Source organism: Euphorbia lathyris, chromosome 3, assembly GCF_963576675.1.
Source record: "Euphorbia lathyris chromosome 3, ddEupLath1.1, whole genome shotgun sequence".
In the NCBI taxonomy this organism is placed as follows: domain Eukaryota; kingdom Viridiplantae; phylum Streptophyta; class Magnoliopsida; order Malpighiales; family Euphorbiaceae; genus Euphorbia; species Euphorbia lathyris.
In genome coordinates, this window is record NC_088912.1 from 2,615,284 (window position 1) to 2,687,372 (window position 72,089).

The following is a 72,089-nucleotide window of genomic DNA, read 5'->3' on the forward strand; positions in this document are numbered from 1 at the left end:
GTGCACAATTATATATTGATACTTGATTTTTCTTGTTATACATATTATATATAAACAAACAATAAAGTGAACTTAGTAATGAACACTAAACTAAGCTAATAAAAAACAGTAAACTAATTAATCTAAAAAAAATCACTAATGTAGTTAATCTAAATCTAAAGACTAATTGGATCACCCTTAAATTAATTAAAGCCATAAACAATCTAAGCTAACAATTACATGAAATATAGAAATAAATCTTAAACTATCAACCATCAATTATAGACATTAAAGTAGGGCAAGTTACATATTAGTCATGTTTAGACTAATTATTTATAACTATCTAAAATTTGTAAAGAATTTCTAAAAATGTCAAACTACTTGAAAACTTAAAACTACTTTTAGCATCAAATTAAATCTGTAAAACTGTTCAATTTTTTTTTGTTTTTAAAAACCAAAACAATAACTGCATATTTGACAAAAGTAGAATAAAAATTCGAAAACTGATTTTAGGTGTAATTTCCTCATTAAGGTATGGATTTAGTGAGGACATCGGGCTAGGATTTGATATTAGGCCCAAAAATATCAATTAAATCGTGAAGAGCCCAAAGTAAGAAAAAGAAAAAAAAAACAAAATTCTATTTAACTCTAATATAAAACATATTATACCTAAAACCAAAATTAGATCCCTTACCTTTACCTTGAGGTAGCAACCACGCCCCTCACTTCATCTTCTTCCTCTTATTCTTGCTTTCTCTCAAATTCCAGATTCTACCACTTTCCTCCGTAGCTGTCGCCTTGCTCTGTCGGCCTCCTCTTTCTCGTTTTCTTTTCTTCCTCTTTTCTGGTTGAGCTCAAACCCGCGACGGCTCGAATCTTTGGTGGTAGGTATTCTCTTTTTCGTTTCTTAGTTTCCTTTTCATTTTCATTTTCATTTTTTGGTTCGGCTCCTCCTCATCTTATCTCTTTGTTTGGTGTTCTGCTTAGATCCGGTGGTATGGACAAACCTGATGAAGGAATCGGTCAATTAGCCAAACTGGATCAGCAGCATCTTTTGATTTGGATTCTTTCAACCGAATCAGCCATATCTATTCTCAACTGGTCTAATTTATTTGAATTCATAAAAGCTTTATTCTCTCCTACAATCAAGGGATTAGATTAGATTATATTTACTTTGAATTTATCTTGTTGTAAATACAATCTCTGTAACCTATTTATACTTTACTTAATGAAGCATTAATTTCAGTTGAGATCATCAATTGTTTCATGGTATCAGAGCCTTTTTGAGGTTTAACAACCCTGAATATCAAATTTCCCCTAATTTGTTCTTCAATTTTTTTTTCACGACCCTTCCATGGCTGCCAATGGGACCAATACAGTCTCAGAAGTTTCTCCTCAAACCAATCTCTCATCTCATGTTTCACAAAAATTAACATCTACCAATTATCTGATATGGAAAACTCAGATAATGCCCATTATCAAAGGTCAAGGGTTGGCACATCATCTTGATGCAACCGAAATTCCTCCTTCAAAACAGTTGCCTACCGGAGCTGTCAATCCGGCATTTAAGGTCTGGGAACAAAAGGATCAACAGGTCCTTAGCTGGATCATCAATTCTCTGTCTGTAGGTGTCTTACCTCAAGTTGTTGGGGCAGATACGGCATGTGAAGCATGGAAAAAGCTTGCTAAGGCATATTCCACCGGTTCTAGGTCGCAGATACGTGACCTCAAATATCAGTTACACAATTTGAAACGGAACAATGATTCAGTCTCCTCTTATCTTTTTCATGCCAAACATATCAGTGATCAACTCACCGCTTTACAAAGTCCTATAACCGATGATGACCTTGTTGAAGCCATTCTTGATGGCCTAGGTGTTGCATATCGACCTTTTGCTCGTGCATTGGAGGCCCGTTTAGAACCAGTAACATATGATGATCTCACCGGATTACTATTGAGTGAAGAACGTCAGCTTGCAAGAGAAGCTCCTGTTGCATCCTTCACACCTTCGGTGCACTTTGCTGGCCGAACCAACAACAACCGTGGTCGGAATTCCCAGTATCGGGGTCGAGGTGGTAATTTTCCTAATCAATACTCAAACAGAAACAATTACTCCACTAATGCCCCTCTTGATGTTAGCACACTCACTTGTCACAATTGCAAAGGATCTGGACAAAAATTATCGATTTAACACCAAACCTGCCTCAAACATGGCTGCCACTTCCCAAACCAGTTCGACTGATTGGCTTATGGACTCTGGTGCGACACACCATCTAACTGCTGACCTTGAAAACTTGAATGTTCATTCAGAATATGAAGGACCCGAAGAAGTTGTTGTAGGTAATGGCAATTCTATCCCTATATCTCATATTGGCAATTCAAAAATTCGTGTCTCCCGTTCCTCTCTTCAATTTGATGATATTTTACATGTTCCCAAAACAGTAAATAATCTTCTGTCTGTTTCTTCTTTGACTCGTACTAATCCTATTTCTATTGAATTCTTTGCTAATCACTTTATTTTGAAGGATTTGGAGACAAAGAAGGAGCTACATCGGGGAATCAATAAAAACGCCCTTTACACCATGTCAATTCCGAAAAATCTGCCTCACCAAATCCATGCGTTTAATGTTTCACTTCCTTTGTGGCATGCTAGATTAGGACATGCCAATATGCAAATTGTTAGAAAGACTCTCTGTTTGAATGCAATTTCTTTTAGTGATAATAAAAATTCTACCTTGTGTGACTCTTGCTGTGTTAGTAAATCGCACCGTCTCCCTTTCCCCAGTCTAATTTTGTTGCTTTTGGTCCTTTGGACTTAGTTTGTTCTGATGTTTGGGGCCCTGCTCCTATTGTTTCTCATAATTTCAGTAAATATTCATGGATATATTTTGTCAAGTACAAATCTGAGGTGATGAGCGTATTCATTAAATTTCGTACTCTTGTTGAGAAACATTTTCAAAGACATATCAAAACCTTTCAATCTGATTGGGGTGGTGAGTTTCAGGCATTATCTAATTATCTTTCAACACATGGAATCAATCATAGAGTCTATTGTCCACACACACCGGAACAAAATGGGTGTGCAGAACGCAAGCATAGACATGTTATTGAAACAGGTCTCTCACTATTACATCATGCTAAAATGCCCAAACTATTCTGGACCTATGCATTTGAGTGTGCAATATATGTAATTAACCGTCTACCTGTTTCTAGCATTAATTACAGTACTCCATATGAAAAATTATTTGCCTCTAAACCTGATTATTCCATGTTTCGGCCTTTTGGGTGTATGTGTTATCCTTGGCTTCGTCCATATAACTCGAACAAATTAGAACCTCGGTCTAGAAAATGTATATTTCTTGGTTACAGTAAGGTTCATAAGGGATATAAATGTTTTGATTTGCTTACAGATAAAATCTCTGTCTCACGTCATGTTGTGTTTGATGAACAGGCGTTTCCATATCAGGAGTTAGATCGTGAATCGCGCACCAAGTTCATAACTGATCAGTCCCTTTTCCCAACATCAGCAATTTTTCCCTCAGTCACTGATCCATTTACTGCCATTCCACCAATGCCACCAGTTTCAGACATAAATATGGTCATTTCACCTACTGATCCAATCGCACCTCCTATTTTGCCTGAGCCATCGCAAAATCGAGCCCTTATTCCTTATCAACCACGCAAAGAATTTCTTCGCACCATAACAGCCCCAACTCGACAATTACCAAGCACACAGCCTGCCCTACTCTGGTTATTGACCTCTCTCGTTATGCAGTACCACCTACTCTATCAAACCCACCATCAATCCCGATAGTTACAGCCCCAATACCCAATTGTGACGAAATACGCAAAATGGTTACCCGCTCTCAAACTGGTTCACTTAAACCGAAGGCTCATCAGGCAGTGGCAGAAATAGAAACACCAAGCTGTTATATTAAGGCAATGAAAAATAGTGAATGGAGAAATGCTATGGCTCTTGAATACAATGCACTGATTGCAAACGGCACTTGGGAATTAGTGCCATGTTCTCACACAACCAACACTATTGGTAGTCGTTGGGTGTTTCGGTTAAAATTAAATCCAGATGGAACAATTGATAGATACAAGGCACGGTTAGTGGCAAAAGGATACCATCAGCGCCCTGGGCTCGAGTATGAACAAACTTTCAGCCCAGTAATTAAACCAACAACCATTCGGGTAATACTGTCTTTAGCTTTATCATTTGGTTGGAACATCAAACAACTTGATGTATCGAATGCTTTTCTCCATGGCTCAATCGAAGAAGATATTTACATGGATCAACCTCCTGGCTTTATTGATCCAAATTTTCCCACACATGTGTGTAAATTGAAGAAAAGCTTATATGGGCTTAAGCAAGCACCGCGAATGTGGCATAAATGTTTGACTACTGTTCTGCTTCATCTTGGCTTTCAATGTTCTAAAGCAGACTCTTCCCTCTACTTTCTACATGTCAAAGATGTCCATCTATTTTGCTTACTTTATGTGGATGACATATTGATAACAGGCTCTGACTCTAGTGCAATTCAAAAAATCATTCTGCAGCTATAATCTAAATTTCCAATTCGTGATCTTGGGCGGCTAAATTATTTTTTGGGGCTTGAGGCTACATGGACAGCCACTACTCTACATCTTAGTCAGCACAAATATATACAGGATTTACTCACACGGGCTCAAATGACTGGAGCGAAAGGAATTTCCACTCCAATTTGTACTAGTGAAAAATTGACAGCTGATCAAGGAGACCAGTTTGATGATGCAAGTTTGTACCGCAGTATTCTTGGTAGTCTCCAATATACTACGATCACGCGTCCAGATGTCAGTTTTGCAGTTAATAAAGTAAGTCAATTTATGCATTGTCCGCTTGCGCTATCTTCATGCCACACCAAATCATGGCTTGCTTTTTCATAAGGGACAGTCCCTCACTATTACTGGTTTTACTGATGCTGATTGGGGCAGTGACCTCGATGACAGAAAATCAACTTTTGGGTTTATTGTCTATCTTGGCCCAAATGTTGTCTCGTGGCGAACCAGAAAACAACGAACTATTTCTCGCTCTTCTACTGAAGCTGAGTATCGAGCCCTTGCTTGCTTAGCCTATGAAGTATTATGGTTGAAGGACCTACTTCGTGAGATTGGCTACTCTCCACCATCTGCCCCTGTCATGTGGTGTGACAATTTAGGGGCCACTTATCTTACTGCTAATCCGATTTTTCATGATCGTAGCAAACACCTCGAAATTGATTTTCACTTTGTTCGTGATAAAGTTGCCAAACAGGAGCTCCGTGTCTCATATATTTCAACAATTGATCAGACAGCCGATATTTTCACCAAAGGCTTGGCGAAGGGTCGTTTTCTTGACATTCCTAACAAGTTAAAGGTTCATCCACCTTCAACTTGAGTGGGGATGATGAAGGAATCGGTCAATTAGCCAAACTGGATCAGCAGCATCTTTTGATTTGGATTCTGTCAACCGAATCAGCCATATCTCTTCTCAACTGGTCCAACTTATTTGAATTCATAAAAGCTTTATTCTCTCCTACAATCAAGGGATTAGATTAGATTATATTTACTTTGAATTTATCTTGTTGTAAATACAATCTCTGTAACCTATTTATACTTTACGTTAATGAAGCATTAATTTCAGTTGAGATCATCAATTGTTTCAAAACCGTGGCGGTAGTGGTTGAATCCGGCGAATAGAGTCAGTTAAGGGTAACTCCGGAGATAAATTGTATATATATATATATGTTTGGATGATTTTTGGTGAATTAACTAGAAATGGAAATGCATATTATATATATAGGAATTGGATTTGATTTGCAGGAAATAGATGGATCAAGAAATAATGGATTATAATAAGAAAATCAGGAACTCAACTATGTTGATAAAGAAGGAACTTTGTATTGAAATGCATGATAAATTACAGTTGATGTTTTGTAGTCTATGAGAATTTCTTCCTCTTACATTGTTAGGAAGATTACAGATATTTTTTTTTTCCAAAAGAGAACCCCCCTTTTACAATGATCCCCCTTCTCCATTTATAGTAAGGGTTTTCTGTGAATTATTGCTCATCATTTTTCCTATTTCCCCACTGTACCCTTGAGGATTGATTGGTCTTTTTGCTTGCCCATTTCCACTTCTCGATGTCTGTTGAATGATATCATCTCGGTTGAATTATTGATTTTTTTGGTAAAAATGTCACTTGGTCCTTGTAACTGTAATTTTTTTGCAGACTGACGGTGCTGGACTGAATTCTGATCCGAATTTGATGTGAATCCGGATTGAATTTGAACTATTTCTGACTCGAGCAGACTCCGTTGGACTTTTACGGACAAAATTCCGAGCCTTGGAACTTCTTAGGTTTGAACTGATAGTTACTCGTGCTTTGGGAATATATCGGACTTGAACTGTCAATTACCCGTGCTTTGGAATCGTACTTGAACTAACAATTACCCGTGCTTTGGATTTTGTTGGACTCGTACGGATATTTTTTGAACTTCGGATTTGTTGGGACTTGTACCAATGAGATAACTCAGTCACTTGAATAGGATTTGATTGCTTCTTGAATTGAGCGTGCATTTTGATCTTGCTTTTCGGGATATAAAAATTGTCTCCAATTTTAAAGTGAGCATTTTCGGGTATCTCAGACATTGGCGAGCGGGTCTTTGGATCCGTCAAAATTACTGTAGAAAAACAAAAATAATAAGAGAAATATTTATATTAATAATGCAATATTTATTTATTACCGAAATTTCCATTTTTAAGCGTTCAATTGTCGTTAATTTATTAACTTCTCAATTTTTGAATCCATTTGTCATAATTTGTTATTTAGAAATCAACCATATTCTAAACGTTTAATTATAATATAAATCGTAACCAAAGTCAATATTAACTTTAACTTTAGTATACAATGTTACATCATAATTCGCAATTCAGACTATAGACATTTATAAATATAGTTTATGACAAATAAATAAGCATTGAAATGTTAATTCGATTGATTGACATCTGAACTTTGATTAATAAATTATAACTCGAATTCAAGCAAATTCGATTTTATTCAAAATACGAAGAACATATCTCGAATAAAATTCATAACAGGTTAAAATTATACCTTAATTCTATTAAGTCGCATTTTGAATATAATTCGATATTTTTTACCGATTTATACCGAAATATGACAAATTAGCCTTAATAGCACAATTTTTCCAAATAAATTATTTTCGAGATAATACCATATATTCTGGATAATTCCTGAATTGTTCAAATTTTGAGTGAAATTTATTATAAACTTAAAAAAATTGGCCCGGACAAAAATGGGTATCTACAAAAGGGCCGAGTTACCAAAATTTCACAGCATTGCTATGTTGGGAAAATAGGGATGGCGGTTATTTACCAATCCATATTCGCTTGTTAGTAAATTTTTCAAAGCTAAATATTATCCAAGAGGGGATTTTATGGGGCCTAATTGGGGCATTCACCAAGTTTTATATGGGGAAGTATCTGGAGTTCTCAACTAATCATTAGAGAAAGAATCAGATGGAAAATTGGAAATTGTCAATCAATAAATGTGTGGAGTGAGAGATGGTTGCGTAATGAGGATGATGGCTATATACGAACCCCTATGGTGGAAGGGTTGGAGTATTTAAAAGTTAATGATTTGCTTATCCATAATTCCAGGGATTGGGATGAAGAGTTGTTGGAGGAAATTTTCGAGCATAGAGTTATTACAGAAATTCATAAACTGGTCATTGGTACTTTGAGTAGTGAGGATCGGTTACACACTGAAAAGTGCTTACCGATTGGCTACAACATTGGAAGCATGTGAAAGATTTCATGTTCAGGGAGCCTGGAAAAAATTATGGTATGCTGAAATTCCACAAAAGGTCCGACATTTTGGTTGGCAATTAGCACGCAATTGTCTCCCAACGCGTGTGAATCTTCAATCTCATGGGTTATAGATATGTAGTACTTGTGTGAATTGTAACGAACCTTGGGAGGATGGATGAGATCTTTTTATTGAATGTGCAGGAGCTATAAGAGTGTGGCAGAAGGCGGGACTTCTGGAACGAATTAATGCAGAGGCAGCGATAGCTGAGAACCTAACAACATGTTTCATAATATGATTAGAGCAGCATCGGAACAAATTGTAAAAACATTTTTGATGCACCTCTGGAGTTTATGGCATGCTAGAAATACCCGTCTTTGGCAGTATGAGATTCACACAACAGATCAAATAGTGGCTCAAGCTTGCATAGTGCTTAATGATTGGTCAGAAGCAAATGCCTTGAGGAATCGGACTGGTATGGGAGAACAGCGGATCGGGAATACAGTAGCATGAAATATTTCATCTGCTGGTTGCACGGCTTGGCACCCACCATCAGAAGGATTTCTCTCGTGTTGTGTTGATGTCGCATGCTTTAACGCTGATGGTCGTGCAGGAATGGGAGCAGCAGTACGAGATGCAAATGAGCAGTTTGTAATGGGGAGATGTGCAGGTTTGTTATTTGTCCGACAACACAAGAATGTGAGGCTGAAGCTCTATTACATGCTATGCAATGGCTAAAAGCTGATGGAATAAGGAATGTGATTTTCGAATCTGATGCTAAACAAGTGATTGACGCAATAAATTCTAGTTCTGTTCATGATTATGAATTTGGGGATAGAATTATTCAAATACGATCGATTCTAACATCAAATGACTCTTACTCAGTCAAATGGATACGGCGACAAGCGAATGAGATGACACATGTGTTAGCACAGTCTTCTCATTTATCCACTTGCCCTTCTTTTTTTATTTTATTACCGAGTTATGTTTTTGATTCATTGTTACAATTTTGTCATGATTTGGCTCATTAATTCATTGTTTTTTTTATTAAAAAAAACCTTTAGCAGGTAAAATTTAATTACAAAAATATCCTCCCAAATCTCATATATAAACAACATGATGCATATTGAACAAAAACCCTAGCCTCCAAATCTCATATATCTGGGGAAGCTCTTCACCAACATTTTCTTCATTTCTTAAGAAAGTCTCTTTTATTCTCTACCTCAATCTATCACACTTTCAATTGTGCTTACTGAAAAAACAAATTAACGAATGCTCTATCACACAAATCAAAACCCTAGCTTTCACTTCTAGAATAGTCGTTGCTCTGCAAGTGCTTTTGGAGGAAATCTATGTACGCTCTCTCGCATTGCTTGTATATATATATGTATATGTTCATTTGATGGGATTCAATACTGTGTCTATAAATTTCTTGCACTATCTTTTTTTTTTTTTAACATGACAGTGAAAAATCCAAATCCATCTAGAAAATACATGGTTTTAACATTGTTAATTTTATGCAGGAAAGATAGCATTCAAGAAACAAGAAGAAAATCCATATGAAGATATGAGTGCTTCACCAGATCTTTAAAAACATGAAAATATCCTAGAACTGACTGTAGAATGTGGCCGGCGAAAAAGAATCCTTGTCACAGCGAAAATGATAACAGAGTGGAAGTAAGTTGAGGTTTTAGATTACTAATTTCTTGTTTATGTTAACCTTTACCTCCTAAATTTAAATTTGCATTATTTAAAAATTTTATATTTATTTTTATTGATTTGTTCATTATGTTATTAAGTTGTATGATCAAATGCCTTTATCAAGTATGGTATTTATTTTAAAAAATTCATTTATGGTGTGGGCTGAAGCTGTGGTCATTGTTTTGTATAGATATTTATTTTACACTTGATGAAACCCATTATGTATGCTATGCTTCAGTTTGTTTTGATTACTTTAATTAGCTTTGGCCTTATCCTCTTTACTAGATTATGGTTGTTTAACTTATCATCTTTGATTGATACTACTCATTCATGCTATCTCAATTTGAGATTTATTGTATTTGGGCAAATTCCTCAAAATTTGTCAACTTGAGGGTTGAGCTATACAATTAACTAATAGTGATATTTTAATTGTATGATAAGTGAGTTTAAATTGGGTTAATCATTATTTTTTTCTGTTAGAATTCGTTCATTAGATGTGATAATGATATTTTAATTATGTGTTAAGTGGGTTGAAATTGATACCAACAAAACAATATTAAGTCGTCTTCAATTTCGTCTTCATATACCAGAATTTTTTTTATGTATGAATGGCCTTTTCCATTGATAACCCCATTAGAATAAGCAACTTAACCCATTTTTACTAGAGAGGAACAGTCGAGATAAGAATATTGAGCTAGGATGCAGCAAATGGATAGGCCATAATAACTAGTACAACTTTAAAAATGAAGGAAATAACAAGTGTATTAGTTAATGTACTAGTACAACTTTTTTGATATTCAGTGGTATGAATAAATCATGCTTAAGATTGCTGGATTTTGGTAATTGATATTTGATTGTAGACAAATGACAATAAAGTTTTAATGTTAATGTACTAGTAGAACTTTAAAAATGAAGAAATACCAAGAGGATAAACGCATTTTCATATTATTAGAATTTTTTTAAGACCCTCATTTGTCAAATATAAATATACATGTTGTTTTTGTGAGTTCATAACAGGTCAGTTCGAAATGATTTGGGGCCGTTTATATGACACTCACCGGTAGCATGGCTATACATGCTGCAACAAGTCTAGATAGTGTTTAACTTATAAGTATAATATAAAAGTATAATATAAAGTTATAGGAAATTAAGTTGATTTGTTATTAAAGGATATTCTTTCAGTATACGGCTTGTTGTCTACCGCCACACCTTACTGATACAGTATCAAATCTAGTGCCTAATGCACTAATTTTGTTTGAGGTTATCTTCTTTTATTTGGTTTCTTAAACATAGTGCCAACCCAAGTTTTCCAAATACTAGATAGGATATTTGTTGCTTTTCCTTTAGGACTGACTTGACTGCATTTGGTTTGACATCATTCATTTCTTTCCTTCTCGGGCACAGGCACAGGAAATAGCAGCAAAGTAGCTGTGAAAGTTGTGAAAGTTGTTGGACTGTGGTAAACTAATGGAATTGCTGACATACAGCAAAGTAGAAGAGGCAATCGTAAAGAGAGTGGAGGTAAAAACCTTAACTTTTGGGCAACAGATTACTGTAATTCATGACGGACATGAAGATGAACCAGCATACAAAATAGATCCAAGCTTGGTTGCCAAGCTGTATGGAGACTGGATCGTGCCATGGACCAAAGAAGTTCAAGTTGAGTACCTATTGAGAAGGTTGGATTAATCTTAACAATGGAACTTCATAATCATGTAGAGGATGTGTCGTTAAATAACTAATAGTCGATGGGTTTTTTGTGCTTGTAAATTTGAGATGACGGAGATGTAAGGTCGTTGTGTAAAGACATTACAGAGCAAGTAATCTATAAATATGGGGAATTTTCGGGTCAAAAGATCTATGACGATATCCTATTCGTGGGCCCATAACAAATTGGTATGAGAGCCTATCGTCATGGGTGATTTTGAGCAGTGGACGACAAAGCTTCCGGATATGGATTGCCGGCTAACCGAATCTGACAAAAAATTTAGTCACCAGTTGCGAGAGCTAAAAGAAGGCATGAAAGGAATCCAATGAATCAGAGACAACAGGTCATTACGATGGCCAACACCGTAATTCAAACACCATTCCAAAATATACCCGACATCAGTTTCCCTCTTACAATGGAAAGGAGGATCCTTTAGGCTGGTTGTACCGCTGTGAGCAATTTTTCAGTAATCAAAATACAGACGAAAGAGAGATGGTAGGGTTAGCTGCCTTTCACATGACACGAGAAGCACAATTATGGTACCACCGACTCGAACAAGAGGAGTCCAGACTTATGTGGGCCACCATTGAGCAGCAATCCATTGGGTGAATTAACTAACCTTCGACAAACCGGAACGGTGGAAGAGTACCAAGAACAATTTCAAACCCTTCTAGCGAGGGCTGTGTTCGTGAGGGCTGAGCAACAAATCGACTTCTTTACTACTGGGTTATCTGAAACCTTAAGGATGGATGTGGAGATGCAAAATCCTTCAAATCTGGTTACTACCATGAGTTTCGCCATAGCTTTTGAGGGAAAGTTGTTAATCAACCAAGGATTAAGCATGGGGCAGGCCAATTCTTCATTGGTAGCCCCAAAGGGGCTCAAGTCACCCTCGATTCAAACCGACATCAATGATCAAAAGACTTGTGCGAGTAACACCTTAACAACATCAAACATGAGTAACAACACTCTGCCTCCAATCAAAAGGCTGTTCCAAACTGAAATGACAGACCGTAGGGCTCGAGGGTTGTGTTTTAATTGCGATGAACTTTACTCACCAAGACATAAATGTAAGAAACTCTTCTTCCTTTTCATGGACGAATCAGAGGATGAAGGAGGATGACAAATATGAATTCCTTCCTAAATTCGAGCTTGCGGACAAGCTCTATTCGAAGAGGGAAGAAATGTTGTGATAGTTGGTTTTATGTTATATTATTTAGGGTTTTTATTACTTAAGAGTCTTTAATATTTAGGAGTTTTATTATTTTAGGAGTTCCATTTGCTGTAGGATATGTTTTTTAATGTTATTATAGTTGATGTAGGTCGTATTATTACTGGTAGTATTTTGTTAAGACTTCAAATTATTAAGTGGTAGAATCCTATTTGAGGAAAGATACCTAGTGTTGTTAGGATTCTTTCTCTCTCTTAAAATAGGGGGAATTTTATGGAATAAAGGATGGAGAATTTTAAATCAAAAACCAATACAGGGAGTTAAGCGATCTCTTACAAATCGCTACTGCGTTTTTAAAATAGGTTCTACGAAGAACATGAGCAATAAGGGAAACCGAGGGAATTTCCCGGTGAAAAGACCTGTGACGAGATCCTATGCGCGGGCCCATAACATAGGGTAACTCAGTTGCTGACTGTCTTGCATGTAAAGGGGCTAGTGATACGGGGAACAGTGGTGGGACAACTATCCACCGTTTTGTTCAGAATATATTTTGAATGATTTCAATAGAACTTCATATAGGCGATATTGTTAAGTTTGGTTTTGGACGTGTAGTCCAATTTTTCAGTTTTTCATTTTGTAATTCTTTTCATTTCATTTAATAAAATTTAGGGGTTTGGGGGCTGTGGGTAGGGGCTGGTGCCAACCTAGCTGGGATGAGTTTTGCCTCTTAACCTTGTTGCTCTCTGCCTTTACTTAAAAAAAAAAGATAGCCAATGACATCATTTATGAGCTTCGCGTGCTAGCCAAAACAAACCCGGATAACCGAAGATGAAATAATACCTTTACTAGTATGCTACCTACGCTCGGATATAGGTGTAGATATTCCGAATCTACAGGTAATGCTGTAACAAACTTTGCTTTAAAAGGCGTTATCGAGGTGTTACGTGCGAGGCAAAGGCTAAAGCAGCAGCCACCATATTCAGCTTATCTGGTGACCACTCATATCGGAAACGGCTCGGGGGGAAAATGCGTGTCATAAAGGGATTGATCGAAAGTCACTTAACATGTGTTCAAGAAAAGGAGGCTTTGATGGCGATTTTAAATTTGACAGGAGACAGAGAAACAGTGGCGAGACTAGTGGAGGGAAGAGTGGTGGAGATGTTGAATGAAGCAATGAATGTGATGCCGAAAGAGATAGTAACGATACTCGAAATGATGGTGAAGAGAGGTGGAATAATGGCGGTGTCAGCCGCTTATAATGCGATTAGAAAAATAAGCAAAATTTTAAGGGAATGATCAAATGGGGCAAGAGAGGGTGCAATTATGCAACTCTGGTTAGAATGTATAGAAAAATGAGGGTCAGGTTTGGTGGAAACAATATGGAAAATAGCAAACCTGAAAAAACGCAAAAGAAATATGAAAATTGTCATAAACACGAAAACAATAAAACACAAAAAGTGGAAAAATCCAAAAATCACAATCAGTAAAAAAATGTTAAAAACAGAAAAATGTGAAAAAAGTCGAAAAACACAAAAACGTGCAAAAATAGAAAAACACGAAAACATTAAAAACACAAAAATATGAAAAAATACGTTTATAAGATTTGTTCATATTTTCGTATTTTCCATGTTTTGTCATGTTTTCGTGTTATTCACGTTATTGTGTTTTTTTGCGTTTTGTTTTTCGGGTTTTTCCCTTCGTGTTTTGTGTTTTCTCACCTTATCATGTATTTTAGGTTGTTCGTATTTTCATGTTTATCGTGTTTTTAATATGTTTTCACGTTTTTTCACGTTTTCATGTTTTCACGTTCTCACGTTTTCGCGTTTTTTCAAGTTTTTGTATTTTTTCGTATGTTTTCGTTTTTTCATGTTTTTTGATTTTTTGCGTTATCGTGTTTTGTGCGTTTTTTTGCATTTTTTGTATTTGTTCGTGCTATTCAGGTTTTTGCGTTTTTCATATTTTTGCGTTTTTTGGGTTTTGGTGTTTTTCGCGATTGCTCACGTTTTCTTGTTATTAACGTTTTTTCACGTTTTTGTTTTTTTTTCGTTTTCTCACCTTTTCGTTTTTTAGTGTTCTTCATTTTCATGTTTATCGCGTTTTTCAAGTTTTTGTGTTGTCGTGTTTTTGTGTTTTTGCTTTTTTGTGTTTTTTTTTTGCGTTTGTTCATGTTTTTCATGTTTTTTTATGTTGTGTTTTTTATTTTTTAAGGTTTGTTTTTTTCATATTTTGTGTGTTTTCATATTTTTTGCACTTATAACATTTCTCCCATTTTTTCATATTTTTTAGGATATAAATTATGGATTTGCAAAAAGAAATTGGTTAGATGGTAATTTTGGAAATAAATAATGATATTGATTAGGAATAGTCTATTACTAGGTTAAATCAAAGAATCCATATTCCTTAATAGTTATTCCGCATATAAAAATTGAACAAAATGTTGGAATATGAATGCTTAAGGAATATCTATTCTATTCCCTCCCTATTGTATGAACCAAACGAGTCCTAAATGTTTTAGACATATGACCAAAAAACTGGTGATTTACTTTTATATAGCATATTTAGTTTTTATCATTTTAAAAAAATGTTTATAATTTGGTCAGTAATACATGAAATATTTTAGACATAATTAATATTTGGAGGGTTTGAAGTGGCAGTTAAAAATGAATCAAACCACTTTTTCTATTTTTTGATAATGTATGACTACATTTGATCGTACTTGGAAAACTTAAGGTTATGTTTGCCCCATTTAATACGTTAAAGCTAAATCTAACATTTTCTTAAATCGTAAGCACTAAATTTAGTTTTATCCATTAAGAAAATAGACTCATGCTTTTTATTAAATTATTGTTAAAACAATATTATAAAGATTTAAAAATATAATTGAAGACTTTAACTTCACTAAAAAATTTAGGGTAATTAATTTATTAGTCCCTGTATTTTGATAAAACACACTGTTTAGTCCTTGTATTTTTAAAAACACATGGTAAGGTCCCTAACTTTTTTCTCAGTGAATTGTTTAGTCCTTCCACCTGTTTGTTAGATTTTTTACCATTTATGACTTCGGAAATGACTAAATTACCCTTTACTATTTACCTTCAAACTTTAGAAGAGGAAATCCAATTTAGAAGAAGAAGCTATTTGTATGGAAAACAAGAAAAAGAACAGACTTAATGCTTACGAATTTGAACGATTAAGAAGAAAATCAAGAAGAAGAACACTCAAAGTTGATTTCAGATGTATTACAGTTTAAAGGAAAGGAAAATAAAGGAAAAGAAGAATGCAAATCCAAATTGACTAACAAAATCTTCATGAGGGTCTAACGGCAGGGACTAAACAGTTCATCGAGAAAAACGTTAGGGACTAAACAGTTCATCGAGAAAAAGGTTAGGGACTTTATCATGTGTTTTTGAAAATATAGGGACTAAACAGTGTGTTTTGTCAAAATATAGGGACTAGTAAATTAATTACCCAAAAATTTATTAATTGGAATGTTCAAGTTTATATTAGAACTCGCAGCATTTTATATAATATACTACTTTACCTTTTTTTTGAAACTCGGTGAAGAATTTAAGTAATAGTCACTCAACTACATAAATATAGCTGAATTGGTTTACCATCCTCTTGGAAATCAAGTCATTTAATCGGTAGCTTGTTTGGCCGGTAAATATATACATTGATATTAATCTGGAAATTTAGTTTTTTCTTATTAAAGTTCATGAATATCAATGTTGATTTGAAATGTCCACTGAAAAACACAAATACTAACTAATACCAATGTTATGAAATATGCACTGAATAATAATAAAATATTGACATATTTTTCATATTTTAGCAGTAATGATAAGAAGATCATATAAAATAGAATATATATAGCAGTTAAGTAACAAAAGGATTTTGTTTCTTTTCTAGTAACAGAATGATTTAGTTTCCTTTTCTAAATAACTATAGTAGTATAAAAAGAAGGTACTAGAAAAGAAATTGATATTCATATACACATTTAAGTATAATTAACAGTGAAAAATGAAGGTGTTTGGAATTTTTATTCTGATATCAATTATGATGGTTTTGAGTCCAAAGATTGTGATGGGTGAAATAGTTCCCACTTCTGTGTGCTGCAACAGCGAGGGACCAAGTTGCTCAGATCATTCGGATTGCATAACCTATTGTTCTGAATGCACAAGAGGTGGATTTTGCAAGCCTGTCCCACAGCCTTACTGTCAGTGTTATTGTTGATCAATTCAACAATCATCTATGTAATCTTGCATTACCTATGTGTTTCATCTTTTATTATTACCCTATGAAATAAAGATTCCTACTTCTTACGATTTTTTGGGGTTGTTTGTTTTCTTTCCGGGTTTTTGGCTTATTTTATCTTGTGAATTTGTTTTATTTTATTTTTTAAATAATATTAGGGTTCCAATGTTTTAAAGGTTTTTGAGCATGTTCACCTAATTGAAATATTCATAACCTTGTTTTTCTACTCCCAGCTTTCACTAAAAAATATGATATTTTTAATATATTTATGTTTGGGTTTATTAGTCCCTTTTTTTTACCTAACACACTGTTTAGTCCTCTATTTTGAAAAACAGATCCCTATTTTTTTGCCAATATTAACTCTTTGGTCATTTTGTCTATTTTTTTTAGATTTTTAACCATTATATTTGATATAAATAGACAGACTAAAAATAACAAAGCAACATGGTCATCTTGTATCTACTACGACTGCCATTAGATCTAATATATATACGGTTAAAAATCTAAAAAAAACAAGGCAGAATGACCAAATGGTTAATATTGATAAAAGATATGACCTTATATGATTTGTTTTTCAAAATATGGGACTAAACAATATGTTAGGTAAAAATACGTGGATTAATAAATTATTTACCCTTTATATTTTCATCAGATATGCTATTTCTAATTATGAATTTATTTTCATATTCTAGATAAAAAAAAACACAATCCATAATAACCCAATATATATATATTTTGGTACACTAGGTCAAATTCTATATAAGAGAGACACTTGGTCGGATTCTATATAAGAGAGAGACTGGATGTCCAAGACACATTTCTAGACAGCAGCGAGACTACTACCTTTAAACAGTGGCAACTCATTGGTGGATTAGATATAGGTGTGTTAATATTTTATTCTTTTTTAGTTTAATAACAATTTCATTCATATTCAATTAATGTCCAAATAGATTTTATCAATGTCCAAATTCAATGAACCAAATCATGTGAGGAATCCAATTCCAATCAAAAACCAATTAAGTACTTATTATATATTTTTTCAAAAATAAAAAAACTTGTTATACATTTATTCTTTTTAATAAGCAGCCAGAATGATAACATGAAATTGCAAATCAAATTTGCAAATGAGAAATCTTCTACGAAATAAAAGAAGGTTCAGTTGGCAAAAGCAAGGAAAATGCACGGCAATCATCACTACAAGAAAAAGAGGTTTTAGTGACTAAAATTTAATATAGGTATAATATCCACTCATTAAAACTATGGTTTCTTTACATTTAGTGAGTGGAAAATACACAACCCTATTGTTAGTGATTAAAACATAATTTTTTGCTCAATTTCAGCAAAACTCCGCTGATTATTTCATATACCAAAAAAACCGGTCATTGGAAAAAAAATGATCAGTTTTTGTTCTATTATCCATTCTGTTTCTTTTTGGTACTCGTATTAGTTTCTAGTTTCTTGTGCATATGCTAAAAGTTAATATTGATTATTTGTGTATTCAAAATCTAATTAGCTTAACTTTTTGGTTCAATTGATTTCATAACATTATATATGTTCAAGCCATAGGGCTTCATTTTCAATTGAATTTGGTGCGATTTAAGATATTTTAATTTATTTTAGATTTGAATATATCTAATTTAGAGCAGCTCCCTTCAATCCAAATAACTCACTATAAATATTAATAATGAGAGATTTTTAATCATTGTAAATATTTCTAATGAGTGGAATTTTTAATCATTATAAATACTTTTAGTAAGCATATTTGTAATCTTTATAAATACTTTTCATGAATGTATTTTTAATCATTATACATGGTTTTTAATAAGGGTTACTATCCACTCATTGTAAGTTAATAATAAGCGGAATTATTCCGCTCATTAATACTTTTAGTAAGAAAGTTTTCCTTAAGGGAAAAATTCCGCTCATTAAAAGCCTTTAATGAGTGGAATTAGACTTTTAATGATGGGATTTCCTATTATTAAATCTCGTTTTTCTTGTAGTGATTGATGCTTCTACTGATTCAGTAAAATGCAACCAAAGGGAAGTGGATGTCTTTAAATGTTAGAAAGTTTCATTATTTGTTCTTCATGTGTGATATTGAGGATTAGACTGTGTTTTACTTGTTTAGTACAATTGAGATGTTTCATTATTTGTTCTTCTTAAATGCTGGATTTTTTAGTCTGTGTTGCTTAGTGCTTGAAAATTCCGTTGTTTTATCAAGGATTTATGAGTCACTACAAGAAAACAGATTTTTTTTTGGGAAATGTTTCCCCACAAAAAGTCCAAATTTCGCCACTAAAGGTATTTTGTGGCGAAAAATATTTCGCCACACGATCGCCACTGTTAGACCGACGTTAAAAGTAATTTTGGTGAAAATTTCGTACATCACAATAGACACGCAATTGGGGGGAAATTTAAATTCGCCACAAAATGAATTATTTTCTGTGGCGATATTTGCAATCGCCACACTAGACCCACCTTTTATGGCGAAAATCATCCCCACTAATATATACAAATTCGTCTAATTTGTAACGGTATGAACAAAATTTGTGGGGAAGATTTCCTCACTAATCATCATATTGTTTTGTGGAGATTTGGATTTCGCCACAAATAATAATGTTTTTGTGGGGAACATTTCCCCACTAACCTTGCTATTTATCTGTGAGGAAATATAAATATCCCCACAATTCTAATTTTATATGGAAAAATAAAATCCCTAAAAAATCAAATATCCCCACTACTATTTGTATTTTTATTATTTAATTTATTTAGATATTTATTACTAAATATTATATATATTTTATATATTGAGAATGTAAATGAATTTAAATATATTGTCAAAACAAAATTAATATAAAGGAATAAAACTAATAATTATATATCATTAATAATAATATTATATTATTTACAAAAATTGAATATAACTTTACAAAATGGACAAAAAAAAATATTGTGCAATTTCAGCAAGTTAAGAACATCCTTCAGCTATAGATGGTCACGATTTCATTCTCTTGTTGTCTTCATTCGCCTGTTAAAAGTGAAAGAAAATTAATTATAATTCCATCAACGAGATATCAATATCAAATTGTAACAGAAAAATAGTTGTCATTAAACAAAAAAATTAGACACTAATATTAGCTATAACAGCAATCCAAATAGCACCAAAAAGCAGAAAAAACAATTCTAACAGCACTCCAAATAACAGACATATTAAAACAGAAACAACCATTTGATTGCATACCCTCCTAGTTTGGATCCAGTTTGGACATCTGTTAAAACAAAAATCCAAACAGGAACAAAGAGCTGACAAAAACAATTGTAACAGCAACCGAAATAGAACTACATACACAATTCAGCAAACATCTTTTCAACTTAAAAATAATTCCAATCCAAGGACAAATTCAATGGTTTTTCGAACTGTTGGACTAGACGTTTTAGAGTAAATCGGATATAATAGACTCGACCAATGAAAAAAGAAACGTATACGTAAAATGATTAATGATAGTTTTATTTTTTCTTTAAGTTTGGGCTTGAATTCACATTGATTCCAAATTTGAATAAGCTCAAATTTGGTGGTCAGAAAAAGGCCAACAAGCTTTAAAGACTTTCTATTGATGACAAAATAAAAACAATTAATGAATTTGCATACGAGTTATACATGAGCTATTCTTATTGGGTAGGCATAATAAACTTTACTTGAGTTTTTTGGGAAGAGCAATTGCAATATATGGCCTTAAATGACTATGGATGTTGATAGTTCCTTAAAATAACGAAATAATTAATTCTTTTCTGAAAGAGAAAAAAGAAAAGAAAGAATTGGCAACTATCTTTTCCCAACAAGTTTATTCAATAGTACCATGTCTCAGCCTCCTACTGTTCCAACAAGTTTAGATTTGTCTGTTATGCCTCTCAAATCTGATGGCTCTCTTTGCATTATGGAGGCTCTATCCAGATCACAGCCTAAAGGTTTGCTTCTTCCTTCGCCTTTCTCCTTTTGTTATTTCTTCTTTGTATATAAATGGTTCATTTTTTGGTGTTTGAAGGAATGGTGTCAAGTTCATCACCAAAACTGGAAGACTTTCTAGGAGGTGCAACTATGGAAAATAATCAGTATGAAAGGGGGCTCTAAGCTTAGACAGCATGTACTATAATCATAACACTGAGCCGGAAACTCAAAGGCAGCATTCTTATGACCAGCATTTTACACTTCAAATCCGTCAATACTATCAGTATGATGGAATGTATCATTCTCCTCTAGAGGAAGCAACCAAGGAGACTGAGACACAGCTAGTTGAGATTCCTCAAATGGAAGATGAAGGAATGCCATGTTTCAAACACTGAGTAAGCAGACACTATGCAACTCATAATGTACTAGAGCAGCAGATGAATAGCAACATGGTTGATGATAATGGAGACTCTGGATCTATTGGTTCAATGGGGTAGGAGATCCTATACAGTCACTTAGCCTGTCAATGAGCCCTGGCTCTCAGTCACTTAGAGTTTTCATTTTGAATGGGATTGTGAAGAGAATTGAAGGGTTGGAGAGGACAATATATTGAATGGACGGGGAAGAGAAGATGAGAAGTAGTTGAGTTAATGAATTTAGAAATTTGGTATCAACTGATAAAAGGGAGGAAAGGACATTACATGACCTTTTGCTTACATATTCATTATCACAGAACAGACAAAATCAATTAGTTAAATTTTTGGCCTGTTTCAGCTCAATATCTGAAAATTATTAACAAAAAAACCTCAATCCGAAAATAAAGAACAGACTGAATATAGCACAGCAAGGCAAGGCAATACATCTTTCTTGGATGATTGACTTAGCATCGGCAAGGCAAGGCAATTATTAGCATTATAACCCATGTTTCAGACACCCCCTACATCTTATATAGGAACATGAAAGAATTAAGCATAACAAAACTATTATTAAGCTCAAAGTTATGCCTAGCTTACAAACCGAAAGTTAATTTAGGAACACTATACAGACTAGAATAGATATGCACCCAGGACTATTATATAACAGACGTTATAAATAAGGGCAATAACAAGTCAATGAGAATTATCCACACTAGTAATATTGAAGTCTGACCACCAATATGAATTGAGGCCCTTAGTCAATGAATCACGGTGAAGAACCGGCCAAGAAAGACTAGAGATATTACCTGGAAGAGAGGCATGCACAATGGCGAAGGACTGAATTTAACAAAATAAGAATTTTGGAGGGCCTGGCCTGGAGGAAGAAAGGAATGATATTATGCCCAAATGGCCAACACGGACATAGAAGCCATACCAATAAGAAGAGAAAGGTAAGCAGAAAGCTGCAACTTGAAATTGGATTGAGTAATAGGATTCATAAAATCTGGAGCAAGAAGATCAACATAATGACAGGTTTATGTTACAAAAACATGGGTATGTTAAAAACAGTCAATTTTCTAGGTTTATCCCACAGTCAATAATATTCTAGGTTTATCCCACAGTCAATAACTTTTGAGGATGAAATTCAGAAATCAGTCTTATGATGGGGAGAATGCTAAATTATAACTTGTAGCTTGATACATCGGTGACTAACCTCTTACACTTTTCGAATGACGTCAATCGTCTCCTTGTAGCTTTAAGACAAATACATGAATATCATAATTAAGTACACAATTATAACTAAATCATATTACTAAACTTAATTCTTAATATTTCAGTATTCTTTATATATTATGATTTCACACCATAATTTAAAAATTGTAGACGCAAATTCATAAATCATAAACCCTCAAAAATATATTCTAGACTTCTAATTTATAAATTTCAATGCTTAAAATATATTAAAAAGTACTGATTTTACTAGTTTGACATAATCTATAATTATGACTTACATAGTTGTAAATAGTTTTTAAAAGATGAATTTCTGTGTAATTTTTTCCTAGATTAATTAGATAAGTAGCCCAACCAAAAAAGGGCTTCTAGATGGTTTAGTGGAGCAGTGGCTAGTGGGCTTGCTTGAATCCAGCCGCCGCACTGAATATTCTTGAGGAAATTACATCTTAAAGCAGTTTCGAAACTTTTATTATTCTTTTGTCATTATGTGTAGTTATTTTTTTTAGGGTTTGAGAAAAAAAAACCATCAATTTCAGCGTTCAAAATATACTAAAACTAGTTTTATTTTATTTTTTAAATATGTTAAAACCACTTTTAATTTGAAAGTACTTGACATTTTAAGAAATTCTTTATAAGTATGAAATAGTTGTAAATAATTGCCCAATAATGACCATTATGTAACTTACCCAATATTCTTCCCCTCTGCTTTCTAGGGTTACTTTGTTTCAAGCATATATATATATATATGTATATAAGCAAATGGATTGCGATTAGAAAGAGCCAGGCTTGAGTGAGATCTCACCGATCAAAAGCCATTTGGATTCAGAATTTCCGAACAGTAAAAAAGCAAAGAAGAGATAATGCCACAACTCTCTCTGCTTCAAATGTAAGGCTTTTGTATCTCTAGTTCCTTTTTCTTTTACTTGTTTGATTTATCTTCTTTCTCCATTTTGGTGTTCCACGATGAGTCTTCTTCCAGTTTTTACACTTGAAATGAATACATATTTTCAGTTTGTTTTCTTATTTGTTTAATTTTGATTTGCATATGTTGATTGTATGAGGAAACAGTTATTCTCATCTATTTTCTGATTGAGCAAGAATTCAGAAAAAGAATAAGAATTGAATTGATTTTCACAGTGGAAACAAACATATTGATGGTTTGCACGGATCATCATACTATATTAAGTTTTACTTTACCGAATTGTAAATGTATGTTATCTAACTGAATAATCCTTTTCATCAAATCTCAAAATAGAATTATGTAAAATTTCTTTAACAAATTATCTTTTATATTTGAGAATGCTGCAGGAAAAATAATAGTGAAGAAATAGAAGTCAATATCTTCCTAGCTAGAAAGGATATTCTAGCTGATTGCAGAATGTTGCCGGCGAAAACTTTGATAACAGATTGCAAGTAAGTTGAGGTTTAGTATTACTAATCTCTTGTCTATGTTAACCATAAAGTTTTTGTTTCCGCAAGATTTGGTTTTATTGATTTGTTTATTATTTTTTTCTTATATATATATTTTTTTCATTTTGTTTATTATTTAATATACTATCTTTAACTAAAGTGATCTTTTGGTCTCTTGAGCTTGGTTTATGTTGTCCTTATTTCAACTTGTTCAAATCTCCTCTTTCACAAGGATAATGGGATATTTTTAATATTCTCGATGTCAATCACTTTTTTCCTGCCAAGTTTAAAGGATCCATAATATATTCAACTTTGTTTTATAAATTATAAAAAGCAAAATGGCTAACAACTAATTATGAAAAAGGAGTTGAGACCAAATAAGTGATTTCTTATGGCGAGATCTTAAACTAGATGATTTAATGTTCTCAATTGATTCCTGGTTTTTTCTTGCAGCACATCCAGAGTGGCTATGGCTGGAAACATTTGACCACGTTCTCAAACTTCATCACAATTGAGGTTTTTGAAGGGATGGAAAGAATTTGCATGCGGAAACAAATTGGGGGAAGTAGATGTTTCTGTGGGATTGGGACTAAATTCAGCCGTTAAGGAGCCTTTTAAAATTTCTGAATTTCAGCACACAAACGGAATTTCAGAAGAACAGGAAATCGATCACTACAAGGAAACAGCGAGTTAGCAACCGAAATTTCGGTCGCTAATTCGGTTGCTAAACCGTTTTACCAACCGAATTTTGTCTTTTAGCGACCAAATGCCTTCGGTCGCTAACTACCCTGTTGCTAAATTTTGCAACCCCAATTCCCATCTGCGGTCGCTAATTTTTGCGACCGCTTTAGCAACCACTGTCGGTCGCTAACACTAGAATAGGGCCCACTTTCATTACATGAGTTGGACAGTTTACCGACGAATTAGAACATAATATTTATCGGTAATTTTGTTGATAATTTGTTATGACCTATTCACAGACAAGCTGAAAATGAACAATTCTGTCTGTAAACATATACAAGATAATAATTTTTTATTTTTTATTATTATAATTATAATCAAAATTATAGTACAATTTTGTAATATAAATGAAACTCCAAATATATTTATAAATAGTATTTGAAGTTACATCAAAACATATAAATCTCAAAATCCAAGTCCTAGATTAAACTTAATAAGTTAAGTCAAAATATATAAATATCATAATCTAACACATATACTATAATATAAATATCCAATACAAAAATTTATCCATCCCTATTAAGCCCTCCAGCACCCACAGCCACACTAGCCGAAGTCCTGCATAGCCAAAAGACTCCCAGAGCGCTCACAACCACACCCTTAGCAGTGAAAGTCCTGCATAACCAGAAGAGAGGTTCTGAAAAGAAAATACAAGTAGAAAACAACAAAACAAAGTGGATTTCTATACAATTAATTTAAGTTCCAATATGATTTAACTTGAAATAGTGCACTACATAAACCATATTAAATAAATACTACATTTCGAGCATAACGTAATAGAACAATGACAATCAAATAGAATAGATGATTAGATGTATCTATCTGATAGTAATTGGACATTAATTTATGATTACTGTCTCATTTGCAGAAATACATTTTATAACTGATCGCAAGAGGAGCATCAAGCAGCAACAATGACAACCACCCTAATAAGCAAGGAAACATATAATTACGGGCTTATAAAGCCACAATTGAACACAAATAATAATTATAATAATAATAATAATAACAATAATAAATCACACATAGTTGAAATTGCCAATTTTTCTAAAGCATGGACAATTTCATTATCTGATCACTGGATAAAAACAATACAAATATCATTAAGCTCTTGAATGAGCTTTTTATCATGTGAAGTTATGATTCCTAATAAATATAGATCCAATAAAATCCGATAAATAGTTAGAGTATGAGACTATGAAAACCACAAACGGTGCCCATAAAAGTGCTTCACGAAGAAACAAAGCTTCTATCATACTTGGAGTTGTACAACTAGCCAAACCCTCAAATTTATAACTAATCTGAATCCCATCATTATTAGTAAGCGCACAACCAAAAGTGGAACATGATAATGACTATGAATCTTAGTATCAACATAATAGAAAAGGCATGAAAGCTGGCCAGAATGTGTTGAAATAGAAGATTGCAAGACAAATAAATGAGTATAAAATTCATTGAAACAGAGCATGCTTAAATAGTTGTACACAAGTGGATTCTATTACAATGAATATGGGCAACTATTTGTACAATGCAACTACTTGAAACACTATATATATGCAGCAAGAAGCATAATATGAAAAACACATTTTCTCAAGAAAACCACATTTAAAAGGGCGGCCCGGTGCACTACGCGTTCCCGCTGAGCGAGGGTCCGGAGAGGGGTCCCACCACAAGGATGCACTGGGGGCAAGCCTTCCCCTTTTTTTTGGCAAGAGGCCACTCCTAACACTCAAACTCGTGACCTCTTGGTCAAGAAAACCACATGTAATTGCATATAATAATAACAACAGTAAAAAACATTAGCCCCAGGGTTAGTTCTGTCATCACATAAGAATTAGCACCAGGGTCAGGGTCATTTTCGACATCCTGATTTATCTCCTAATCAAATGAGAAATCAAGATGGATTTCATCTCTCGCTCTAGTCCTGTCACCAAGGCAATTATTCCCCTCACCACAAAGCTCAAACATATAACAAGTTGTTAGATCATGAATGATATCATGAATGAGATGTCTTGCTTCAATAATGTAATGCACGTCTTTAAACAAATTTATCCCCATCATATATATACCCATATCATCTACGGGTATACTAAATACGCTACAAATGAAGAGGCATGGCTAGAGTTTAGTTGGTATGTTTCTTGGCTTAGTCATACATGTGTCCACATGTGCGTGTGTGAAGTAGAGAGGGGAAGATAGATGATCAAGCCTATTCAAAAGATTTCAGCCATAAACATAAAATTTGAAGCATGGTGCAGCATATTGTTTGTTACCTCAATTTCCATCTTAAATGAAACTAGGCGTGCCATGGCTACAACAGCTGCTTCTTGATCAAATCCAGCTATCAATCCTACAAACAGATTGAATATCAACAAAACAATCTATCACCGTTATCAAATGAAGATTGAGAAAGATGCACATATTTTGAACAATCTATCAGTCCAAGTGAACTAGCTTATAGCAGCCCAACTCAACCTACAAATATTCTCACCTATAGTTTTTTACCTCCTTAGATAAGTATGGGAGATGAAAACATTTAGTTTACATTATGTATGAAAATTATAGATAAGGGTGTGTGTTGGAGTAAACATTAGAAAAAAAAACAGAAAGAAAGCCAGATGTATACCCTTACCCATATATATTGCTTTTCCTTTGTTTCATTGTAATTATGTGAAGTGTGGCTCATTAGATAATATTCTAATTGAAAACGAAAAGCTTGAAAGCTTCCTAAAAATTCCAAAAGGTACTGCATTAGAACTAGGGTCAGGGTCATTTTCCAAAACGTTGGCAAGAGGCCGCTAAAGACTCGAACTCGTCTTTGGTCAAGAAAAGATATCAGACCTGTCATTCCCCACATAATTAAATTTCTTAACCACAAACTTGTAGAAGTTGTCAGGTCTTTGATCCATGGAATCTACAATTAATACTTAGAAATCCAGCAGTATTTAGAAACAAAAACATTAATGAATGACAGGGTTACTAAAACAGGAGAGGAAAAGAAGTTAACAAGCTCCTTCATCAATCAATAAACTCAGCATATTTCTCAAAAAAAAAAACATCAACCAAACCCAGGATGAACATAATTCGATATCATATTAATCAAAGTGCATCCAAAATGCTAATTAATAATCATGCACAGTGATAATGAAAGAATTATAAAGACTTATTTATGAAAGAGCTCCCTGGATGTTTTTGTATGTTTATAGAAACAAAGCATTTATCCTTACTCATGAGTTTTTTAACCTCATAATCAAAATTAAGAGTATAACTAGCAAAATCGTACCTAAAATCAGCCAAATTATAGGGCGTTGGAGTATTCTTCCATCTCTTTCATGTTATCCCCAAACACTTTTCCTTGATCTCGAGATCTTGCGATAAGGATTTAAACCACGAGCAATGAGATCTAGATGTCGTCTACGGGATCTGAGAGGCCGAGTCTATCAATGTCGTCCCTCCAACAAGTGAAACATGAAATTATGGATTTGAGCTTATCTTTGAGAGTTGAAGAATAGCACTCGGTAAACACCGGCATCGCCATTTTTGTTTTTTCTTGAAATAACTGAGGCGAGGAAGAAGAAGATAGGAGAGGATTAGCTGAGGGCTTAGGTGTGAGATGATATTAGGTCGGAGCGGAAGAAAGGAGAGGGCAGCAAGATGAGTAAAAGGTCGATCTTTCAGGAGAGGAGGATTGTCGAGGTCGTAGAGGAGAAGAGAGAAGAGAGAAGAGGGGTTTTAGGGTTTTCATTGTTTTCTTTTATGTTTATATATATACTTCTTTTTTCTTTTTAATTTATTTTATATTTTCTTTTTAATTTATTTTATGTTTTCTTTTTCCATTTTATTTTGCAACAGCAACGCAGTTGCTAAATGAAAACACGGGTCACTAAATTTGGGGTCAATTTTGCTGTTGCGTTTTTGCAACAGATAAAACTATTAGCAACCGACTCGGTCGCCATTTAGCGACCGAGTTTTTTATGGTTGCTAAATTCCGTTGCTAACTTGCTCTTTTCTTGTAGTGGATTCCCAGAAACACACACAAACCAACCAACCAGAGTCTGTCTGGTGTGGTTGTGGGAATGGGAGAGCTAAGTTGTGCAAGGCATTGACATATTTTGTATGGGGAAACAAATTGGAATAAGGAGATGTTTGGGTCTTTGAGCTGGTTAATATGAATGATGTCATGAAAGTTACCATATTTCGGTTACTTGAAGAGGAGGCAGCAGCTAACACTACAAAAAAAGAGTCCTTTACCGACGGATTTTTTCTACTGTAGCGACGGTTTAAACCGTCGGTATAACTATTAGCGACGGTCTTGTAAAACGTTGGAAAAGTGTTGTGAATACCACCGTTGCTACATTTACTGACGGTTTTACGCGAGCGTCGGGGTAAGGTTTTTAATAGTGACGCTTTTCTAATGGCGGTTCAAACCGCCCCTAGAATCGATTTAAACAAAAAAAAAAAACAAAATTCACCGACAGAAAATTGGTCGGCAATTTAAAAGTTCAATGCCCAGATTAAATTATACCGATGAAATGTTTTGTCGCTAAATCCCTGTTTAGTAATTCCATATAATTGCTTTTATTTTTTGGAATGTGCCTCAAAACTGTGATAGTGAACAGCCACTAAAGTTGAACTAGCTAAATCTTTGCTATCTCGTCTTTGGGACAATGTCGTCTCATCTTCACTGCAGCTTCTAGAAAGATTATACCCCTCTTCAATCCCATTCTTCCATGTGTTTCTTTTGTTCTTGAAAGATGAATGCCCATGCTTCTCATCTTGCTAAAAAATCAACCTAAGTCTATGCTGCACATAAATGAACACGGAAACGCTACTCAAGAGAAGTATCACAAAGCATCAAGGAATGTAGAGAATGAGGCTTACATGTGAAAGTGAGCATTTTGCAAGAATTTAGAATTCCAATTCAGATTGAATTCTGCTGCTATTTCATCAAGGAGCTCAAGTTTCATCCCTTTGTAGCAGAAACTGGCACAAAACTCTCAGCGCATGTTTCATTTAACAAGCAGCTGCAAATGAAACCTGAAACTACTAATCTATATTAGACTAGAGAATCTAATCTAATCTAATCTATTGCACCTTCTTATTAGTAAACGGTTCGAGACTGTTCCCGTATTGTTCAGTGAACACTTTTTGAAGGTCTCGTGGTTCCGGATTGAAAAGCTACGCTTCATTGACTCGTTCTTCTCTTATTTAATACAGCTAATTAATCATGCAAGAAAAAAAGCAAAAAACTCAGACTTAGAAAACCAAACCTTTGTTAATATTTGATAAGCATCAAGTCACCTTGTCTTCCTTGTTTCGCCCTTTCTAATTTGTGTTGTGGCAGACGTGCACTGCATAGATACCCGTAAAAATGAGCTCTAAACTCCTAAAGATCATTAAGCTATTAATTGTATAGATGAAATTGAGAAAGATATAGTGAAATTTGCCAGTCTAGAGAATGGAACTTACCAAGCAAATAATAACTTAAAAGCATGAGGTTAAGTGGATCACCTGTGTCCATTTAAGCTGAAGATAAGTTTCCCAAGCATGAGGTCTGATTACGGACCTTGATGACAAAGAACCAAAGTATAAATGAGAGGTCGATATATATATAATAATCGATAAAGTAAAATGGAATACGTGGACATACTGCCAGTTGAACAAGACAACTTAGCTTAGACCAATTGGAATGATACCAGATCACAGAAAGATCGGTAACCAAGCAAGATTGAAAGAAATGACCAATAGTAATACATAAACCGAGGAAATGAATGAATAAATACCCTTTGTATTTACAAGAAAAGCTGTCATCCCAAATATCCTAGGAAGATCGGAACCTCCAGATTTGAAGTAGAGGTGATAGAACTCCTAGAAATATAGTGAAATTTGCGAAATGAAGTGGATAGTTACTCGAAAAATCAGTATCATAAGAGGAAGAGAAAGACGACTCACTTGCAAAATGAATGCGCAAGGGGCTCTACCTTTGGCATGATGACATTCGTCGAATATCAGAACCAATAAGTTGCAACTCCTGGCATGATGACATTCGTCAAAAAGGGATCTTTTGTTGATGTTCAGAGAACGCCAAGGTACATTTCAGCAGCTACATTTCTACCAACTCTGTTAATTAAAAAGAATACAACGAATTCTCAACCATTTCAGTATCTTGCTTCACTGCAATAAATAGGCAAAGTAAAGAGAGAGTACTCACTTTCCAAGAACCAAACACCTCAACGATATGAAGAAAACCGAGCTTAGATTAGTTCTACTTGATATGCTGTCTCGAACATTCAAACTAATCGAGCCAAGCTTCCTTACCAGAATCTCTTTCCACATTAAATTTTTCCCTTGTTGCCCTACCAAGTTATTCGGACGTTTTCGACATAAATCCGTGTGGAATTGCATTCTTGTCCGATCAAAGGAGTTTTAAAGTTGTTGATTTCAGTCTCTCCGATGGGTATCCAGAAGAATACAAGGAAGCAGAATCTGTAATCGAATGGGTGGTTGAAGAAAAGACATGCGAAAGAGCAAAGGATACAGATACATATGCTTGTGGGAATAATACATGTGCAAACCTTTCAAAAGAATGAAATAAGAAAAGGTAATAAGGAAGCAGCAGACCATAAACCCAAGTAGGAAAAGGTTCAAATGAGATAGAAGGAACTCACCAGTAACGTTGAGACAAGTGATATCATAATCTGTTAGAATAGTTCAACCTTTAAGCCAAGTCGGACAAGTTCATATGCTTCCGATTTACGGTCCACGATGAAAAGAAAGGTAGAATACCAAATAAAAGTTCATTCCACCACTGTCTCGCTGAATTCTGTTATCCACAACACTCTGAATGCACATACTGAGAACACATAATGGGATAACTAACACTATCAGTCATGCAGTCAGAAAAAGGATATTTGTAGCAGTAAATGCAAAAAGATTTCAACTCTGACCTTACACCTCCAGAACCATCAAACAACCATAAAACAATTACTGAGCATATTTTATCTGGTTCATCCTGCAACAAATGATAATAATACATTATAAAATCTAACAAGCTGAAGCAATAAAAGAAAATAATAATTTCTTCATGCTATCCAGTTTGACATGGCAATCATAAACACCATTAATTTTTGTAAATACCTTTTCTAGAAGCATTTCGATTATGACATCTCGGCTACTGAGAAACAACAGCTTTGCAGTCTTAACTAACGATTCCAGTAGCACCAATGGCATGATTTACTTCAGCAATAATAGTCTGCATACAAATTACAAAATGCAACGTACGATGTGAGCTATGTGCTGGAGGATTTGCTTAGATATATAAAAAAAAAATAACCCTCTAAATAATTATACTAGCTCACAAAAAGCATGTTGCAACCAACATTTTTAAGCTAAATAAAGGCAAGCCATAAATAGAGTCAATAATATGATCCTTATCCTAACCCATAATACCCTTTCGGTGTCTTTAGTTTCTATCTACTAATGCTAACAATTATATAACATTTGATTCTATTTTAACTTTTTCATCAGCCAATCAAAATAAGCCTAGTGTTGTGCAGCTTGAATTCATACCTTTGCCAAACACATGATTTTAAAATATTGAAATATTGAAATCAAAATAAGCCTAATGCTCAGATATATTCAACTATTAAAAAAGTAGTGAACACGCTATAGTTTTCCACATGTAGTTCACCTAATCTAATTCCAAATCCAAACAGATAGGTAGCTATCTCATTCTTATTCTCATGTCAATTTTAACAAACCTTTGAGTTCATCACTTCAGAGCATCACACCTGTGCCTAATCAAATGCTTGGAACAACCAATTTCCCAACAATACAACTCAGTATCACGGTACTGATAAAACATGTTGACCTTTTCACATTTCCCTTCCAAAGTAGGACAGACTTATCTAAAAAAAATAAACAACTAAGGCCAATTTTCAAACCAGAGCTTAGTTTTGCTCATCATCTCATAATTATAAGTTCAACAATCCCAAATGCAGAAAAACAAAAACCCTAAGATAGAAACTACAAGATAAAAAACAATAAGATTATGAAATCTCTAGAAGCATATAAACAAAGAGAAAACCGAACAAACACAGAAAAAACACAGTAAACATCTCAAACCCAAACAATGGATCAGAAATAGCCAGAAAAACCAAAGAAGCGGAGGTCGAGAAGAGAGAGAAAGAGAATGGACACAAACCTGTGGATTCCGATCGAATTGCTACTCTGTGCAAAATACGCTTGTCAATGCAATTCAGGGAAAAAACGTCTAGGTTACAGAATTCATTGTAACAGTGGTAGATCAAAGAATAACAATAGCGTTAAGGGAGATTTCAACTATGAAATTGATTACCTCGAGTCTCAACAGCCATGAATTTGAGAAGAAAATGGCTGATCTCTGCCCCTCTGATGGGATGCTCGAGGTTCGCCACCAATGAAGATTACTTCGCGTATCTCACGATTTCTAAAATGAACAAGAGGTGTGTGTTAAGTTTGCCCTAGGTTTACAAAAGTTTGGGCTAAATATTTAGGATTTCAACCTATGGCAGATAATTTAGTTGGCACTTTAGGCTTTTTTTTAAGCGATGGGCTTTTTTAAGTTCAGTCCATTTAGGCGGTTTGTAAAAGTGTAGCTATAGAAACGTTGTTATAGCCCAAATTTTTTGTAGTGTAATGCCCAAGTGAATCACCTTAGTTAAGCACGGTTTTGATGTCCCTGCAAAAATCTATCAGGTGCAAATTCTAAATATAGGTTCAATATTCACTGAGTGATTATTTATTTAGCAACTCCGTAATCAGCTAAATGTTTCTATGTGGATCTATACCAGGTCTTACACAAAGAACCTAACAAAACAACCGTGAATGAATAGGCATCTGATATCTAGGTTAGTTGTTGCCTTTTGAAGTATTGAGGATCCAGGCACCCTAAACTTCTTTTAACAGCTGTACTCACATGGTTTGATCAGCAACTTTGGCCATTATCTTAAGCCTTTGCTTGCAACCCAAGCTGGGATCACCCGATAAACTTGAAGACCTTTTGGGATGCCACTATAATGAGCTTATTAATGCTTTGCCTTTTCAAGAACATAGTGATCCCAAGGCTGGTATCCGCAACATTGCCTTGAAATAACAAGGCTTCTTCATATGCCATATGAACCTTTCTTGCTTTTGTTTTTGAACCTGTCAATGAGGAGTTTGGATATTGCCATTCCTTTGAGCCTATACTGTTTTTGGGTGGCAATGAAAGGCATATAGGCTAACACAATGCATGTCATGCATCTCCGCACCATTCTTTTCAAGTATTAAAGTATGCAAGGCATATGGGCTATCTCATTATCCGATAATGGGCTGAATTTACACATTCAAATTTAAAGTGACAGAAAGAGAAACAAGAGGGTGCAGTATTTGGAAATATGGATTAATCCATACTATTGAGGTACTCAGTTCACGAGCAAGAAGCATCTAATTATGGTTGTGTGCAATAATCTTCACTTGATAATTTATATTTATTTCTATCTCTATGATATTGAAATTTGTAACTTTTTTTGCCATATCAACTGTAAAATATTGTCTAAATAGTATTTTTTATTAGCATACTATTTTTATTTATGTTATTCTTAGTTAAATACAATTTTTTAAAAATGAGACTTATATGAATTTTATACTTTTTGTCACACTGAGTCTATTATAATCATAATAATCGTAATTATTATTATTATTATTACAATTTGTATTTATTTCTATTAGTCTGCAAAGGCAATATAAGGCGAAAGAAATTGGACATCTTGATCTTGCAATTTTGAATGCTTGTTAGAGAAATATATTTTTTTCCTTCTACTAGAAAGTCTTTGGACTTGAAGAAGTTAGAAGAAGCTAAAAATTGTGATTTTGAAGTGAAATGCTTTGTTCACTGAAAAACTTTCAAATCTTTATCATTAACAAAAAGTTATATAACAATTACAAAACAGGAAGACAAAGATATATAAAAAATGAAGGCATTCCTCCATGAGCAATCTAGACTGCAATAAGCTGAACTAGACTGCTATATCACATCAATCGGCTAAGTTCTAGATTGTTTGTGTGAAGGCTTGTGGATTTACTTATTTTTCAAAAAGAAAATGATTTGCATATCTTTTTAGTCCATGTATTTCACATGGCTGGAAAGTTCCTCGCATATACCTTTACCACTTAACATATACAAAACTGATTCTGGCCGTTCTTAGGCGTTCTCCATTCGGGCGTGTTAAGGCAGATTCTTTCTAGGAGGATTTCAGTTCAGGTATATATGACTTTCTTTTTGTATTTTACTGCTTCACCACTTGAAGCTGCATTCCTATTTTGGAATTGAATTTTGTTGTACATGAATTTTTTAAACTGATCTATTGCATTTTACAAAGATTTGATACAAAAACATGTTATAGTTAGTGCCTTTTGGCAGTCAATTATTATAGATATAATCTTTGTCAGATATGTGGTCATTGGTGTGATATGTTGCATTCTTGCTTATTATGTTTTCTGTTTGGTGAAATACTTATGTTAATAAGATAATATTTTGTGGCACGGGAATAACTTCATTGTTAATGGTCATTACATATATAATTGATGTTAATTACTGCTTTGTTTTTTGCTTTTTCCTTGATGCCATGTGAAATAGGATAAATAATTTATCATTTCTCGTCTTTTTAATTAACACACTGTTTAGTTCCTCAATTTTGAAAAACACATTTGAAGGTCTCTATATTTTGTCAATATTAACCATTTGACCATTCTGCCTAGTTTTTTTAGATTTTTAATTGAATATATTTTAAGTTTCACGACAGTCATAGTAGATACAAAATAACCATATTACTCTGTTATTTTCTGTTTGTCTGTTTATGTCAAATATAACGGTAAATTATCTAAAAAAAATAAATAGAAGGACCAAATTATTAATATTGCCAAAAGTTAGGGATCTTATAGTGTTTTTTCAAAATAGAAGGAGTAAAGAGCGTATTAGATAAAAAAAGAGGGGACTAATAAATTATTTACCCTATGAAATATATACATGCATTGGTTAGCTATTTCCATGTAACAAATTGAGATAATTGTACACAATTTTTTTTTTCCTAATAAGCTAAATTGAGATAATTGTAGATAATCTAGGACCTGATATTAGAAATAGTTGCTCTTAGTATTTGAAAATCATTTTTGTAATTCTATAGCATAACATTGCATATGATTATTATTCATGAAATTTCCCATTTAGAGCATGCCTAAGACACATAAATTTCCTTATGGAACAACAAAATAATTATGGTTTTTGTGGGTAACAGTGGGATAGCATTAACCTTAAGTCCAGGTACAAATCCAATCACCAAAACAATCCTGTGTTATTTTCGAAGAAAGAAATGAAATGGTATCTCTTCTTAATATATTTAAGTTAGTTTAATTTTCATCAATATATCATAATAAAATATGTATTGAAAATACTATCCTCCCGGAGTTAATTAGTGACAACAGCAACAATGATCTCATTGGTTGTGCTAGTAATGAGTGACACTCTTGAGTCTAATTTTTCTGTAAACTACATAATATCAAATGAGAAAAAGTTAACTAGGCAAACCAAATTTCAAAGATATTTCTGAGAAGTAAAAGTAATGTGATACAGATTAAAAGCGATAGATGGAGGTTTTAATCGTAAACCAACAAAGATCTTCTTCTCTAGCTAGACTAGAAGGAGTGAATCCCGATAAACAAAGGTATAAACCTTAATCTCAATGAGAAATGATATTTGATTGATAAAAGTTGCCTTATCCTTACAAAATGAGGGTTTAAATACAACCTCTAAAAGATAAGCAAAGGACAGGGACTACCCCTACTAGGGTTACAATACAGTTAATAATAAGAGGGTAAGATAGGTAATGCGCCCAGACAACAGGTACAGAGGTGCAGGTACGGAGCGTCAGAGGTTGTTGGTGAATTCCTTCGGCAGGAAGTAAACTTGAGATCCGCCTAGTGTAGTTGTTGGTACGCCTCATGGCGTACGCCTAGATCCGCCCCGCTCGCGTGTCCAGGGGATCCCCCCTCTTAGATACAACCTCTGTGGGAACGCCGAGAGGAGATCCGCCAAGGCGCATGTTATTATTGATCCCAGTTAGGATGTCCGCATCATTCTCTCCTTCTTTAAAAGAATTCGGCACTGGCTTGTCTGTGTTGTTCTCCAAAGGGCCATCTGACTTCCACGAGCTAAGGTCACGAACATTGAACGCCGGTGAGACTTTACCAAGCCAATTTGGCAAAGCTATGTGATAGGCATTGGCATTGACCTTCTTGGTGATCTTATATGGCCCATACTTTCTCGGTCGAAGCTTGCTGCTTGTGGCGTTGGCGAGTCTCTCTTTTCCCAAGTGTACCATAACCTCGTCTCCCACTTCGAACTGTAGGTCCCTGCGGTGCTCATCCGCCTTAGCTTTTAGTTTCTGGTTTCTCTCCTCAAAAGTCTCCTTCACCTCTTGGTGCATCTGGACATAGTCTTTGGCTAGTTGGTTTGCCGTCACGTTTCCTTTGGGAAGATGGGCTATATCAAGGACGTGATTCGGGGTCTTAGTGTATACCACTTCAAAGGGTGACTTCCCAGTTCCCGAGTGTACAGATCCATTGTAGGCGAACTCAGCTTGTGCTAAAACCACATCCCACATCCTGGGCTTATCCTTACATTTGCTGTGCAGTAAGTTTCCCAGAGTCCGATTGACCACTTCTGTCTATCCTTCTGTCTGAGGGTGGGCGGTGGTACTAAACTTCAGAGAAGCATCAAAAAGAGCCCACAAGGTCCGCCAGAAGTGACTCAGGAACTTTGTGTCACGGTCTGAGACAATGCTCTTTGGTACACCATATAGTCTGACAACCTCTTTGAAGAATAGCTTGGCAGTCGCTGAGGCGTCGTTAGTCTTACGGCATGGTATGAAGTGTGCCATTTTCGAAAACCGGTCAACAACCACGAAGATGGAATCCATGCCTCTCTGAGTTCTGGGTAACCCTAGGACAAAATCCATGGACAGATCCTCCCATATGGTTTCTGGTACAGACAAGGGTAGCTGTAAGCCAGCATTTGTAGTGTGTCCCTTGGCGGTCTGGCAGATATAGCATCGTTCTACCAGGTACGCCACATCTCTTCTCATTTTGGGCCAGAAATAATGGGAACTCACTGCTACATATGTCTTGTCTCGCCCAAAATGTCCCCCCAGGGATCCGCCATGTAGATCTCGGACCACCTTCTCGCAGATAGAAGTGCAGGGTAAACAAAGTTGGTTGCCCCTCATTAGATACTCATCCATCAAGTGATACGCCCCATCCCCAGGTTGGTGCTGGCACTTCTTCCAGATACTTCCAAAGTCAGGATCCGCCAGGTACTCTCCTCTGATGTGTTCGAAACAATCGGTCTCCAGTTTGACTATTTTTATTAGTGCAACCCTCCGACTCAAGGCGTCTGCCACTATGTTCTGTTTTCCCGCCTTATGGATGAGCTTATAGGGGAACTTATCTATGAAGGCAGACCACCTGGCGTGCATGGCACTTCGAAGTTGCTTCTGACTTCCCAGGTATTTGAGAGCTTGATGGTCAGTGTAGAGGATGAACTCTTTTCCCACCAAGTAATGTTCCCATACTTTCAATGCCCTCACTACAGCATAAAACTCTTGATCATACGTTGCCCACCTTTGCCGTGCCTCACAGAGCTTCTCACTGAAGTATGCAATGGGCCTCTTTTCTTGCATCAAGACACCACCAATCCCAATTCCACTGGCATCACACTCAACTTCAAACAGTTTGTCAAAATTGGGATACGCCAGCACTGGCGCTGTACTCAGCTTTTCCTTGATCAAGGCGGAGCTCTCTTCTTGGGCGTCCGCCCACTCGAACCCCTTTCCCTTCTTCAAACATTCCGTCAACGGGGCCACTATGGAACTGAAGTTCTTAATGAATCGGCGATAAAACGTTGCTAGCCCATGAAAACTCCTGATATCCCCCACGTTCCTCGGAGTAGGCCATTCTCGGATGGCTCTTACTTTCTCCCCATCAACTTGGATTCCACTCCCGCTGACCACGAATCCAAGGAAAACTAAGCTCTCCATGACAAAGTCGAACTTCTTGGTGTTGGCGTATAGTTGGTGTTTCCTTAACAGGTCAAACACGATCTGCAAGTGCTCTTCATGTTCCGCCAAGGTCTGGCTGTGGATCAAAATGTCGTCAAAATACACAACTACGAACTTCCCAATCACTGGGCGAAGCACCCGATTCATCAGTCTCATAAAGGTACTAGGGGCGTTGGTCATCCCAAAGGGCATAACTAACCATTCATACAATCCATCTCTTGTCTTGAAGGCAGTCTTCCACTCATCCCCAGATCGGATTCGTATCTGATGATACCCACTCCTGAGATCAATCTTGGAGAAGACTCGAGATCCGCCAAGTTGGTCCAACATGTCATCCAACCTTGGAATCGGGAACTTATACTTGATGGTGATCTTGTTAATAGCCCTACTGTCAACACACATCCGCCAAGACCCATCCTTCTTCGGTGTAAGTAAAGCTGGAACAGCGCAAGGACTCATACTCTCCCTAACGTATCCCATCTCGATGAGTTCCTCCACCTTTTGCCTCATGACATCATTCTCCTTTGGGCTCATTCGATAATGTGGGAGGCTTGGCAAACTAGCCCCAGGCACCAGATCGATATGATGTTGGATATCTCTCAAAGGTGGTAACCCACTCGGCAGTTCATCGGGGAACAGATCTTGATACTCGCCAAGTAGGCGGGTCACTCCATTCGGCATCTCTCCTTCGCCCCTTCGGGCGGCCTCGTGATTCGCCTCAACCATCACCACATACACCATCTGGCTCTCCTCACATTCGCTGACGAACGATTTGTGTGTAGGACAGACTACCAAGGTAGACTTCTCGTCGGCCTTTGGCTCTCTCACCATTGGTGTAAGGACAAACTTCACCCCATTCTTCACAAATCTGTAAGTGTTCTCTCTTCCGGTGTGGGTGGCGTTGTTATCAAACTGCCAGGGTCGGCCCAACAATAGGTGGCATGCGTCCATGTCGACCACATCATAACAGACTTCATCATGATTGTTACCAATCTCAATAGGTACCTTGCATCTCTGGGTCACCCTCAACTCGCCCACGTTCTTGATCCATCCCACCCTGTAGGGATCAGGGTGCGCCTCTGCCAACAATCCGAACTTTCGAACGGCGCTGCTACTTACAATGTTCTCTTGGCTCCCACTATCTATTATCACATTACATCGCCCACCTTTCACAAGACAGCGGGTCCTGAATAGTCGGTGCCTCTGATCTCCCTCTATTCGGCTGGAGACTAACAAACGCCGTACCACATGAATGGCGTATCTCTCTTCACCCGCCTCATCATCATCTTCTCCCAAAGGTTCACAAAATACTTCATCCTCTTCGTCATAGTCATCTTCATACCTCTCCACCACGTTGGCGCTCTTCCTCCTAGGACACTCGTTGGATCTATAGCCTGGCTCATTGCACCGAAAACATTTGAAAGGTGCTGGCCTTGCATACGGATTGTTGCCCTTGGGTGGTATAGGTGCTTACCTGTATGGTCTAGTATCTCCAACGGATCCTCTTCCCACACTATTGACTTTGGCCCCACTAGCACTCGCCACCTGCTTGCCTTTGTCATAAGACTTCACGTTATCTCTTCCTCCAGGCGTATACTCAGTAGTGGCGGATCTCCTGGATCTCCCGGTCAGTTGGGATTCAGCCTTGAGGGCTAAATTCCTAGCATCTTGTACTCGCACCACCATCTGTGTGCCAATTCGATCCTGGATGTTGTATCTCAACCCTTCTAGATACCTAGAGGTCTTTTGGCTTTCAGTCTCAGACAAGTTGGCTCTCGCCGAAAGCCTCAAGAACTCTGAAGTATACTCATGGACACTTCGGGTCCCTTGAGAACATCCCCTGTAGGAGCTGTAAATATACTGCTCATAATCCGGCGGTAAGAACCGCTCCCTCAACATCGCCTTCATCCGTAGCCAAGATCTAATCGGATCTCTGCCCCCTCTTCTTCTTTCTTCCCTCATCTGATCCCACCAAACTGATGCGCCACCTTTCAGGCGATACGCCACCAGTCTAACTTTCCTCTCATCAGGAATACCCGCATACTCAAAGAAACGTTCAACTTCCGATAACCAATCTAAGAACCCCTCTATATCCAATTCGCCTCCAAAAGACGGTAAGTCTATTTTTAGCTTAAAGGCATCATCTCTATCAAAGTTCCCTAGATCTGGTTCTGCCCTAGCAATACCCACATGTCTATCGTCAATCGAGCCAACATTCCTCACATTTCTAAAGGCACCATTATCCCCAATATCCTCAAAATCATCACTATCACTATCAGCGTTATGTACAAGGACAAAGTTGGGTCTTCTTACCTCAAGATCCCTAGGACCCATTCGTGGAAGTGGGACATTTGCCAATGGTAGTCGAGGTGGCGTGGGTTGCCTTTGGGGTCGTGGTTCAAGGACTCCTTCCCTCCTCTGGTCGGACTCCCCGGCGGCTGGTCTGACCACTGCACGGATCTCCAATCTGAGGTTTTCCAGGGAAGCGGTTAGCTCCTGGAACCGTTGGTCATTTTGTTTCTACCGCTCAAGGCTGGCCTGGATTTGTTCCGCGAGGTGCTCTCTCAGCTCCTCATATCTCCGATCACTGGTTTCCATGGAATCTTGCAGTTGTCGGGGTTGAACCATTGCCAAAAGAAGTTTTAGGTCAGGAAACGATTGGCTCTGATACCAACTGATACTGATTAAAAGCGATAGATGGAGGTTTTAATCGTAAACCAACAAAGATCTTCTTCTCTAGCTAGACTAGAAGGAGTGAATCCCGATAAACAAAGGTATAAACCTTAATCTCAATGAGAAATGATATTTGATTGATAAAAGTTGCCTTATCCTTACAAAATGAGGGTTTAAATACAACTTCTAAAAGATAAGCAAAGGACAGGGACTACCCCTACTAGGGTTACAATACAGTTAATAATAAGAGGGTAAGATAGGTAATGCGCCCAGACAACAGGTACAGAGGTGCAGGTACGGAGCGTCAGAGGTTGTTGGTGAATTCCTTCGGCAGGAAGTAAACTTGAGATCCGCCCAGTGTAGTTGTTGGTACGCCTCATGGCGTACGCCTAGATCCGCCCCGCTCGCGTGTCCAGGGGATCCGCCCTCTTAGATACAACCTCTTTGGGAACGCCGAGAGGAGATCCGCCAAGGCGCGTGTTATTATTGATCCCAGTTAGGATGTCCGCATCATAATATGTTTGTTCATATATTTCAGGGACAAGGATTACCAGTTGGTGAGTCGCTGCCAAGCTGAATTCTTTGCCAATGCATGCAATGGAAAAATGTGGAACAATGGGCTCAGAAAGAACCGCATTCACTGCATCCTATCAATAAAAAAGAAATGGTGAGTCCAATTCTTACCTCTATTCAATAAAAAAGAAATGGTGAGTCCAATAAAAAAGAAATGGCGATGTCATTTTGATTATATTATGTATATGAGTTGTAACCAGAGAAATATATTTAATTTGAATGCAGAAATTAGTATTTACAACAAAACTGTGGAATGTATGCCATTCGCTTCTCATTTGCTTCCATTTGCAATGGAGCTTCATGGACTGTTTATGTTGTCATCGGTTTTGATCCCTTCATTGCTAAATGTATTTATCTCGTTTTTATTTCTCTTTATCTGCAAAGAGAACATATAAGTATTAACTATATATGCCTTTTTTATGTTGAAAACTTTATAATTTTTGTCATCAAGTATGATGAACTAAACTTGAGGTTTTGGTTCAGGTTGTTCAGAAGATTCAAGGTATAATCAGAGTTGAAAATCCAATAAAAGATGGATATTCTTTGAATATGATTATAGGAATAGAGTCACTTGAGATTGAAGTTGACCATAAAAGAACAAAAATCAACAACAAAGTTGTATTGGCATATTAATGCATCTAAACAATAAAAGAAGGAGCAAAGACAAGATGGATGTGTATAAGCCAAATGACTTTTCTTTGGGTGATTTTGTTTGCGCCAAATGTGGGAAAAGTTTTTTCTATGGTGGCGAGCGGTTACAAGCTCCTGAATCTGTTCATAGTTTCTATTCCAGTGGTGATGTCTTATGGGTATTCAAAAAGCTCATGATGTCAAAAAGTACGATCAGTGTAATGTACTCGTCAAAGTCGCATTGAGAGGCCATTGACGGGTAAAATATACAAAATTGTCCGGTCGTTGTTACTTCAGGTATATTTTTAAGACAAAATGCAATTTAGGTATCAAAATGTTAGCTAGGTATAGTTCATGTACCATTGATGTAATTTACTCAATATGCCTTTCATATCTTAATACTTGAAAAGAACGATTTCAGTAATGACATAGAGATCATATACTATATTTGTTTCCGAATTATCTGTCAAATGAATGAACTGGGAAATACAATCAGAAAAAAGAGAAGTAAAAATGAAACTAGATTATTTTCCATCTCGGGTCCCATTCATTATTCAGGAATTGGTAGTGAATAAAATCCCAAACAACTATTCAGAGAATTACTCATTCAGGTAGACTATGACTATCCATTGCTTAATTACTGATAATTCCATTAGCTTCTTCTACCACAATTCAGGCACAATAGCAAATTTATATATAAAGTGATTAGTTTGTATTACAAAGACAATACATACAGAATAACATCCATCATGTTCAACTAAAAAATGGATAAATCTGAGTTCAATGAAACACGAAAAGTAGTGATTGTAAATTTATAAATCAATCATACTTGAAAACAACTCAAATTCTGGATCAACTTCCCAAAAGCATCAATTGAAGCCATAAATTAAAGACAAAAACATAATGAAAGAGAATTGTAGAAAGAACAAACCCATTCATTGGCAGTGTAAGTGAATGAAATGAACTTGTTTCTCTCCCAACTTTAATGGTTCTTGGTAATATATACAAAGAATGAATTCAACTTCTTGTTTCTCTTCTAACTTTAATTTCCCTTGTCACTTAAACTAAATCTGAATGAATTTGTAAATTCAATTCATCATCAGATAATGAGTTAGCTAATATGTCTTGCATATTTTAATACTTGAAATAAAGGATGTGGATATGCAGGAAGGGCAATGAGTTAGCCGATATGCCTCTCATTGCCAACCAGAAAGAGTGTACGCTCAATGGAATTGAATATCCCAACTGCCTCATTTACATGTGCAAAAAGAAAAGTAGGAAACATGCACGGAACTTCCTTGGTGAGAGGCATGATATACTTGAACTTCCTTTGTACAATGTCATTTCTTCATCCTCCTCAATTGTTGTTGTCACATTTGCCCCATCTTTATTGTACTTATCTCTTCCCTGTTTTTAACTTTTCCTCCATTGATTCATAGGACATCGAATCCATAAGTTTTTCCCTATCCTTTAACAACCATCACCTAGAAGGGATGGTTTTCGCCGGCAACTTTCTGCAATCCGTTGTAGAATATGCTGCTTTCTTTTCTTCTGGTTTGGAATAAGTGCTTGAGGATCTAGTGAAGCATTCCTATCTTCACATTGATTTTCTTCCTGTTTATTTAGCATTTTTTTTCCTACAGAAAATTAACTAAGTTAAATCATACTTTCCTGTTAAAATCATATGCTGTTTCAGATTTTTTCCCTTTCATGTAATTGTGCAATTTTTTTTTCTTAACAATTACAAGCTAAATTTATTCAGATTCCAACATAGTTTTTTATTAAAAAAAGAAAAAGAAAAACTCAATAGCCATATCCATACAGATCTCTCTCTTTGTAAGAGAACATACAAATACAACTTAAATCATATACTCAGACACTCATTCAATCATGTTGAAAAAAGAATCAGTACCAAAATGGGCAAAAGAACCAAAACAAATTTGGATTGCGAAGCATTATATGTATAAACTCAAAGTTTAAATTGGAAAACCATATATAAATATATGCACGTAAAAATTATGACATTAGAAAAACAAATTAAAAATCACTAGAAAGAATTTGTAAAAATAGTTTTGAATCGCATCAAATGAACATATATAAGAGAGAGAGATTACATATCTTTCTTGGAAAAGCAGAGGCAGAGCACAGGCTCTTGTGGAGGGGAAAGCTACACGGACCATTGATATGTGATTTAATTACTGATTAATGCTGTTTTATTTAAGTTTAAATCGTTTTACCAAACGACTGCGTTTTTCTTTGTAACGGTAAGTAGAGTTTGTTAGATGGGTTTACACGTGTTGCGTTCTCTGGAGACCCGTTGCTCGTTGTTGCAGGTGCAACGGTCTATTAAGAGCTGCAACTTTGTAATCGATACCATGAATGAATTTGCAGAATCTCTTTCTCTCTCAAAATCTTGTGTTTCTTATTCTTTTCCCTCATCTCCTTCTTCTTTGATTTATCTGGTATCATTTGGTATCAGAGCGTTCTTTCCTCATCGGAAATACGCTTCCAGTAACTCACTCTCCCGTCGAATCCAAATCACTTCCGATGGCCGCTGGAACTCGAGCTCAGGAACTCTAACAGATTGAGGATAACCTCAAATCAATGGTGAAGGGCATGTTTGTGGAGCACAGCAAGAAGCAGGAACAATGGCTAGAGGAAATGTTGACCCAACAACAGGGCTCCATTGTTCATGAGCTGAAAAATTACATGGCTACTCTCAACACTTCAACTTCATCACACAATAGGCCTCCTGATCGTAATATCAATATTGGTTCTAATTCTGAGCAGCCATATCAACTTTCCACACGATTTGCTAAGGTGGAATTCCCTCGTTTTGACGGAACAGAGCTTGAAGGGTGGTTGTTCAGATGTGAGAGATTTTTTCAGATTGACAGTACTCCACCTAAATCGATGGTGAAGCTTGCTTCTCTTCACTTGGGAGGTCGAGCTTTGGAGTGGCACCAAACTTACTTGAAGAACAGATGGTCTCTAACAGATCTGCCATGGAGTGAGTATGTGAAGGCCATCAAAGGGCGATTTGGGGAGAGGATCTATGAAGATCCTATGGCTGATTTGAAAAGGCTTACACAAACTTGTAATCTCCTGGATTATCTTGAATCTTTTGATGTATGCTCTCATAAGGTATCCCTCTCAGAAGAAAATATCTTAAGTTGTTTTCTTAGTGGTCTTAAAGATGAAATTGGTTATCCCTTGCAAATGCTAGGCCCTAAAACTTTGCAGCAAGCTTATGCTCTTGCTAGAATGCAGGATAATTATTTGAATGCAGTGAAGTTGGGAAAAACTTCTACCAATCGATTTACCTCAAACCCCTCATCTGTTATACCTTACAAGCCACCACCACCTTTATTGCCTACCCCAACTACACAAAAGATACCTTCACATCATCCCTTACCAGCTAACAGACCTCAAGTTTTTCCACCCAACACCCCAAAACCCAAGGCTTGAAGACTCACTGAAGCTGAGATTGCTGATAAAAGGTCCAAGAACCTTTGCTTCTGGTGTGATGAAAAATTCACCCCTGGCCACCAATGCAAGAAGAAGTACCTCCACATGATCATGGTCCAGGAATGTCCTGAGGACCTAGAAGAGGCAAACCATGAAGAGGAGGTCTCCAATGAAGAAGTTCCATTGATCTCTCTGTGTGCAATGGGGGGTCCCTCTACTGGATCACCACAAACAATGAGGCTGGAAGGTTGGTTCAAGAAACAATTGTTGCATATCTTGGTAGATTCTGGTAGTACACATAACTTCTTGGATCTGTCTATGGCAAAAAGATTAGGGTGTCAATTGCAATCAATTATGCCGGTCTAGATTGTAGTTGCTAATGGCCAAGTAGTGAGGTGTTCTCAAGTTTGCCAGATTTTTGTTGGAAGGTGCAAAATCAGGAGTTTGTGGCTGACTTCTTAGTAATGAATTTGGGAGGTTGTGAAATGGTCCTTGGAGTCCAATGGTTGGTTACCTTGGGGGATATCATTTGGAATTTCAATTCCTTGAGTATGACTTTCCAATTGGAAAATAGTTCTTATTGTTTGCAGGGTGTTAACACAACAAGGGTGCAAGTTATTTCTAAAAGCAACATGATTCGATTGCTTAATCACAGCTATGCAGCTTTCCTGGAACAAGTTCAATAGGCTGAAGGATCACCTCAAGGATCTTCTCATTCAATTCCCAAGGAGCTGGAACCCTTGCTGCTAGAATTTCACTTCTTATTCAATAAGATCACCGCACTCCCTCCCCAAAGAGCTCAAGATCATAGGATCCCCTTGATTGAAGGAGCTGCACCAGTGAACATCAGACCATATAGACACTCAGCTATGCAGAAGGATGTTGTTGAGGCAATGGTGCAGGAACTACTGGACAATGGCACTATTAGACATAGTGTTAGCCCCTTCTCTTCTCTTGTGGTCCTAGTCAAGAAAAAGGATAACTCATGGAGAATGTGCATTGACTATAGGGAACTCAACACTAAAACTGTGAAAGACAGGTTTCCTATACCTATTATAGAAGAGCTTTTGGATGAACTTCATGGTGTTGGGGTTTTCTCCAAACTGGATCTCACTTCTGGTTATTATCAAATTAGAATGCATTCTTCAGATATTCCCAAAACTGCTTTCAGAACTCATGAGGGTCACTATGAGTTTGTAGTGATGCCTTTTGGATTAACAAATGCACTTTCAACCTTTCAAAGTTTAATGAACTCCATTTTTAAAGATTCCCTTAGGAAATTTGTCCTAGTCTTTTTTGATGACATCTTGGTTCATAGTAGGGACTTGGAATCTCATCTGCAACATCTTAGATGGGTTTTTATGAAGTTACAGGAACACCAGCTCTTAGCTAAGAAGATCAAATGTGTGTTTGGAAGCTCATCTGTTGAATACCCGGGACATGTTATTCAGGGAGGTGGAGTGACTACTGATCCTAGGAAGATAGAGGCTGTAGCAGCTTGGCCCATCCCAGTTAATCTTAAACAATTGCGTGGATTCTTGGGTTTGGCTGGTTACTAAAGATGATTTATCAAGCAATATGGGGTAATAAGCAAGCCATTGACAGATTTGTTGAAGAATGATGGGTTTTTATGGGGGGATAAAGCTGAAGCTGCCTTCAACAGACTCAAATTGGCTCTCACTAGTGCACCAGTTCTTGCTTTACCTGACCCAGATAAGTTTGTAATTGAAACTGATGCTTGTGATGTTGGTATTGGTGCTATTTTGATGGATGAGGGGCATCCAATTGCTTATATTAGTAAGGCCCTGGCTCCTAGGCACCACTCCTTGTCTGTGTATGAAAAGGAGTTGCTGGCAGTGGTGTTTGCTGTCAAGCATTGGGATCATTATGTTTCTCACAGGCGTTTTCTCATCAAGACAGATCACAAATCTCTGAAATTCTTGTTGGAACAAAGAATTACTACCAGCCATCAACAAAAGTACATTGCCAAACTTTTTGGCTATGATTTCGAGATATCTTACAAGCAAGGCAAGGAGAATACTGCAGCAGATGCCCTGTCCAGGTTACCTGCAGCTGAGTTGGCAGCCCTTACTGTGTCTACTCCAGTTCACAGCTTGCTACCTGAAATTGAAGCTAGTTAGTTACAAGATCCTCAATTGCAATCCCTTATTGAGGATTTAAAGAAGGGTCAGCCAGTCAAAGAAGCTTAGACATGGAAAGATTCTCTGCTGAGAAGGAAAGGGAGGTTAATGGTGGGAAATGACAAAGAAATGAAGTTCAAATTGCTACAGCTGGTTCATGATTCCTCCTCTGGGGCACTCTGGAGTTCAAGCAACTTACAAGAGGTTGCAACAGCTTTTTTATTGGAAGAATATGGAGAAGGATGTGCACAATTATGTAAGAGAATGCCTGGTGTGCCAGACTTGCAAATATGAAACATTGAGCACTCCTGGGTTGATGCAACCTTTACCTATTCCTGAGAGCATTTGGACTGACATAAGTATGGATTTCATAGAAGGTTTACCTAAATGCAAAGGTAAGGAAGTGATAATGGTGGTAGTGGATAGGTTAAGTAAATACGCTCATTTCCTTGGCCTGGGGCACCCCTACACTGCCATTGATGTTGCTCAGTTATTTCTTGATAACATCTACAAACTTAATGGATTGCCAGCATCAATTGTCTCAGATCGTGATCCAGTGTTTGTCAGTGCTGTTTGGTCTGAATTATTTAAGTTGCAAGGAGTAGAGTTGCTTAAGTCTACTGCCTACCACCCTCAAACAGATGGGCAGACAGAAGTAGTGAATAGATGTTTAGCGACTTACCTGCGTTGTATGACTTGTGAGCATTGATGCGCCTCACGGAAATCGCACCGCGAGACTCACTAAGGGATAAGTGTACCCTGTCGTTATCAAGTAATAAAATTCTGGAAAGTCTAGGTATCGTCCACAGGATTTATTTCTGCAAGTATCGAGTTACTTGGTTTCAGGTGTTATCTAGGCTTAGGGGGTTTTGAGTTGGTTTTTCTTAAGTTAATCTACTCCTAGGTTGAATTATACTACTCCTAGCTAAGTTATCTGATTCTAACTAAGTTATTCTACGCCTAATTAAGTTACTCTACCCCTAATTAAGTTAAACTACTCCTAAGTGATCTTTTACCAATGCAATTATCCGAAGGAACATGAAGGGATACGATGATAATGAAAATAGATTGTTTAAGCATTTGAATTAAAACCTAAGTCACTTGTGTCCAAGGCGATTAACCCGACCTATCCTCCTAAAGTCCCTAGTTCGTGATTCCCTTGTAAGGCCGAAACTAGCTCTAAGGCTCAGCAATTTGGGCTTAATCTTCTATAGGGTCGTCAATCCTATAGGCACTGACTAGGTCAGATTCAGCTCGCAATATGTGCCAACTTGATTTTGGGATTATCGAATGAGTTAAACCAATCAGACAAAGCGTAAGACAAAGGTTAAAGCATTAAAACAATTGAATGAACAAAAACCATACACTACAACAAATCATCACTTGCGCCACAGTTAAAATCGTGGCACAAGTATAATATTTTCGTGGCTATACTATTTAGCCACAGAAATTCAAGTTTGATGCTCCTGTGGCGCAAGTGAGCGTGGCTAGATAGTTGCCACGGGAAAATAAGGGTTGTGGCATAAATTAGTTTTCATGCCACAAGAAAATCCATGGCTAAGCATATCCTTTTGCCACAGGTAAAATCGTGGCAAAAGTAAAATACATGTGGCAATCAACCCCACTTAAATAGAACAAATCTCTCAACCTCCTTTCTTAGCCACGAGCATAATCGTGGCAGAAAATAGAATATTTATGGCTAAAAATCTTACCAAGCCACGAGAATTATCATTATTATTATTATATTATGAGCTTTTGGATTGAAGGAAGCTACGTGAAAATCAATTACAACAAAAGTATAAACAATAAGCAAAGCCTAAAATTTTAACCATTCCTAACGGAAAAATAAGTTTTTATTAATTAAAAATCAATCATTCTAACATCAATTATTAAATAAAGACCAAAAGCTAGAAACTAGTGCAAGTCTTTAGAGTACTGTGCGGAACAGGCGGCGAAAATCAACTGTGATGCATCCTTCACCGAAAAATGGCAGAGTGTGTACAACCAGCTTTGTCGCCGAAATGCCAATAATGTGTCTTTTCGCCCGAACTTATCCTTGCACATGCACAAAAACTCCAAACAACATTAGTCCAAAGCCTAAATTGACCCGTCAATCGCTTATTTTGAGCAAACGCTTCGTTTGGTGCGACTTCTGACGGATCAATTAGCTTCAAAAGATAACGGAATTATAATATGCATGCCATTTTGGCCGTATTTTCCTAGATCGATCATAAAACGAGCCTAAACAACGAAAAGTAAATAAAACATTTCCAATTTCTAACTAACTCACACAAAAGCATTTAAATGCGAGAATTGCTCGCTTATTAACTAAATAACGCTAAAACCCGTCCTAAAACCGTACCCAAAGATAGGGGTTTTTGACCCCTATCAAACCTCCTCGCACTTAAAACTTTACTTGTCCCCAAATAAACTAAAAAACTAAACCCACAATCACAAGCAAGCTAGAAAACCTCCCAGTTTGACTAGGTGCTTGACACAATTTCGAGCATCTGTAATTACATGCATTCGGAAATACAAAGTAGAGACACGATATCCAAAACCCGCATTTCAATTATCATAGGTCATATGTTTTAAGAAAAATGACACATGTTCAATTAAACGAGCTTGAGGGGATCGCTAAGTAAGACACCTCACCATAGGTAGTTCACTCATTTCACACAATTTTGGTGGCTAAGGTGTTTACTCTCAGCTTATGTTCTTGCTTAGGATCACGTTGATTTTGCACGTTCATCCAAGTTCCTCTACTATGCTATATGACTCCGATGATATCAAAAATAGCCTCGAATTGGGGTTGTAATGTGGTTAGAGGGTTAAAGGTACAACAAGGGTTAATAGTTCTAGCGCTAGAAAAACAAAGTTCAAATGGCTTTAGCAAATATGAAGTGACTGAGCTTTTTATTCATTTCTTATTCTCTTTTTAGGATGTTTTCTTGAGACGTTTTGGTTTTAAGAACTGGGGAATGAAGTTCTCCCCTTTTTGTTCGTCTCTTTTCTTTTCTTTTCTTTTTCTGTTTTTCTGTTTTTCACTTTTTTTTTTTTTAGTGATACTCATTCACCTCTTAGCCTTTTGGCTTGCTACTATAATGCCATAAACAAAGAAAAAGCGCTAGAAGAAAACAAAGGCTCAATTTGAGCTTTGCAAAAACTTGGGTTAGGTAACAAACTAAGTGATAGTTTGCAACAATAAGGGTTAGAACAAAAGAAAAATTCTACAAACTACAAAAATACAGGCTCAAAGGGGCTTCCTAGAGTGGTTGAAAAAGAGAAAATAAGGTAAAGAAAAGGGTTAATTCTAATGAGGCTGATTCATCTTTTATCATCTCAAATCATTGCATGTAGGTTCAACACAGTATTAGGTGCAAAATCTGTAATCTTTTCACAAGTCAAAGCATTCACACAAAAATGTCAAGAAAAAGAGTTTTTTGATGTTCGCTCTTGGGCTCAAATTCAACTCACAATTCTTTGGGTTTCAATTTTGTGTTTACTAGTTCTCCCCAAACTCAAGTTTAATATCACATGCCTTCAATTCTTAAGTTATCTACCTAAGTAATGATTTTAGCATTTCTTCAAAAGTAGGGTCTAAATGCAAACTTTAGCTCATGCTTTTACAGATACAAGGGTTGTGTCCTACACCTAAACTAGTTGTCATGCAATCTTAGATTCGGTTCTCAGTCCTCAAGGACAAATAATGAAGTTTAGATTCGAAGGAGGTTCACGGTTTTAGGTCCTAACCATGCAAAACCTAAATAAAACCCGAAAAACGCAAAACTAAACTAGACACGACGCAACAAAAATTTAAAAATTATACAATTTTTGTAAGTTTGTCTACCCCTCCTCCTCACACTTAAATTATGCAATAAGTTCCAACATTGCATCTAAAACCATCAAGCGCATGTGCAAAAAGTTAGGGTGGAGAAGACAACTTACTGATTTTATCGCAATCACCAAAAACTTGATGATTTGCGGTGCCAAACTTTTTTTGTTTTTTTTTTAATTATTTATTTATTTATTTCAGCTCCGTTCAGAAAAAAAATCCGAACCGTTTCTTATCTCGGCCGAGCAGCGGGCTGGGCGGCAGTGCCCAGCTCGCCCGAGCTGGGCCTCCTAGGGCCAATTTTTTTTTTTTTAATTTTATTTTAAACCTGAACACTTAAAAAAATAAAAATAAAATAAAATAAAATAAAAGAAAATAAAAGAAAACTAAACAACTAAACTAAAATATCAATGTATAATATAAATAAAATAAACCTGAAAAGTTTTATTCAAACTTGGGTTGCCTCCCAAGAAGCGCTACGTTATAGTCGGTGAGCTCGACATAGAATTCCCGCCTAGGTGTATGCTTCTACTCGCGTTAGGAACTCGAACTCCTTAACAAATAACCCGTACCTACAAAACGGATTAAGAGCCTCAAATAAGTTTAATGAAAGTAGGAGGCCGAATTTAAACATATTATGAAAAAGTTTGGTTTGCTCCCTTTTGGATTCTCGTGGTAGGTCGAAGAGAATGAAAACTTCTGAGCATGAAGCAAACCTAAACTTTTCTAATTTTTGAGGAAAAGGTAGTTGAGATACACAAGTTTTGATTTGATCTTTTATCTCTATCACATGATTTAGGATTTCAGATTTTGAACCGGGATTGCTTACCGCTTCCGGTTCCTCACTTACCTCGAGTGATGCATGTGATAGTGGACTTGGTTCTACCTTTTTGTCATTCCTCAAGGAGATGGCTTGAGTTGATTCCCTTTGTGGGATTTCTATGTTTTCTTTTATGCATGGGAGAGCATTTCGGGATTGCTCTTGCATCTCATGGTTTATTTGAGCCAATTGGTTGCTCAAGTCCTTGCAAACCTCCTCATTGATTGTAAGTCGGGCTGATATTCCTTTCAAAAGGGACAGCACCTCATCTCGTGAGCTAGAGGGTTGTGGAGGAACTTGGCTTGCTTGTTCGTAAGGGAACATTCCCAATTCGTTTTCCCTGTGCTCATTAACAAACCTATTTGGAGGCCTCAACATGTTAGAGTTCCCGTAGGACAGATTTGAGTGTTGAGGTCTCCTCCAATCACTACCATAAAAGCTGTAAGAATTGGGGTTAGAATTATACCTTTGGTGATTACCCACAAAACTTACACTTTCATTGGTGTTGAGGCTCAGTTTCGCCATCAAGATATCCATTTTCTCATTTAAGTCGGCCATGGAGGGATTGGGAGCCTCATTCTCCAGGGCACGAATGTATTGTCTTGATGGGATAGTAAACTTTTGAGCTTTCCACTCGACTTTTTCTTGCCAATTCATTGATCAGAGAATGCTGAGAAAAAGTGAAGTTCTAGCACAAAAGTTGATAAGTAACAGTATACAGATATGAACAAGTATAGAAAAGTATAAAGAAATCATATATCAACAAGTATAGACAATATAAACAAAGATATTCACAAAGGAATGCCTAAACTAACAAATCGACCTTTGGTTCGATATTGCAGAAGAAATAAATCCCCAGCAACGGCGCCAAAAACTTGACGCGGCCTCACGTGGTTGTGGAGTGAGGCCGATCTTAGGGATAAGTGTACCCCGTCGTTATCAAGTAATAAAATTCTGGAAAGTCCAGGTATCGTCCACAGGATTTATTTCTGCAAGTATCGAGTTACTTGGTTTCAGGTGTTATCTAGGCTTAGGGGGTTTTGAGTTGGTTTTTCTTAAGTTAATCTACTCCTAGGTTGAATTATACTACTCCTAGCTAAGTTATCTGATTCTAACTAAGTTATTCTACGCCTAATTAAGTTACTCTACCCCTAATTAAGTTAAACTACTCCTAAGTGATCTTTTACCAATGCAATCATCCGAAGGAACATGAAGGGATACGATGATAATGAAAATAGATTGTTTAAGCAATTGAATTAAAACCTAAGTCACTTGTGTCCGAGGCGATTAACCCGACCTATCCTCCTAAAGTCCCTAGTTCATGATTCCCTTGTAAGGCCGAAACTAGCTTTAAGGCTCGGCAATTTGGGCTTAATCTTCTATAGGGTCGTCAATCCTATAGGCACTGACTAGGTCAGATTCAGCTCGCAATATGTGCCAACTTGATTTTGGGATTATCGAATGAGTTAAACCAATCAGACAAAGCGTAAGACAAAGGTTAACGCATTAAAACAATTGATGAAACAAAAACCATAATATATATCAAAGATGAAAGTATTGTCACGAAGTTACAATGAGCCTAGGATTCATAACATGTATCAGAGGCTAGACAGAATGTAAAAGAAGAAAAATCCCTTTCAGGGAACCTGTCTACCAATGCAGGCGTCTTCCTAGGACTTAAGGATGAAGCTTGAGCAATCCTCGGTGAACGGAGCTTCGGAGGTGTCTTCAATGGAGGGTTGAAGGATATGGAGGAGGTGGAGAGGATTTCTCAAGATGAAAAGCTAAGAAAATTACAAAACATAAAAGATATCTAATTACATTGGAAAAATCCTATTTATAGGCGTGGCTCGGGCCCTTTTCTTGACCTATTTTCGTGTCCTTATGCAGGTAGGAAGTCGTGGGGTCCATCGTGGCGTCGTGGGGGTGGAATTGGTCTTTTTGACCAATTCCCGCAGGTCTGCTCGCCGAGCAGGCACTGCCTGCTCAGCGAGCAGGCCTTTGAGGGCCTGCTCGGCGAGCAGGAATTGCCTGCTCGCGACGAGCAGGCCTCCAGGGGCCTGCTCGGCGAGCTGGCCTAAAATAGGCCATTTCGTCGAGCAGTTTAGCCCGATGCGCCCCCGCGCGGTCGTCGAAATGCCAATAATGTGTCTTTTCGCCCGAACTTATCCCTGCGCATGCACAAAAACTCCAAACAACATTAGTCCAAAGGCTAAATTGACCCGCCAATCGCTTATTTTGAGCAAACACTTCGTTTGGTGCGACTTTTGACGGATCAATTAGCTTCAAAAGATAACGGAATTATAATATGCATGCCATTTTGGCCGTATTTGCCTAGATCGATCATAAAACGAGCCTCAACAACGAAAAGTAAATAAAACATTTCCAATTTCTAACTAACTCACACAAAAGCATTTAAATGCGAGAATTGCTCGCTTATTAACTAAATAACGCTAAAACCCGTCCTAAAACCGTACCCAAAGATAGGGGTTTTTGACCCCTATCAAGCATCCTAAACTATGGGCTCATTGGTTGCCCCTGGCAGAATGGTGGTATAATACCACATTTCACTCCTCACTTCAGATGACTCCTTATGAAGATGTATATGGAGTCTCTGCTCCTTTGCACATTCCTTATTACCCTGGGGATTCAATGATCACTTCTGTGGATCAGTTACTCAAAGATAGGGAGGTTGCTTTACAGGTCATGAAATTTCAACTGAAAAGAGCACAGCATCGCATGAAACAGCAAGCTGATGCTCACAGGTCAGAAAGGCAATTCAGCATTGGTGACATGGTGTTTTTCAAGCTGCAACCTTACAGGCAGCAGTCAGTGGTGAGTAGAGGAAACCAAAAATTGTCTCCCCTGTATTATGGCCCTTACAAGATATTGGACAGAATTGGAGCTGTTGCTTACAAGTTACTTCTTCCCCCTAGTTCAACAATTCATCCAGTCTTTCATGTCTCTCAATTGAAGAAGAAGGTGTCAAGCAGAGTTGGCAAGTTTACAGAATTACCAGGTTTGATGCAAGAACAAAGCCTCATTCCCATTGCTGTGTTGGATAGGAAAATGGTAAAACGGGGAAATCAAGCATCTACACAAGTCTTAATCCAATGGGGTGGAACTCAAGATGAACAAATTACTTGGGAATTTGCAGATGAAATGCAGAAGAGGTTTCCAGATTTTAACCTTGTGGACAAGGTTCTTTAAGGGGGGTGGATTGATATGTGATTTAATTACTGATTAATGCTGTTTTATTTAAGTTTAAATCGTTTTACCAAACGACTGCGTTTTTCTTTGTAACGGTACGTAGAGTTTGTTAGATGGGTTTACACGTGTTGCGTTCTCTGGAGACATGTTGCTCGTTGTTGCAGGTGCAACGGTCTATTAAGAGCTACAACTTTGTAATGGATACCATGAATGAATTTGCAGAATCTCTTTCTCTCTCAAAATCTTGTGTTTCTTATTCTTTTCCCTCATCTCCTTCTTCTTTGATTTATCTGGTATCAACCACACCTGATGACCTAGAGAAGTCCTAAATCAGAATCCAAAGGCGGAGAAATCCTAACTTCAGCAGCCTGCTTTGCCCTAACGATGACAGTTATATGTGATTTGGGAGGCTAGGGTTTCTATACATCATTTGGTTATATATGAGATTTGGAAGGGTATTTTGTCCACTAATCTTTATTTGCTAAGGTTAGACATTGTATAAGGTTATATTTGTAATTAAACTTTAACTACTAAAGGTTTTGTATTTGTATATATATATATATATATATATATATAACATTTTTAATTAATTTAATAGATTTTTAAACTTTATTAAAACTGAGGATTAGATAAGGAAGAGGGCATAGTTTCAAGAAAAACCGAGATGTGAATCCATTGCAGAATTCTTGTTTTGGAATCAAGGTTATAAAGTTAGTTTAATGGTCATAGTAAGAACTGTCTTCATCGAAATCCTTCTCTATGTATTCTTTTCCGCGATAGTACATAATAAGAACATGACTATTGCTACCTTTTATATATAACCAGTAGAACCATGTTAACAAATCCTTGAATCCATGGTAAAAATATTTCTAATGAAACTAAAATAGAAACAAATTAATGAAACCCAAACAGAAATAGAAACATTTCTAATGAAACAGAAACTAAAAAAAATCTCATGAAAGAGAAACATTTTTGTAAAATAATCATATAAACAAACCCCTAGATCCAGGCTAAAAAACACAAGTGAACACAAAAAAGAAAAGAACCATGTATGCAAATACAATGTCCTTGCCATGTTCTCATGAAAAATTGCTAAACAAAATTGACGAAAGGGAAGATCAGTTGTAAACATATAATCAGTTTTTTGATGCAAAAAAAAAAAAATTACTTACTTATATGATGCATAATGTGTTGAGATTCTTTGACATTTTGAAATTTTTTTAGTTCACTTGCTCGCTCTTTAGCTAACATTTCGGGTGGTATAAATTTCCCATGCTTTGAGATTTTTAACTTGCTACTTTTTTCCTTGGCCATTTCAACTATACATGTAAAAAACATCATTAGTATATAAGCACATTAAAAGGATCAAAAGTCATATTTATACAGAAAAATAGAAAAAATAGTTTCTTTACCTATAAATAGTTAGTATGATAGATATATACATTAACCAAAAGATAACTTCATTCATCAGATTTTGTTTTCCCACGTCATAATGAAAAAACTAAGTTTTAAGTAAAAAATGAACACAATCATGTTTAATAACTTGGAAAGAAATCTCCATATAATCAAGCTGAAACATTTAAATTACAAAACATGGTCAGTTTGCTTGGAAAAAAAATGAGAAACTCTTTAGATATTTCTTTAATTCCTCTTCCTCTTTAGAAATGAAATTTCAACAGCTGTTGGCTCTATATCAGCCATTGCTTGGATACCTTCTAAATTGAATGATTCACCATGTTGATATGCTTCATCTAAATCATCCATATTGTTTGTTTCATCCTTTTCTCCCGATGACAATTCATAAGAATCAGGAGGTTGTGTTTTGATGACAACATTCCAACCCTTATTCATGTTATCAATGGTATAAAACACTTGAGATGCTTGACTTGCTAAAATAAAAGGTTCATCAGTTTTTACCAAACGGTTAGAATTAACACTAATGAACCCATATGCATCCATTTTAGCACCTTTCACATTGTCATGCACATCAAACCATCTACATCGAAATAAAGTAACGCATCTCCCTCCTAGATATTGCAACTCAAGAATCTCAGTCAACACGCCATAGTAATCAATGTAGTCATTTCCACTACCTATATCAGCCGTTACACAAACCCCTGAATTTTGTGTCCTACATCCCTTGTCACATTTTTCTATCTGAAACCTAAACCCATTAACAATGTAACCTTTAAAGCATGTCACATATTTTAAAGGACCACAAGACAATGATAATAAGCCCTCCATTTTTCTATTCTTATCTTCCATATCCATATTTTCAACCTACAAAATAATTACAATGTATCAATTAGCTCTAGTATTCAATCATCTTAAACATTACAAAATTTATTTGAACCTAATTGTAATTCACCCACCCTAGTTTTGAACCAATTGTGAAAAAAGTTATTCCTTTCATTATTTGAGACTTCTAACTGGGTATTTTGTTGAAATTGAGAATACTCCATGCGTTACGAAATCAATCAGATTAGAAAGTTAATTTTAGGAGGAAAGGACTATGTTTTAAGAGATAATAACTTACTCAAGAAAAGGTTGAACTATACTGCAATTTTTCAAAACATAATTATGAGCTTGATCCCACTCAACTGCACAAAGATCACGAGTTAAACGATATCCTAATGCCTGACCACATCAGAAAATAGTGGTATCTTGCCTTTAAGTTTAGGAGAGCCACCATCATAATTCCTCTCAAGCTTATTAAACTCTGTCTTGGTGTCTTTCAAGTACCTTGAGCAAAGAGTCATGCACTCCTTTGCAATATATCCCTCGGCAACTGAGCCTTCTAGATGAGCCATATTGCGAATGAATTGTTTCATCTCATACATGGACCTTTCAACCCAATACATCCATCGAAATTGGACAGGACCACCAATTATAGCCTTAGTGGCCAAATGAACATGCAAATGCACCATCACATCAAAAAATGAAGGGGGAAAGACTTTTTCCATCTTACAAAGAGTAATTCGAATTTGGACTTCAAGCTGCTCTAGCTCTTCTACCATCAATGACTTAGCACCCACACTCTTAAAGTACATAGAAAGCTCAGTAAGAGGTTCGCATACTTCTTTAGGAAGTAGGCCACGTATTGTAAGAGGTAGTAGATGTTGTAGAAGAACATGGCAATCATTACTCTTCAAACCTGAAATTTTATGCTCCTTCATGTCTACAAATTGATAAACATTAGATGAAAATCCATCTAGGACTTTTAACTGCTTCAAAAACACACAAAACAAGTGTCTATCCTTTGGAAGTAATGTATAACGGGCAAGAGGATAATCAACCTTTTCACATACACGAATAGGGTGCAACTCTTATCTAATTTTCATAAGCTCCAAATCAAGACGAGTATTAGCATTGTCCTTAGTCTTACCCTTCAAATTCATAATTGTACCAAGAATGTTGTCAGAAACATTCTTTTCAATATGCATCCCATCTAGATTATGTCGCAGCAAAAGGGTACTCCAATATGGAAGTTCAAAAAATATGCTCTTCTTATTCCAATTATCACATCTTGCTTTGTGTGTTATCTTTACCTTTCTGCCCCTTGCTTTAGTCAAGGTCATTCCTTCAAGGTCATTCACTTCACAAAGAACATCAGCCCCACTAAGTGGTTTTGGAGGTAATCTCAACTCTTTAGTCCCATCAAAAGAATTCTTGTCATTTCTCCATTTGTGTTGCTCATCAAGATACCTTCGATGACCCATATAACATTGCTTCTTACCATTGACTAACCTTAAAGAAGAAGTATCCTTGTTACAACAAGGACATGCCATCTTACCTTTTGTGCTCCAACCTGACAAATTTGCATATTCTGGGAAATCATTGATTGTCCATAATAGAGATGCATGCAATTTAAAATTTTGTTGAGTTGAAGCATCAAAAGTATCAACACCTACTTCCCACAACTCTTTCAACTCCTCCATTAAAGGACTAAGATAGATATCAATTGCATCTCCAGGACCGTCCGGACCGGGTATGAGCATCGAAAGAATAAAATTAGATTGTTTCATGCACATCCATGGAGGGACATTATATGGAATAAGTATGACTGCCAAATACTGTAAGATGTTTTGGAGTGCATAAATGGCTGAAATCCATCACTAGTAAGACCAAGTCTTACATTACGAGGCTCTGATGCATATTGTTTGTGCAGATCATCAAACGATTTCCATCCTTTAGAATCTGTAAGATGTCTCATTACTCCATCATCCTTCCTTCCTTCATGATGCCATCTCATAGAAGCAGCTGTTTTTGTCGACATGAATAACCTTTGCAGCCTCGACTTCAATGGAAAGTAATGCAATATCTTTTTCGGTATTTTCCCACCATTTTTTCGAGCTTTAAGTTCTCCATTGCAATTGTCATCTCTCCATCTAGAAGCATCACATATTTTGCACACATTTGACTCTTCTTCTTCCCTCCAGTACAACATAAAATCATTGACACATGCATCTATCTTTCTATAAGAGAGACCAAGATCCTTGACAATCTTTTTGGCATCGTAGTAAGAGTCTGGCAAAGTAGAACCAGTTGGAAGCAACTTTTTCAACATGTGTAGCAACATGTCAAATGACTCATTAGGCCATCGACCAAGGCTCTTAATAAGTAATAATTCAAGTAAAGCTGAGAGTTTAGAGGTCTCAGAGCCTGGGTAAACCGGTTGCTTGGAATCACTTAACAATCTATAAAACTTTTTTGCTTCATCATTTGGTTCCTCTCCATATGTGGTGTGGCTTGAAGAACCGATGTCAACATCAATTCCATCAAAACCATCCATGTTAGGATATAAATGTCTTAACATATCTTGAATCTCCTCGTGACCTTCACTTTGTTCTGATTCAGTTCCATCATCACTTTCAAGTGTATCATCGCGTCTTTCGCCATGGTGATACCAGAAAGTATAGCCTGCTAGTATTCCATATAAGGTTAGATGAATTTTAACATCTTCACGTGTTGCAGAAAGAGTGTTGAAACACTTAGTACATGGACAACGAATTTTGTTCTCAATACTAGCCCTCTCAAACGCATAATCTATGAACTCTTGAACACCAATTTGGTATTTTTCCCCAAACCAGTCATTTAAGCAACGCATCCACTCTTTGCTAGGTTCCATTTTCTTAAATAACTACAAGAAAACAAGTAGGTTATACTGAATCTTATTTAAGAATTAATTAAACATGCAAACCAATTCTAATTAAAACAAGTGAACTGATTATAACATAATTAGTTTACTAAATTCTAAAATCAGTAATTGCCAGTAAAATTACATAATTAGTTTACTGGTATATAAAGGGGCTATGACCACCAAAGATAATTTATACAACATGTAGTGGTATGACGGCTATGACTGTATAGCCATCTCACGTGGACTCTAGAAATATATAGATAAAGAAATATGCTACTTTCTATTTCTCTATATCCTCTGTCAACGGATATAACATGTCCTGTAATGTAAGAGGCAGCACGTATGCAAAGCAATGCACAAGAGTTGAGTCTTCTATTGGTTCACCGACACGGTAAAGAGGAGTTCCAGAAACTACTTTGTTTAAGAACTGTTCGTACTGAGCAAATGCAGGGAGACATACAGACATGAATAGTAATATGTTCTCAAACATCAACTAGGTGCAACCTTTGAGCACTTTAACTGATATGAGCAAAATTTTATAAAACATAGCCCCCAGAACCTACTCATGGCCCCGAAAAAACTGTTCACTTTCAAGGCTATTCTCATTGGATTACTGACGTATTATCCTACATGTAATTAAGAACCATCTGGTTCTAATTTGAATTTAAAAATTATCACCAAGTAAGTGGTTTTATAGTGTCAAGTGTGGGTGTTTATTTGAGCTATTAACAAGATGTTGGGATCTTTAAACAGTCCCTAAAATGGTCCACGACTACAAGGAAGCCCCAAACTTAAGAACAAAGTCTATACCTTAAATTTTTATCTTTTTAATCTATAAAATTATGACTAACTTTAAGTTGTCAAATTGGCAGTAAACACATGAAATTATATAAAGCTAGCCAACAATCCCTCAACATGTAAACTATATTATTGGAAGAAAACACATGTTCCATTAATGTCCTCTTCTATCCTTACAAAGTAAAACCGGAAACAGGGGAAGGAATAGGGTGGAGTAGTGTTGAATGTATAGTTTGATATACAGAAATAATACGGAGATAGAGAGAGATAAGTAATAGGCACAATAATGTTTTGAATCACCTTAATGATTATGGCTTAGAGGCCTTGTATTTATAGTGAGCCAATTGTAGTTTGTATAAGAATGCAATACACAAGTATAATAGTATTGAAACTCTAACTAGATAAGAATCTATTTACAGAGATAATAGGAACATTATCTCTAACACCCCCCTCAATCCGATGGTGGGCACGAACAAAGAGGCGAGAGCGTAGCATCCTAAAGCGAGCAGGAGCTAGCGGCTTGGTGAGTATGTCTGCAACCTGATCATCGGTTGGAATAAATCTGACGCTGAGAAATCCTTTGTGAACTTGTTTGCGAACAAAGTGATAATCTAGCTCAATGTGCTTCGTACGGGCATGAAAAACTGGATTTGAAGTGAGATAAATTGCTCCAACATTGTCACACCATAACTGAACCGGGGTGGGTAAAGGAAAGCCCAGATCCGAGAGAAGTGATTTGAACCATAGGAGTTCTGCCGTGGCATTTGCCACTGCCTTATATTCAGTTTTGGTGGAGGATCTGGCTATTATTGGTTGCTTGCGGGTCTGCCACGATACAATGCTGGATCCAAGATAGACACAGAAAGCACCCGTGGATCTTCGATCATCAGGACACCCTCCCCAATCACTATCTGAGTAACAATGAATGTGATCTATTGGTTTGATGGACATGACTATCCCAAAGTCTGATGTGCCTTGAATGTAGCGTAGGACCCTCTTGACTCCTTTCCAGTGCTCATCAGTCGGACAGTGCAGGAACTGACATAATTTGTTAACTGCAAATGCAATGTCAGGACGAGTGAATGTTAAGTATTGAAGTGCTCCCACAATGCTTCGATATTCATCTCCAGAGGTTAAAATGATGCCGAGCTCTTTTGAAAGTGTTGGCGTGGTGGCCATCGGAGTCAGTGTAGGTTTAGAGTCAATCATCTTCACTCTATCTAGGATGTCAGCCACATACTTGGCCTGACACAACTGAATGCCATCCTTCTCATATCTTATCTCAATTCCCAGAAAGTATTCTGCCTTGCCAAGATTGCGAATGGGAAACTCATGTTCAATGGCTGCAATTGTGTTAGTGATGTGTTTAGGGTGGTTACCTGTTATGAGTATATCATCAACATAGAACAAAATGTGGGTCTTTTCAGTGTCGGTGCGTCTGATAAACAGAGAGTTGTCAGTCTGTGACATCTTGTATCCAAGTGAGAGGAGGAATGTTCGAAGCCGTGTGAACCATTCTTGCGGTGCTTGCTTTAATCCATAAAGACTCTTTCTGAGAAGACAGACATGATCCGGTCGGTCACTATCCCGAAAACCCTGTGGTTGTTCCATATAGATTGTCTCTGATAAGTTTCCATGAAGGAACATATTAGAGACGTCTAGTTGATTGATGAACCAGTTTTTTGCTGCTGCAATGGCAAAGACAGACCGAATGGTGGTAGCCTTGATTACTGGACTGAATGTCTCTTTGTAGTCAATCCCATCTTTCTGAGTAAATCCCCTTGCTACTAAACGAGCTTTGTATCGATCAATGGTTCCATCTGACTTCTTCTTTGTACGAAAGAGCCACCTAGAGGTGATGACATGCTGATCATGTGGTCTTGGTACAATTTGCCAGGTGCCATTGTTAAGAAGAGCTTGAATCTCGTCAGACATTGTCGTGCGCCATTCAGGTTGTTTATTGGCTTTGCTGAAGCACGTGGGGTCCACTGTGCCATTTGGATGTGTAGCTAGAAGTCCCTCAAACCGTCCCCTCGAGTGAAGAGACTACTATCGAAGCTGCATATAATGTTGACGTGGACCAATCATTGATGCATTGCGAGGTTTGGGTCTTGCAGTAGGAATATAAGGTGGTGCAGTTTCATGAGGAGGAGACTGTGCTTGTGGCATGGCGTGCTCTTCATGAGGTACTCCATTTGGTATCTCCGGTGTGTTGATATCCACTGTTAAGCACAAAATATACCTAAAATATCATCAATAATTACATCAGTTTTGTTTCGAATTCATACTATTTATACCTGTTTAGAATATTTTTACTTTCGAATATGTTTCTCTCTTACAAGGTACCTAAATATTTGGTAAAATCCAAATAGGAACAAAAAGAGGTTAAAACCAGAAGAAAACCCCTACAAAAGGAGTTAAAGACGACGAAGATCAAACACGCCAAAACGAGGGCGAGGACAAAAGTCAAAGAAACGGAAAATACTTCGTGTCGCGACCGAGAATCCTCCATTCTTGGTCGCGACACGCGTCACCAGCTTCTTCCTTGACGATTCTGAAGACCAAATATTTGCTCCTCCATTCTTGGCCGAGAATTTGCATTCTCGGCAAGTTCAGAAATTCCTGGAGAGCCATTCGCACACATTCGTTTTCGACGAAACGCGTTCGTTCGGGTGGATAAAAACATCCATTCGTAGAGGATACGACCCTTCACAATGGACACGACACTTCAATCACGACACTTCAACATCTATAAATAAAGAGTTGATGGAGAGTTCGAGAGATAGAAAAAAGAGAAGATTAGTATAGAATTAATGCATGAATTCTGAGTCAAGTGATTCCGAGTTTAGAGTTAGATTCTGTAAAAAGAAATATGATGTACACACATTGTTTATCAAATAATTACAAACACAGTAGCGTTTAGATTTGTTCATATTAGTTTATATTTTTGTAGTCGCCGACCGTATCTCTATTACGAAGTTACAGCGAGAAGATTTAGTAGAGAATTCGCCCCGGAGTCTGACAAACTCTAACGAAACCCAAGGAAAGGATTCACAACCCGTTCACTTGCAAGTCGTCGAAAGTTTCCATGCTTCTTCTTCTTTGTAAACTTGTATCAAATTCATATTTCATCTAATAAAGTTCATTCTATTCGATAGATTTTTATGTAGCACTTTGGTAAATGATCCGAAATGAGTTCTGGTGTTTTCATTAAAACGTAGTTAAATTCAAAATCTTTACAAGGAAACTTTGTTGAACACTTAGGCAAATTGATATCATCAGTAGAGTATCAATTTGGTTAAGGTAGTGATCTAACCCGACCGTAGGAGGATTGACTACAGTTCAAAGCCCTAAAATTAGAGGAATCGACGTTTATTTCATTGTTATAATTTATACAAAGTTTAAAGTTTATTTCTTTGCTTAATGCAAACGAATACATTTGTTTACTTTTCTAAAGAACTAAACGTTTCTATTTTGTAAATTTATCCCTAAATCAGAAGTGATTTCTAACATTTATTATACTCTAATCTAATTCTTATTCTAGCGATTTCAAAACCAAATCCAATAAAACAATTTTACATATTATAAACCTTAAAAGTAAATCTAACTGATTCAAAATAAGTTTTCATTAAAAAGCGTTCCCTGTGGGTTCGATATCTTTTATTACTACAAGCGTATACCGTGCACTTGCGGAAATCGCTCAACATCCACAGAGTCAACTAGTGTGGTGAGATCATTCTGAGGAACTGGTGTTGATGCAGGTGACAAACATTGGCGTGGAGCTAGTGGAGCAGTGTTTGTTGCTTCCGAGTTAGGGTGAATAATTGGGGTACCAGGATGAGGCCCAGAATGGACAGGTGTGATTGGTTGGGAACACGGAACCAAGTGTGAAGGAGATAATATAGGATTGGGATTAGAGAAATTACCTAGATACGGGCCGAGTAAAGATGGTAGTTAACAAGATATGCTTACCCCGAAGTTGCTAGATGAAGGTGGTGATGCAGGAAATACTTCTTCATTGTGCTGCACAAATTTGCAGATGTATATGCGTCCGGTGGCATACTCAAGACAAATATCCCCAGAATGATTTTCCGATGGACCAATGTAGACACATAGCTTAGAACGGAAATCAAATTTGTGCTGGTTGTATGGTCAAAGAAGAGGATAGATACCACTACCAAAAATGCGCAATGCCTTATAGGCAGGCTGTTTCTTGTAAAATAGGAAGTATGGTGATTTGTTGTTTAGAATTTTGGTGGGCAGGTAGTTGATTAGCCTAATGATGTGGATCATGGCATAGTTCCAGAATTTTAGAGGCAAAGATGCATTGGCTAACAAAGTAAGGCAAGTGTCAACTACATGTCTAATTTTTCTCTCAGCTATACCATTTTGTGCATGAGTGTGGGGGCACGCAATTTTGTGTATAATGCCATGTCGTTTGAAAAAAGGTTGTAGTTTTTGAAATTCTCCCCCAAGATCTGAATAAATATTCTTAACCCTTGCACTATACTGATTAGAGATCATGGCATAAAAATCACAACAGGTTGAGAAAACATCACTTTTGTTCTTTAAACAGAAAACCCACCCAAATCTACTGAATTCATCAATGATAATTTAAAAATAACGATCACCAAGACAAGAAACAACTGGAGCTGGTCCCCAAATATCCAGATGTAAGTTTTCAAAAATAAATGTGCTAGAGCGATTAATAGAGGGTAAAGAGCTTCTAGCAAGTTTGGCTAATGGACAAAAAGAACAATTGCTAACTGATTTTGAAGAGGATAGATTGTTTCCTTTGATAACTGTGCTGACTGTCTGATTCTGACAATGTCCAAGCCGTGCATCCCACCTTTCAAAAGACACCTTCTCTCCTACTAGCGCCTCCTTCAGGGTGGGTGTAAGCACATATAGTCCATCTTTACCCGGACCTCGTAATAGGATTTCCCCAGTTGTTTGGTCCTTTACGAGAAAATGGTTAGGCCAAAATTCAAAGAAACATGAATTATCACGGGAAAATTTTTGAACAGATAGTAAAGATTTAGTGAGCTTAGGAACAAGTAAGGCATCATTAATTTTCAGATTATTTATCTTTGAGTTTGCAAAGTGAGAAATTTGCAGTCCTTGACCATTGCCAAATTGAACTGTGTCATATCCTGGATATGGCTGCATCTGTTGAAGTTGAGCGGGATTTGCCGTCATGTGATTTGTTGCTCCAGTGTCAGAATACCACGGATGATTAGGACCCATGAATGGATTTGGTGGTTGTTGCCACGCCATGTGTGCTTGTGGTCCAGAATTATAGTTTGAATGTGAAGTGTTCTTCGGTCTTTTGCACTTATCAGCCCAGTGACTTGCATCGCCACAATTGTAGCACTTTCCACTTCTTCTCTTCTTTGGATTCTGCTTCTTTGATTGTGTTGGTTTCATGGTTGAGACGTTGGCTTCTCGGTGCGCAGGTATACCATCAGATTGAAGCAAAGTTGTCTTTCTTATTGATTGGATCATGCCTTCAACAGTCTTCAAACTGTTCAAAATCTCCTGATAATTGATGTTTGTGCCACGCTGAGTGACAAGATTCTGAACGGTAGAGCGATACTCTTCTCCCAAACCCTTGTAAAGAACTGATGGTAGTAAGTGTTGAGGGTAAGGGTTCCATGAGGCAGCCAGATCATCAAGAATAGACTTCACTTTTTGCATGTAAGTAGTTACTGACATCCCCCCTTGCTCAAGCTCATGCAGTTCAACACCTAACTGAAACTGTTTGGTTCTTGTAATAAGCCCATAGGCATCTTCCAAAGCTAGCCAAATGTCATGTGAATATTTGAGATATGCAATATCAGGAAAAACTTCCTCAGTGATGGAATTTAGGAGCAAACTCCTAACCATATTTTCTAAATCATCCCATTGGGAAAAATATGGATTTATGATTAAATCCGCAGCAGATATCATAAAACCTGTTCTAAAAATAAATTGAGGTGGAGGAGGTGTTGAACTGATAATTAATATGGGAAAAAAGATGATAGGTTTTGAGGGTAGATTCCATGGACATTCTCCATGATTTGTAGTTATGAGGGGTTAATTTGATGTTAATGGTGATGTTAACTAATGTTTTGCATGTTCCTCAACTCATCAAAAATCTTATTTATGTCGGTCAATTTACTAGAGATAACCAAATTTATGTGGAATTTGATCCTTTGGGTTTTTCTGTGAAGGATTTACAGACGAGCACTCTTATCATGAGATGTAAAAGTATCGGCGACCTATATCCAGTAACATCTAGCTCCCTCACCTCACCATCTTCTCATTCCGTTTTTACTGCTTTATCATTTGATGTCTAGCATAGTCAATTAGGACATCCAGGGCCTCCGGTTTTGAACGCCCTGCTAAATAAACATTTGATCTCTTGTAATAAAGTTAAGGATGTTTCTGTTTGTTCTTCATGTATTAATGGAAAACAAGTAAAATTACCTTTTCACTCCTCTAATAATTTTGCTTGTATGCCATTCGATTTAATTCATAGTGATATCTGGACCTCACCAGTTCTAAGTTCAAGTGGTCATAATTACTATGTGTTATTCCTAGATTCTTATACAAATTTTCTTTGGACATTTCCATTAGCCCATAAATCACAAGTCTATTTCGCATTTCTTATTTTTCGTTCATTTATTCGCACTCAATTTGAACGGGATATTAAATTTTTTTAGTGCAACAATGGGGTGAATTATTCCTTTCGTCAATTTTGTCAAACTCATGGAATGCAATTTCATTCCTCATGTACCTACACTTCCCCTCAAAATGGAAAATCAGAACGCACAATTCGCACCATTAATAATCTGATTCGAACAGTAATGAATCATGCATCCATTCCCTTTAAATTTTGGCATCATGCCCTTGAACTAGCAACATATCTCTGTTAAGCCCAAAATATACCTAAAATATCATTAATATTTACATCAGTTTTGCTATGAAATCGTGCTATTTATATCTATTTAGAGTACTTTTACGTCCGAATATGTTTCTTTCATGCAAGGTACCTAAATATTTGGTAAAATCCAAATAGGAGCAAAAACGGATCAAAAACGAAGGAAAAACCCTAAGTTACGAGCCAAAAAGATGAAGAATTCAGCACAACGATATGAGGAAGACGGGAACAGAGTCAGAACCAAGAGGAACATCCTGAATCTCGGTAGAGATTCTGGAATCTCGCGACTGAGATTCCCAAATCTCGATCGCGACACACTCTTTTGAGGCATTTCTCCTATTCGTTCTGAAGCACAGAAATTGCTCCTCTAATCTCGACAGGGATTCCATGATCTCGGTAGGATCAGCAGGTCTTTCAGCACTGTTTTCACATGTTTTAATTCCAAGAAACGCGTCTGTTGGAGTGGATGGAAACGTCTCTTCGCAGCGGACACAACCCTTCCACACAACTCTTCAACATCTATAAATAAAGAGTTGATTTCAGAGTTAGAGAGGGAGATTAATTAAAATTAGAGTGCAGAATTTATGCAGAAACTCTGACTCAGAAATGAGTCAGAGATTAGATTTCATTTATGTAAAAGCAATCTGATGTACGCAAATTGTTCTTAGATTACTTACAAACACAGTAGCAATTAGATTTAGATTAAGATCTGTTCGAAGACTAGTTTAAATTTCGGTAGAAGAAATGCCATCTCTATTCCGAAGATTCACCGAGAAGATTAAGAAGCAGATTCGACCCCGGAGCCTGACAAACTCTAACGAGGTTTGAGGAAAGGATTGACGACCCGGAACTCCAATGTCGTTTTGAATGATTCCATGCTTTTTGTTCTCTGTAAACTTGTATCAATTCACACTTCATCTAATAAAAGTTCATGCAATTCAATATATTCTTATGTAGTTACTTTGGTAAATGATTCGAAGTAAAGTTCTGGTGTTTTCATTAAAACGTAGTTAAATTCATATCTTTACAAGGAAACTTTGTTGAACACTTGGGCAAGTTCATTCTTACGGACGATATGATCGTTAGGTCGGCTTATCGAAAATAAGTATAAACTTGGTCAAGGTAGAAATCTACTCAACAACAGGGGGTTCTCTATGGTTCAAAGCCTTTTAATTGAAGGAATTTACTTTTATTACATACTTATAATTTTTACAAAGTTTAAAGTTGGTATCTTTGCTTAATGCAAACGAGTACAACTCTTCTCTTATTTTTAAACGGTAAATGTTTATGTCTTGTAATTTAATCTCAAGACAGAATTAATTTCTAAATTTATGACTTATAATTCTAATATCATTCTTATTAATTAAATTCTTCACAATCCAATTCAATTAAACGATTTTCCATATTACGAACCTAAAACGTGAATCAAATTGAATTAAAATAAGTTTTCGTTAAAAAGCGTTCTCTGTGGTTTCGATATCTTTTTATTACTACAAGCGAAACCGTGCACTTGCGAAAATCGCAACAAGTTTTTGGCGCCGTTGCCGGGGTACGCCAAATTTTTAACAAAAATTTATATTTTTAGTGTTTTATTCCGAACCTTGGTTTATAATATATGTATTTATTTATTTTTATAGTTTTTTTTATTTTTGAGGATGGTCACAAGGACTAAATCCTCGTTGTTATTTAACATTTACATTTAGATATTTGCAGATAAAAAAAATTCCAAGTTTTTCAAAGATAAACTAGAGATTTGATCATCAGTACAAATTCACCGAAGGAGTCTACAGGAAAGAAATTCAGCAATGCTGATACATCAGAAGGGACAGGAAATTTTCCAGAAAATTGCATATCAGTTCTATAACTACAGTATCAGGAGCAAGATAGATGATTTTCCCAGAAAAAAAAAATTAACTTTTCCACCAGAAACCTTTATCTCTTTTCTATACACTTCCCCCTTTACCAAAACATCATTTCTCTTTGTAAAATAATTATTCAATTCCTACATAAAACCAAATAATTTCTTCTTTTTATCATATCATTTCCTTAAACACCTACATCTATCTCTCTAAGAAATCACCATGGAAGATCTTCTCAAACAGATATATCAGAAAGTGGAATCAGTAGATTCTTAAATTGAGAAAACGTAAAAAAAAATCTTCTTACAGGTAAGTTAAAATGGACGGGACCATTGTTGTGCGGAATTAATGAAAGATAAATAAACAAGTAATCGAAAAACACAGATTTACGTGGTTCACCAACGTTGTGTTGGCTAGTCCACTGGCAGAAGGAGAATAGTATTATTAGGAGGCCAAAATCAGATTACAATGATTAGGTTACATAATGGAGTATTTATAATACCCAATCTAACCTAATCCCACTAGGAACCCATGATCCTAATCCCACTAGGAACCCATGATCCCAATCCCAATCCAACTAGGAACCCATGATCCCAATCCAACTAGAAACCCATGATCCTAATCCATCTAGGAATCCGAAATCCAATACTACTCCGAATAGGAAACACTGATTCAAGGCATTACGACAAATCTCCACCTTGACTTGAATCCTCCTAAAAACATAACAGATGCACCCATGACAGTGCCAGATGAACAGACTTCTCCCTCTGCCTCAAAGTCGCCCCCACAGGGCAACTAATAATCTCTGACGTTTAGCAAGTCCAAACAGTGTTGAAACTTCCTCTGTGGAACATGCTTGGTAAACATATCAGCCGGGTTGTCAGCAGTGCCTACCTTCTTTACCTTGACACTCTTCTCACTTCTCAGAAAATGATACCTCACATCTATATACTTGGTCCTCTCATGATGAACATGATCCTTGGCTAAATAGATTGCACTCAAGCTGTCACAATACACTGTAGCCTGATCATGATGTAGACCAAGATCACTAACCAGTCCTTTAAGACAAATCCCCTCCTTAGCAGCTTCAGTCAGTGCCATATACTTTGTTTCCATTGTAGACAAAGTAACTGTAGGCTACAAAGTAGCTTTCCAACTGACAACTGAACTGCCAAGAGTGAAAACATAACCAGTCATAGATCTTCTACTGTCAACATCTCCAGCATAATCAGAGTCTGAAAAACCTATCACCAAACACTCTGTATCACCTCCATAAATGAGACCAACGTTAGATGTACCTTTCAGGTACCGAAAGATCCTCTTCACAGCTTGCCAATTCTCCTTGCCAGGTTCACCCATAAACCTGCTAACAACACTAACAGACTATGCAAGATCTGGTCTAGTGTAGACCATTGCATACATCAAGCTTCCTACTGCACTAGCATAGGGAACTCGAGACATGTACTCCTTCTCTTCAGCA

General features: G+C 36.5%; 1 long non-coding RNA gene across 10 annotated transcripts; it reads right to left on the reverse strand.

The window, feature by feature from the left end:
- Nucleotides 1-24,835: 24,835 nt before the first annotated feature.
- On the reverse strand, nt 24,836-32,922 carry LOC136221587 (uncharacterized). Of its 10 annotated transcripts, none has more exons than XR_010685197.1 (14): nt 32,765-32,922; nt 32,612-32,637; nt 31,546-31,660; nt 31,356-31,420; nt 31,077-31,261; nt 30,620-30,983; nt 30,361-30,528; nt 30,192-30,276; nt 29,878-29,974; nt 29,710-29,759; nt 29,290-29,625; nt 27,692-29,211; nt 26,682-26,758; nt 24,836-25,023 (listed from the first exon to the last, which is right to left on the reverse strand). It is a non-coding gene; the product is annotated as an uncharacterized lncRNA (long non-coding RNA). The 10 variants fall into 10 exon arrangements; XR_010685194.1 differs by having other exon boundaries at nt 24,837-25,023; nt 29,920-29,974; XR_010685195.1 differs by having other exon boundaries at nt 24,837-25,023; nt 29,290-29,445; nt 29,679-29,759.
- Nucleotides 32,923-72,089: the final 39,167 nt, after the last annotated feature.